The following is a 67,524-nucleotide window of genomic DNA, read 5'->3' on the forward strand; positions in this document are numbered from 1 at the left end:
GATTCATGTTTACTTTTGCCAAAAACAATCTTTGATCTTTGAGTGAGTACATTTTTGGAAATACATATTGTCTCTTCTCCAGCGTGTGAAACTAGACAAGGACGGTTTCTACCAGCAAAGGAGAATACGCCTTTTAGGAGGTAAACCAAATATCTCTAAACACAAAGGGGACAGACAGTTTGTTCAACAGTCGTATGCAGTTCATCCCTCACTTTGTTATGAGTATGCGTCCCAGCGGCGAGCTCACGGCCGCCGCTCTGCGCTGGGCTCATACAGCAGTAACTGCTGATAACGACATCCCAGCCCACGGCGCCTTTGTGGAATTGTAGCTCTCCCTCTCCGGTTCCCCTCAGGCAGACACTGTTTGCGCTGCTATCACCGTTACCTGCTAGCCACCTCGATGCTGAGAGCCGTGAAAAGGTAAAAGATATGCTCTGGATTCTAAATGGCAATTTGATTAAGCGTTAGACCAAACTGTTACCTCAAAATTGTTATTAGCTGTACAAAATAGCATTTGAAATTCAAAACTGCAAACGAAAAACCTATTATTAACAATCAGTAACAGACATGTAACATTAAAAAGTCAGTTTAAATGTGACTTAAAAGTGGGTTTAAATGTTTTAACTTGCCTGAACTTTCTTTTTTGTATGCAACTGAGTGACTAAAGAATACATTTACTAGAAACGGAGGGAATCTATCCATAACTTGCTGGTTCATGATAAACTCAATGGAACTGCAAATTGCTCATGCTCTTCTAAAAAGTCCCCTGAAAAAAGCGATCCGATACTCATTGTCACTCACTGTTTTTCGCTAAAGCTTTTCTCAGCTCCTCATCCAAGAGCCCATTAATATCTGAAGAAAAAAGTGGTGGAATTGAAATCTTTCTTTTCTTTTTCTTTTTTTTTCTTTCTTTGACTGGGCAGAAAAGCTGTCAGCAGATTATGTGGGAGGACAGCGAGTTGACAAGATTTGTCAGTTTTCACTCTCCTCCTCCCTCCTGCTCTCACGCACACACACATGCGCACAAGCAGGGAAAGCCCATCGCCCTTACAAGCTCTGACCAAATAAATAAGAGCCCCGGAGAAGGATAGAAGAATGAACATGTTGATTTACATGTACACTTTATTTGCCTCTCTTACCCTCCCCGTCTTACTTGCTGCTTTTTGTTTCCTCCATCAAACCCGCTCTACGATTTTGTTTTCTCCATCATTCTGTCTCCTTTTGTCTCCCTCACCCACTCTCTAACTCTGTCACCTCCCCTCATGGCTCACATCTCAGTCTCCATACCCTCCTCCCTCTTCCTTACTGCCAGATGCCTATGATTCACATTCAAAGTGTTAATACGTCCTGCTGTTCCTGACTTTCCTTCCACCCTCTCACACATACCTCTTCACGGTTTCTCCCCCTCTCTCACATGTGCTTCTCTCTTCCTCGTTCTTTCCCTCTTCTCACTACCCCCAACACTTCTCCCAACATGTGATGTTTCCTAACTCCTCCTGTGCCTCTTAGATAACTGTCTTCACCGCCAACTCTTTCATCACCGTAAGACCAATAGACATGGAGGGTGCGACCCCTCCATCCATGTCACCGTGTCCCTCCCTCGTCATCCCTCTGTGAGGATTCCTCCCATCTGTTGTTCAATGGCAGATTCGTGGGATCTGTCAGCTCCTCTCCTCCTTGTTACTCTGTGAGACGTTTTCTATGTCAATGTCTTCTCATGAAGGCCTCAAAAGAATGCTTCGATAAACTGTATATGGTTCATGGTTCACTAAAACAAACAAGATTGCTATATCAATTTATTTTTTAAACAGTTACAAAATGCATTAACTTGAAGCATTTGGGAATGATTCAGTCATCTATAATTTTGTAGCATTGCCTTATTTCGACTTTCTTATCCAGACCTGGCATCATACGGCCCTCGGGCCAATTCGCTGTCGCCAACCGGCCAACGTCAATGACATGTGGGGGGAGAAGCGACGGTGACGACGACAAATACGCGCCGCCGGACGGCTCCAGTCCCGCCTGTCATTCCATCTTACCCGGATACAACACATGGAAAAGATATGTTTTTCTGATTGGCTGTAGCCCATTTCTTTTTCTTTTTTTTTTTGATTGGCTGATGAGTGGCTCCTCACGGGGTGAGGGGCTTGATTCCTCTGTGGTGAGGGCAGCACGCGACCAGGTCATGTCTGCGCGCTGCGGCACATTAAATAGCCTGGAGTTTTGTTTTTTCAGCGTGAGAAATACGATGTGTGGCGGGAGGGCGTGATTTACGACCGAAATGCGTGACAGTCACGCTCAATGCGTGACACTTGAGAGCCCCGCAGCTAAAAAGCTAGATATTTCTCTTTGTTGTTAGTGGAGACCAAATACACAGCTTAAAAAGAGAATACTTGCCAAGTGGCCAGAAACATCAAATGAAAGAGATGCTCAATATAGATGCTGGATCTATGGATCTGCTGGGTGTGTAAATAAGCAAGTCATCTTACGTTAAAATGTTACAAAACCTTATCATGGTTTGGGTTCTTCTAGTTTCCTGTTTTATTTTGAAGTCCTTGTCCTGTGTGTCCTGTTTGTCCCTGCACTTCCTGCCCCTGTGATCGTCTGCCCTGTCCCTGATTGTTTCCTGCTGCGTCCAATCACCTTCCCCATGTATTCAAACCCTGTTTGCCTCCTGCCCCAGTTTTGGGTTGTACTGTGCGTGTGTGTGTGTGTGGTGTGTGTGTGTGTGTGTGTGTGTGTGTGTGTGTGTGTGTGTGTGTGTGTGTGTGTGTGTGTGTGTGTGTGTGCCTGCCTGTTTGATTCCTGGTCGTGCCGCTGCCTTTTCTGTTGGAAACCTGTCTTGGTTCTTTGTTTTTTAAACAATACATTTACTAAACAGTTGTCTGCGTTTGGGCCCTCACTTCGTAGCCACCTCCTGACAATCCCTAATGCAACGTGAGCACACGCTGCAGTCTCCAGCTCAACAGGATGATATTGTCTGTGATGAGCTCTAACTTGTCTTCGCTTAAACCTCATTGGATTTATTTTGTCTGCAGAAACTTGTGAACTCTGCTGCTAAAGATGCTGGGCTGCGTGTTTGTGCACTTACTCTACATGTTGTTGGATTGAACTGACTTAAATTTAGGTGATATATATATATATATATATATATATTCACAATATGTGATTCACAATGGTTTGATAAATCACCTTAATCTTAGTCAGTTCAATCCAGCCACGGTTCACATAACTCCATCACATAATGTGTATGTGATCTATATATCTATATATATATCTATATATCTATATATATATATATATCTATATATATATATATATATATATATATATATATATATATATATATATAGATAGATATATAGATATATAGATATATAGATCTATATATATTACACACTTTGGTACTAGGTGTAATCAATTTGTTTTTATTTCCACCCAGATGAAGACCCTGTGAGGTAGATACTGCTCTGCATTTGAAACCATTAAAGCACCCCACTAGTGTAAAGTAACCTCTCCTTGCTCTGCCCCGGATTGTATAAAGAACGTTTCTTCTCTGAGTAAAAACTGTTGACTCACTAACAGCCCTCGTGGTTGAAGCTCTTTAGCGTGATGTAATATTTGGCCTCAGTGCTGGGAACATATTACTATGTCTAATAACTTCATCTAACTTGAAAAATGAAAGCTCAGAGAAAAGGCACATTTTCTGTTCATACATTATCCTACAAGTCACAATGAGTTAGCTCAAGAGACACACGGGTGATTCAGACATTGTGCTCTGGTGATACCAGATTGGATCAGGGTTTACAGCAGACAAATACAGCTGGCCATGCTTGTACACTTCACTAAACCATTCGTTCTGCAAACACACATGTCAACGCTCCAGACACAAAAAACAAACACACATTCACAATTGCACACATGCGCGTGAAGATGTTCACTTAGCACCAAGTTCTGTCAAAACAAATCCAGCGTAGTCATGATCACTTATGTACCATTCCTCAAATGAGCTGCCATCATTTTCATCACTTTTGCTTTTATTATTTTACTATATTATTTTATTTAATCCCCAACTACAGTATAATTTTTCATGCTGAGATTAGAATAATGCTGATTCGACAAGGCACCAGACTGTTCCCATCTGGAGACCGCTAAACCATGAGCGTGTTCTGTAACATCCTCCTGCTCGGGCCTTCAGTTCTTCTCGATCAGCATTTTCAACAAAGATTCCTCTATTTTTGGCATTCGACAACTGATAGATTTATGACCCACATTTGTTCTTTCACATAACAAAATGCAGTCTATTAAAAAGTCATGCGGAGGCATGCTTAAAGTGAAGCTCCATCTGGCTTTGTCGGCCAGTCCTCATTATTTCTGCCGGCCCAGCACCACACAGGCAGCTATTTACTGATGACAACTAACTTACACCACAGGGACGGGCACTTTGGCTCTCTCCTAGCTAGGACTTCTGGGTAGCTGGCACACAAAAACACACATATAACCATGCCTTTCAGGTGTTACTCCTGAGATTATACGCACAGACACGCACAGTCTGTCTCATGTGGATTTTCCCAGATTGATAATCCTGCACCCTCATAAACGTTAACCTGCATTGTGCATCCTAGTTCTGCCTGGTGGTCTGCCTAACCCCTCTCTCCTTTAAACCTGAACTGACACGCACACTTAAACCATCTCTTTTGGCTTTGGAGGAGGTAACTGCAGGACTCCTCCGATGCAGTTTTACTCTTATTGTTGTTAGTCCAACAGAAATTCAGCATCAAAGATAAACTTGATGTGCACATGGTTTGTGAGTTATACAATTCGACATAAAATATCACTACTAAAATACAACAGTGTACAATAAGTGCAGCTAAACTGTTGTTGTGTTGGACTCCAACTCAAGATGAACACGTCAACCCTTTATCAACTAAAGAATTGATCAAGAATGACGATGTCAGCTCTCTTGAAGAAGTCAATCAAACAACTGCAGATGATTCAGAAAGCTGCTGCTAACATCCTCATGAGAACAGAGAAGGAGGAGAGCGTCACTCCACTTCTTAAATCTGTTAACCGGCTTCCTGTGTGAATCTTAGAGGAAAAGATAGAAATAAAAGTATATTTATGACCTTTTCAGTACGTCACATTAAGAAAAGTCCAGACCTCTCTGGCTGTCTGGGACGGGTCTGCTTATATGTCCCTAAAGATAAAACTAAATATAGATAAGCAGCATTGTTTATGCACCAGATATCTGGAATAAAGTTATAGAAAACACTAGTCATTTGCCACTGCATTTTATTAAATTAAATTGCTGACTATTTATTTATATCTTATACTGACTGTACTTGTATTGTTTTTGTATATTGTATTTGTGTATTTTTTGCATCCCCGACCAACTGAATTTCCTTTTTGGATTAAAATGCTTAAAACTAAAGTTAGCACAAAATAAATAGTGTGTGAGATCAGCAACAAAGGAATGGATGTGTGAGTTGTGTTTTTTGGAGGTGTTGAAGGTGCACAAGGAAGAGCAGAGTGGCGAGGACTAAGCACATAGGCCCGTTTGTTGTAGTCTGGAAGAAGATGAACTGTCAACTCTCAGCCTACTGTAGGCTGGACTTGATGAGATTGACAGAATTAGCCACCAACGTCAGTGCAGTACTGTACTTCTTCCTGCGAGTGCAACCTGCTGTGTGTTTCTCACTTCGTACCAAACCTTAAACACACTTAGCTGAAGGAGATGTGTCACTGGTGGAAGCAGCCTACTGACAACATGTTGCCTTCTCTGTCAGTGCTTTTGGAAAAAAATGGGAGGCTAGATTGCTCAATTATTAGTTTTTACTGTGTGAGCCTGAATGCAGAACATTTCACAAAGTATATTTCCACTTCTTTAGCTCTCTGGCTCCTGCCCGGAAGGAGCAACATGAACAATGTCCTCCTGCAGTCTTAAGACAACAGTATTCCCCTGAACACCCTCACTACAAGAGTAAGTAATGAAATATGTCATTATTCCTCTGCGAAACACATATTTCAGCTTCCACAGTATGATAACCTTCCCTCCAATTATATCCGTGCTCCAGAAACACGCTGCGAGTAGAACGTTCTTTGTGTTAGAGTAATCTACTGTGACTCTTGAACGAGGACAAAGAAAACGGCTGTATTAAAAAAAAGATTCTCAGAGCAAGAAATCATTTTTCTTATGAAATGAAAAAACCTCGTGAGTGAGCTCAACATTTCATTGGTTTCTAAGTGAAATGGGATGCCTGATTAAACCCAACTCATTAGCAGAAGGTGCAGGATAGATGGGAAAGCCAAGAACTGAGCAGAAAGCGTTTCTAATTAGACTTAAGAGAAAACGACTAGAGAGTATCTCTGTTATGTTATTGGAAAGACATCTACATTTAAAAGGGGAGAAGATGCCACTTACAGAAGATTAAAAGGCAGATGCCCTCATTAGTGCACATCCAAATGTACACTCCTTCTTTACTATCAATGTTTATACCTAATTTGATGGAACAAAAAATACATATTTTCCTGTAAGTTTTATTTTTGCTAACATCAGTCATGTTTGAGCCTGAAGGAATCTAGATGCTTGCTGTCAAGATGTGTAAGATTTCAAGCAATAAACATTTTAGTTAAGGTTTTAACCATTTATTGCTATAATATGGATTTAATTCAACGAGGGGAGGCTGGGGACTTCGATAGAGGAGAACTGAGCTCAGCCAGCTCTATTTATGGACGCAGGATGCCCATATATGGACCTGATGGAGCTCAGTTGTTGAGAGCAATAGGTTGTTGACAACCATAATTGTATGGAACACGGGACTTCCAAAATGATGACGCAGATGCTCACAATCACAAAGTGTATTTCAAAACGACATGTGTAGCCGTGAAGATGCGTTACATTCCCCACAGCTTATTTGTATTGACACATATCATAAAGTATTTGCTATAAATTTAAAGAAAATTTGTACTCCACCATGTACCATAAAAAGGGCTCAAGCACTGTTGCATTTGACCCCAAATATTAAATGCTAAAAAAGAGCAAGGAATATTTTTGTGGAGATTATTGCATTCATTCGCTTTACATCCATTAATAGTGCAAACACATTATTAAAAAAGATAACGCCTAAGGCAAGTGTCACAGAGTTGCAGTTTTAACCTCAAGAGAATAGCACTTTGGGATTTATGTAACGAGGAAAATAGCAGCAATATATATATTCTACACGATGCTAGCCAACATTAATGATTTAAAGCCATATCCCTACAAATTATCATCAGTAATAGTCTCTATAATCTGTCATCAGTAATAACAAAGGATATTTGTGTGAGCACATTAACTCGGTGTCACGTGGTGTTGCTGGTGGTAACTTATATGGAGGCCATCATTTTTTTCAGCCAGGACATGCAAAGATTCACAGAGTTTAATAAAGAAACTGCAGCGACCGCAGGTGAGTGTTCGTAAATAATGCAAAACCCCTCATCTTTGAGGTTTAAAGTCCTCCAAATATATATTTTTTGCATTTTGTGTTTTTCAACATGCATCTCACCAAAATATGTTGGTGTACATCCTTAATGCCTTTGCAAACATGTTAAGGCTATTTCATATGCGTTTCGATTTTGTCCGCTTTTAGTTTTCACATCTTCTCGCTCCGAAGTGGATCAGGCGGCCGCGACTTAAGGGCACATTAAAACGTGTAAGCGCATGTCTTTATAGAATGAGCTCATAAAAATATTATGTCAACGGCAATGCAAGCACTAAATATATTCAGGTATCGTAACCTTTAAAGTGCATTTCCACTCTATGTGCCATACGTGGTTGCCACTTCGTCAAATTACTTTCATAAAGGAAACTCATGCGTATCCTCCAACAAAGATGCTTTTTCCATTTTCCAATGAAATGAGAACACCAGGAGAATGGCGGAGCAAACGTCTTTTTTTAGGGGACAAAGAAAAGAAGCAGCTAGCGCACAAAGACTGAGACATTTGTGCTGTGGCAGGTTACACCCCATCTGTCTCTTGCTCCTTCTCTCTATTGTCCCGGGCTGTGAAATACCCTCTTTTGAACTGTTTTTTTGTCACAAGTGCTGTTTTGGTAAAGGATGCAGCAACATGGAATCCAAGACAAATGTCCCTACAGGGACAATTAAATACTCCTCTAATCTATTTAAAAAGGTGCCGCAGCAGCTCACCGTCCTCAAACACAAAGAACAGATGCTACACCTCATGTGCAATCATTATAGGTTTTTGATTGGGCTTATTATTACTTTCATTCCAGTTTCTATTTCTGTGTTTTTTCATCTCCTCCGGTGTTCTTGTGTGTAATTCATGGATACTCAACAGGCAAGAAAATGACTTGAGGCTATGATACTTTAACTTTGAAATAATTGCAGCTTTTTAGGAGTGTGATTTTTTTGTCTATTTGTACGTGTGATTAATCATGTGAGCTCACATACATGTAGATATATGGAGGTTAAGTTCACGACACAGAATGGGAGCAGATTGATTTAATAGCACAAGGAAGAAACGATCATTTTTACACATTAACTCCACTCTGACAGCCTCGGTTCTCCAATCCCCCATTTAATATAAGCCCTTACTTTTTTTTCTTCTTGAAAATCTAATTTGATACAAGGTTGCGAAATTCCAGCAATCACCTCCTGAGGTTGTGTGTTTAGAAATGTGGTCTGCAGCATTGTTGCTCACCAGCTCCTGCGTTGATAATCTGGCTGAATCACAGCGTCAGACATGTGGTACGTCTGTGATTAGCCACGTCGCTCTGGGAGAGCGATTTATGAGCTTCAAGCAACATTGTTTTATTCTCAGTCAGATAGCAGGTATTGAACACTCCATAGACAGACATGTGCTTTTATGTCCCCCCAATAAATGCTGCTTTTATTCATGTTTATATTAATCCTGCTTAAACAGTAATGTTTACTTCATTTAATTATGTATTTAGTATATTGTTTAAATGCTTCCATAAATATGAATCTGCACTGTACACTCCAAGAAGATCCTCCCAAAAAAACATTTCGCCAATGAATTTGTGATGAATCCACACACTCAGAGGAAAGAGACTCCACGCCTTCCACTTCCTGACATTCATTACGTACTACAGACTCAACGTGCAAGTCTCCGTAGGGGTGTAATTACGTTTGTGGTGTACACTGGGTAATTAGCCGTGTTTCTACTTAGCGCTCAGCTGGAAACGTGGTGAGGAGCGAGCAGAGCAGCAGACAGCAACATCACATCATCTGCAGACTCTGATTCCAAAGCAGGATAATGCAATTCCTCGACAAACCATTACAAAGCATATGCTAGCATAATAAGAATTATCCATATGCTGCATAGACAATCACCAAAGTTTCCTTTTATGTTCACCCCCTCCCCTCCTGGAGCACCCTTTGTGAGAAAACAAACGCACCAAGCAGGGGTGTCTCCACACCCATGCACAATATGTGGATGTGAGTATTTGAATTCTGCCACATTTGTTCATTTTAAGACAATCTTCCATTTAATATCTCTGATTCAGTTAATTCAGAATCTACGTCAGAATCTACATCCGCTGGTGAAGTGTTGAGACCATGAGATGCAGTTGAAAGCTCTGGAAAAGACAAGCAGGCAGACCTTTTCCCAAGGCTCAATAATTAACCTTCACACTCAACACCTCTACTTTGTTTAATTTGATGAATTATTTAAAAAGCCTAAAACATATATATAGTTTTAAACAAGAATATATTCCACATATTTTGAATGGACGAGGGTCTTTAGCGGCTCTGAGTGTCATGATGATGCAAGGCCTGAAAGAGTTTAAACCTCAACATGCGAATGTTGAGGTTTGTGAGGTTTCACTAATGTGAAGGTGGAAAATCACCAGTTCATTCATGAATGTCTGAAAAGCTAAGTCACAGCAATCTATGCAGACTTCATTGTAATAGCACTCACCTCTTCCCCTTTTTCTGACCTGATAGTGGAAAAATAGAATAAGTATCCCAGCAGGTGTATCTAATTCTGCAGATAAGCAAAGCAAACAAGAGACAGTTCCAGATGTCAGCTCTCTGAGATCAGATTAGAGGTTATGCAGATAGATTCTTAAGCCGGTTATCTACTGGCTCATCCTGAAGGCACTACAGGTGCACACAGAGATTACATCACATGCTGTGGTGGGGTGTTCACAGGTGGTGTGGATGTGGTGGGAGACAGGGGGATGATGACAAAGCTCTCATCCCTGATGAACAACACCTCCCACCCCGTGCAGGACACTCTGGCAGCTCCGCACAGCTCCTTCAGTCACCGGCTGATTCAAGTACCGCAAGTCTTTCCTCGCTGCTGCTGTCAGGCTGCACAATAAGCTGAGCTTGCAGTAGATCACAAACATAAAACAAACACTTCATTCACTTTGGTCACTGTAACCATCTCAACTGTGCAATATGAATACATTTGTATTCTGCCTGTATATATATATATATATATATATATATATATATATATATATATATATATATATATATATATATATATATATATATATATATATATATATATATACATACATACATATATACACACTATTGTTATTGTGCATTCTTTACTGTTTTTATTTGTATTACTGTGTATTTATATTACTTGTACTTGTTGTTATATGTATTTTACGATGTCTCTTGTGTACACTTTACCTGTTTGCTGCTGTAATCCTACAAATCTCCCCACCGCGGGACTATTAAAGGAATATCTAATCTAAAAAACATGGACTGACTGGAACCTAGTGAGCCACTGGATGGGTACAGCAAGGGATGTACATAAACGCATAAAGCTATGTTACATTTGTATATATTCAACATTGTGCACAGTTGTCATGCTCCTACCACTTTGAGGGCAGTGGGGGAACGAGGTGGAGCTGGTGAGGCAGGCAGCAGCATCAGATGGGAGAACACGGAGGGATCCTGGTGAACAGGTGAGGAATGACACTCGTCCATCCAGTCAATGACGGTTGCCCAATTACAAAATAAATTGATTTGGTTTTGTTTCCCTCCACTTTAAAAAAAATGATAATAATACTCTGCACAATGTATCATCAGTGACAGGTTTGGTATTATTCACATTATATTTGCTGATGTTAGCATTTAGCTTGAAGCAGCATGGTGCCCAGTCACAGCCCTGCTGTATGCCGCTACTCTAACATTCAATCAGGTCTCCCTTAATAATGAATTAATCTCAGAAGGATTTTCTTGATTGAATAAAGGTTACCATTTGTATTATTTACAGTACTCACAGCTTTGAAAGAAATACTGGAACAACTTCGTTATGAAACAGTATGCATGTAACTGTATGTTTTATATCATGTTTCAATTCTCCAAAGCTTACCAAAACTATGTTTTATTAATCAGTACAATGGAGTATAGAGTATTTCTTATTTACCATGACAAATATAATGTCTTTGTCTCCTTTGCTGCGTTTCAGATGTTTCAGCAGTATCACTGAACAGTACATTCAAGCAGCACGGAGGCTGTTTAGCCGTTTACAGCCCAGAACAAAACCGCTAACAGCATAATTAATCTTGAAGGAAATATATATATATATTTATTAACGACAACAAAGTCAGTCTGGCTGTTCTGTGGTGCATTTCTTTAACTTTTTTATGTTTATTTTATACAACTGGATAGACGTCACTTCACAACCAAATAGACCTTTTTTTATATTATATTTGTGTTTCATGCATTTTCCTCATCAACTTTGATTTTCCTACAAAAGTCAGCCACATGTATCAATGTACGCTGGTTGCATGCACACAGTCTTTTCAAAATAAACTGCCATCTTCACAGGAAACGACTCAGTTATGTTTAGGAGTAGATTGTGAAATACTTCGGTTCATGCAACAAAACAACTTAGTTATGATTTTAAAAAAAATAGATTGTCGTTTGGCTCAAAATAACAATAGAAATGCCGTTACTGAAGTATGCAAAGTATTATGCAAATACAGAGCATCATTTTTTGTAGGAATGCAAAATGAGACAAACCCTGTATTTGGATACTATACAGATGTCACCCACCTGAGACACACCAGAGGTATTTGTGACACAGCATTGTATTGTGGCAACTTCATTGTTTTTGTAATATGTGCATGCACATTCAGACGTGCCAAAAACGACAAACATATCCAGCCACGAAAACAACTTTAAACCTTTGAGCACATTCTTCATTCCAACAGAAAAAAAAGATATTTCACGACTTGTTCTTGGATTATTGATGTCCTACAATAATGCATTAGCGTATTATATAAGCTAATTGAATTTAAGGTGCCACATATTCACTCAAGGCAATTTTGCACCTCCCACACAAGGACACGAGTTTCCTCTTGAGAGAAGATTTTGTAGTGAATCCACTTCCAACTGTTCACTGTATCACCGCTTGAGCTCCATGAAGCAGAGACCAACCAATCCTTTAGAATAAGACGAGAGAAAAAAAAAACTAATTTGATTGATGATGACTGATGTGAGCCCTTACCACATTCCGGCAATATATTTCTCATAATCGCACCCGGTTTCCAACTTCAATTGTGCCACATGCCTCCAGCAATGAAATATCTAAAAGTCAGCTGCCACAGAATGAGCGCAGCCCGCTGCACCATTGATTCTTTACAACAGAGCCCAGAGACACCAATTTGTCCTTCGACCGTAGCCACAATAGACAAAAGCATAATACATTGTTTTGACTAATGCCTGCTGCTATTCACACCATTTTCTCATTCGGTTTCTTTTAAATTTAGGTTTCTCCTCCTCTCTTAACGCCATTGCTGCCGACTGACATCATAAGAGCAAGAAGTTCTCCTGTCCTATCACTGAGGGGTACAGAGGTAGTCTACTGCGTCACAATTTAATAAACATAGATGATGACACATTGTATACACCAATACATTACATGACTTTGGGCCACAATGTGGAAATGTCCGGGTAAGACAAGACGTCCTTCTAATCAAGCGACAAGATGAGTGGTCGGTCCATGCAAATGTGGCGCTATTGTCACTGAAAGGAAATGTCAACTTCAACAAAATTGTGATTTTTCCAGCGGGGCATCCTCGACCGTGAGCTTGACAGAAGCCCTCGCTGCTTCCGGTGGCCGTGCACTTACTGCTCTCTCTCTCCTCTGCGAGGAGCGACCCACTGTTCACCCGACCAATCCTGAAACACAAACCCTGTCTTTGTGTCATGTTTATTCTGCTTTGTGAGTGTGATTTTTTTTTTTGCCGCGTTATCACCCTTCATATGTGTACAACCAATGTTTGTAAATCACGTCATGTAATAATCACATCAAAATGGAACATATGGAACAGATGATGGCTAAAAAGAATCAAATACATAAGTATTAGGCATAACCTGATGGAAATATATTGCTGGTAAATATTCAGTCTATGATAATCTAATAATGTCAATGTGAATTCATATTTTCAGTAAAACGTGATTTGCCATCGTGCCATTTAATGCAACACTCCCGCTGCCTCCTGGGAGTGCTCTTTGATCTAATTATCCATGTATTAGTTATGCATGCCATATAAACACCCCATCTGCCAGTTATCCCAATTCTACTGGGATAGACCACTAATGTGCAGCTTAAACATTATATGTCATTACTGCATCCAATAATTTCACCATTCAAGTAATGATCCATTGTGTGCCTCGATTCGCTCTCAGCTTTCTAAACCGGCAATTCCAAATCTTTCCGTCCCTCGGGGTGTTATCGTGCATATAGGTACAGGCACATGACGTGCACGGTGCATGCTTGGCCTTGGTGTTGGTATGGCCTCTGGCTCTCCTCGTGGAGCAGAAGAAGAAAAAACATACATGGATACCTTCAGGCCAAATCTGCTTGTGGAGGAGGGCGAGAGAGAGCAGTAGGGACGGTTTATTTAACTGGTGGTGGGAAGGAGAGAAACAAAGACAAGAGAAGATAGAGGCAGCGTGGAGTGGAGAAAGAAATCGATGAGCTGAGAGAGAATGATGAGGATGATGCTGGTAGAAACAATGTGTGAAAAAAAACAACTGATACCGTAGGTGGACAGAAAAAGACAGATGGGGAGAATAATAGAATGAGGAGGAAGTTAAAGGAGGATTTGATAATTTATGCAAAGAGTGAAAGGAGGCAAGAAGGAAGGGCTGGACAGAAGGACCGTCTCCAAAGCAGAAAAAGTTGAAAGCGAGAAATCTTCAGATCCAGCTCCCTCCCATGGACATGTAACATGAAAGATGCTGCAGAATACCTATGAATAACGTTGAGAGAGTTCAGTGTCCTTGATATCACTGAGAAGTCAGAGCAGAAACAGGCGGTGCCACTGTCAATCACAATGTTATGTAATACTGACAGAAATGAAGTTCACAGTCCTTGCAGAGCTTTGAGGCGAGCACAATTAGTTTTTCCTGCCAGTGGATGCATGTTTTGGATAAAACAATCATTCTTAAGTTATGCACTTCGAAGCACAACATGTAGATAGTTGATTGGATGCAATGTTCACTTGCTGAGTTGTTTTTATTGTAGGCTAATATTCCAATTTGTTTAATGTGTTAATACAAACTATATGTCCTCCTCATTGCCATGGACTAGATTAGATGTATTTGTTCAAGAGGGATATTTGTTTCCACAGCCAGGACACAGAAACATATACATGCTGCATCTCAGCAACATACTGATACGATATAAACGGTATTGAAATTCTTCACGTTGGCGCTCATTCGTCTCAGCTCACAACAGTGTCAGCGAGGCAGATTGTTCTGGGCCGCTATTGCAGAAGAAACAAAACTGATGAAGCGAGCCCTTCTCCATCTAAGTGTTCTGCATCACCTGCTGCTGCTGCTGCCAATCTTCAATTAGGAAGTATTCAAGAGTAACTCACAAGTGGTTTTACTTTCCTCAGAGTAACAGTGGGAAGACCTGAGGAATAATATATCTTAATGATAATTACTTGAGATTCATAAAAGACAACTGAGGCAAAACATACAACAGGGTAATCATGAAATGTGTGCTTATTACCACTCAAAATTCAGATATCTACGAGTAAAAAATAACTTTATTAATCTCTATCCATTTCCTGTGTATAGTTTAAGCTTTTTTACCCTAACTATCTATTTATTATTACCTCACACAAGTATACGTCACACGTTTTATTCAGTCTCGGTACAGTTAACGCCTCAACACACCAAAACACTTCATTCGCTCTTACACTCTTCATGTGTTTTGCGACATATCTGAAAACAATGTTTAATGAGGCATTCAAGATTGAAATCTGATGAGTGCATTCCAGCTTTAAGAAAATGTAAAACTTCAAACGTCGACCAAAACAAAATCCATACTTCTCCCAAGGTAACAATAGCTGAAAGCCGACTGAAATGTTCTCCTGATTTTATTAAAGTGACCGAGAAAAGCATATTGTGTTTTGAACGCATGCGATCATACAAGAAGAGTTATTGTAATCTGTTCAACCGCTGAACGAGACAAATGAGCATCAATCTGTATCGACATTGAAGGGATTTTTCTTCTTCGAGCAGTTATTGGGAAATTGTCATACAGCTTTAGGCGCATTGGGGGCACACTTCAGCATGCAGGCATTAAATATCACATTTACACACATCTGGATTTTCTACAAAACATGGAATTTGTTGTCAAAGCTAAGAGCCAATCAGCTCTTCATTGAGAAAACAGCCGGCGTTTCACATCACGCCCTGGGTTTTGCAGTCGATAAAGAGCAACTGCGGCGCCTGGCTCCAAATTCAGGTCATCGTTGCCCACATGTGCATGATGTCAGAGCAAGTTGGGGTCAAGTCGGACAGGAATTTAACCTCCATGCAACAATTCTGCAGAGGCCGGGACCATATTAAATGAGCCTATTACTTGATTGACAGCTTGAGAGACAACTTCCCAACGGCAATAATTGTACCATGTACACAGCAAATGTCTGACAGCTTCAGTTACGTCGCCACATTTGGTAAATTTGAAATGTTCTAACAAACTGAAGGATGTAGTGTTCCGACTAAATTATTTTAGTCTCATGAATGAACCATTTAAATAACCTTTTTGTTTCAGCTAGAAAATGCATCTTTAGAAAGATGAAAATAGAGCTCATGGGTAGGTTCACTAAATGTGAATGGCACTAAATACATGTGTCAAAGACCTGTGTCTCCACTATAAATGATAGTAACCTGATGGTTTCGGGTTGTGGTGTTGCACAACCTGGAACCATGACACACACCCCCACACACCCACCTGAACTACAGTGTGTTTTAAGATAAGACTGCAGTCATGTAGACTGTGATCAGGCCTACGACCTCCGTGATAACCACGGCTCATTTCCATTCGCTGTCCTTGTGGCCTCACATTCTGCAGATAGAGACAAACTGCATATTCACCAGAATGAAGGTCCCACATTCCCAGAAAGAAGATATGACAACCTTAACAGCAATTCAGTTCACTACTGCTTAGCACATCACATTCAGATAAAGTTCTCTTGGGGTAATACAAAATAAAGTATTTCTCTTAATCTCTTCAGTGTCCTCCTCCGTCCCATAATGCCTCGGGGCTGCCGAGTGACATGTCTCCATCTTAAGTCTCAATCACCAGCAAGGCTTTAAGTTAGAAATGACAGACTGCTTTTTAGATTTGCTGAACAGAACACAGTTACACCCGGTGCACCTGCTTATGACAGAAAAAAAAAACCTGGCACGGGTTTAGAGTAAAGCGAACTTTAAAGTTGTCACGTTTCTAATAGTGTGGGACCATTCCATTGGGTTCATCAGTGGCACATGAATTAAAAGCACCTTTTAATCATTCACTTAATTCCTTTTATACTTTTGGTTTAAAATGCAAGTCTGTATTAGTATCAAGCCGCTACGTTGCTCATATTAGTTTTGCTTGTGTTGTTGTTAAAAACAGATGATTAGAGACTTTGGCCTCAGAACACTGAACAAAAGAAAAGAAGGAAGTTAAGGGAAAGGTGACACTGGGATGAAAAGATCAGTGTGTGCGTGTTTAATCTCCCCAACCTCCACACACTCAGCGTGGCAGCAGGCAGGAGATGGTGCTGATGGTGCTCAGAGTGAGGGGAGCAGACGGCTCGCTGCCAACATAAATCAGTGCCATGCCCTTGAGCCACACCTTTAGCTGAGGCACAACACAGAAGCCCTGTCCTTGTTTTCCAGTGTCTGAACGTAAACCAACAGTGAACAAAATGTGGCTTCAAATGTTCCGGCATTGAATTTGAACTTGATTTAAACCGTGTGAAACGGCTATCCATAGAGCATTAAAGAGTAAAAAGCCTGATCCATCAGTTTAATGTGTGTGATTCTTAAACAGGGTTTCTGCTAGGTTTAACTGAGGGACAACATAACCTAGTATTAGTCATCATATCCTATTAACCTCATTAATATGATTCTTTAATATGTTTGTTGTTGGTTGTTTAATATTCACCACCCGCCAAGACAAATTCTTTGTATGTGTAACATACAGAGCAAATACATTTTTCTGATTCTCCCAAGCAGTACAGATATATCAATAATTCCTGTTGATAAAAAATACAATTGTATTGATTTATCAAAAATTTAAAAAAAATATACGATTGAAATTCCTTCCATCCATTATCAGCCTCTTATCCGGGGTCGGGTCGTGGAGGCAGCCGGCCCAGCGGGCCGACCCGGGCTTCCCTCTCACATGCAACTCTTTCCAGCTCGTTCTGGGGACCCCGAGGCGTTCCCAGTCCTGCCGGGAGATATAATCCCTCCAGCGTGTCCCGGGTCTTCCCCCGGGGCCTCCTACCGGTTGGACGTGCCTGGAAATTGATTTAGGTCTTTGCTGAAAATCCCTACTGGTTTGTTTTTGAGCAGTTTTTTTTAATTTTTTTATTGAGGCTAAATAAGATGCTTGGTGGTCAGTTAATCCCTCAGATTGCCTGCTAAACTGAAATGCCTAATTCTATGTTCCTACAAGTGAAATACATTTCATCACGTTTCTTTTTTACATTCTTTAATAGTGCAGAAACAAACACTTCAGTTTTTTAAATTGAAAGAATAATTTTAACAAGCTGAAGACAGTAAATCAGTTAAAACTAATTTCAACACGTGAATCTCCCACTCATGTTGGCCAAGCTTTCAAATTTAAAACAGAACAATGACAATGAAATATCTGACTCATCTAAGTCTTACTCATCTCACACTGAGCACCACCACCACAGATTAGTAACAACGATGAATCATTTGTAATAAATAAAAAAAAAACTGAGTATGTACAATACAAGAAATAACTTAAAATGTGTGCAGATCTTAAAACAGTTATTCACAATCAAATAGTTGAAGCTCTTTGTTAAAATGTCAAATTAAAAAGGTAAAAGTCAGTTAAATCTTGTTCTAGTGCTTCATAAATGGCCCGTTGAAGGAAGTGAACAGCTAAATATCAGTCCTTTGTTCGGCTGCCATGTCATCAGATGAATCACTGACCGGCCAGCTGGCGCCGTCAGATATGCTCGGTGGTGGAAAAAGTCGGACACCAGTCAGCGACCAACAGAAGCAATGTTTGATCCCCAGGCAGTCGTTTGGATGACTGGGACTGTATTCAGCTGGTCAATTTGTGGATGTTACTGAGGAGTCTCCTGCTGTATTCCCTGTGGTCAACTGGCTGGACCTCCATGACGATTACCTTCACCCGACTCTCATCCTGAGGAGGGAAGGAAAATCTTAAGTTATGTGCAGCAACATCTGATGAAAAGACATTTCAACCATCTATGATGGAAATCATTCAACAAATGAATGCTGGTGGAGTACTGAACAGTCATCTGTCGTTGGCTGGTCTTTTTTTGTACCTTCTTTATTGTTTAATTTTCTTAAATTGAATACGCTTTGCTGTTTTGTTGTATATGTTGAGTATTTTGCATACCTAATATTTATGTGTCTTCTACATAACGTTGCTTGCTGCTGCCACAAACAAATTTCCCCTTGAGGATGAATAAATGAATGATCTATCCATCCATCTGGTCATGAAAGTTTTCCAATTTATTATGTGGTGAAACTGAATAAGATTCACACAAACAAATGATGAACTGAAGAAATCTTGCAGCGTCCTTGGCTTGTCATCAAGGCCTCCTCTTTGGGAACCACTGCTGTCGATACACATGACAAATTCAAGGATATTTCTACAAACGCGGGTCTATACTCTAACTGGAGAACCTTGAAAACCTTTGTGGCGACTACAACTTGTAAGGGAAGACTGTGTAAGAGGTGGAATACAATAGAACTTAACAAAAGCAGCACGTTTAGTACAATTTTATCTCAAATTAAAAAAGGGAAAAACTTCTAAAAGTATGTTCTAATATAACTTTTTGCACATTATTGTGTGAGTAGAATAGAAATATAATGCCACATGGGAATCAATTGTTATTGTTAGGTGTATGCAGAATTACCATTAGAAAGCGTAAGCCACACTGTTCAGTGTCATTCGCGGGATATAATTCACATCAACACATAATTTTCATTAAAATCTCACCAGAAGGAATAATCCCACGACAAATCATTAATCAATTAGCGAATTAGCCAGCATAACCGGCATCAAGGACTTAATATTTTCATTATCTTATGTATGATTTAACACTATTAGTATTTTCAATTTGCATCTACCTGAGGATAGCAGGAACATTAAACAATACGGGGGGCTGTCGAGACAAAGGTTCCACTTGACAAAAGTTAAGAACTTATTTAAAAATAATGGTCTTCCTAAGGACGGGGCACTGTGAGAACGACGGCTCGTTAATTTAATGTGTGTGTACTAATATTCCAATCACATTCGGAGAAAACAATTACCCAGGGGCCTAACATTCAAGCCCTATTCGCTGACTCGATTTCAGACAGTCGGGTTTTTCTTTGACAAATTAACACAAGGCAATTTCTGGATGCTGGCACACTGACAAGTCGATAAAAACACACCCCTTCACACACTGGCAGCAGACACACCTTTTAGTGCCTCACAGAGAATTAATGAAAATCTGTACTGAACAACAACATTACATGAAACTGAGGATCCTTGCCGATAAATTGGGATAATTAAACTAAACAGAATACAATAAACCAATATGAGTAAGAATTATATCAAATCTATAAACATCCCTTCAGCTTCTTCAGATGTCAGCATGCTATTACAATAAACTAAATTGTTGAACATGGTAAACATTTGACCAGTTAATGACTAGCATCTTAGCATTGTCATGGTTAGCATGTAGCTCAAAGCACCAGTGGACCTCAGCACAGCATCAATAGCTGCTCACGCAGCTGTAGACTCAGCCAAGTTATTACATTATATCCTGTATATTTTACAGTTGCAAACTTTTCTATGTATCTTAACTTCAAAAGTTGGCACCATTGCTAGATGTGGCATAACAAACAATCAATAAAATAGAGAAACGGCACTGATGAAAGAAATAGGGCAGCAGTATTGTAAAGAGTGGCAAGAACTATCTTCTGACACGTTGAATGAACATTTATACTGAAAGGCTGCTGTATCGTTAAGTGTCTGTTAATTATTTCACCCACCCCGTCATGAATGCTCATTGTCAGATATGAGTTATGGAAGAAAGTAACAGAACAAATTATGTACATTTTCATATTCATAAGGTAGCTTTGAGTGGCAGCTTCAAGGAATATTTCTGTTCATCATTTACACTGGTCGCTTTCTCCTTCAGCCATAGAAGAATCTCCTCGACCTTTTTAACATGCACAAGGACGGCTGAAAGACCTTAATGTGATGTTGACAAGGATTACCAAGTGTGGTTTGTTGATGATGTAAAGTGAATGTGTTAAGTGTGTGTGTGTGTGCGTGTGTGAGAGACTCTCAATGGCCTGCCTCTGACACTAATGTATTCATTGAGACTAAATCCATTTATTCACTTCAGACACATTCTTACGCAGACGCACACAAACTACATACGTCTACACACATTATTATTACAGTATATGTAAAGCAAACATACATCCAGCTTGGAATAGACTCAAACACTCATAACTGCGACCCAATATATTTTATCTAGTTATCAGTTGAAAATTAGACACTTTCCTGCATTATAAGTGCATTAATCATATTTGTTAGTCTTTTAAACAAATGTAAAAGATGTGTATAGGGAAAATGCACTTGTTTGAGCTCAGTAAATCCAATCCTTCAGGCCAAATCTGATCATTACCATTAACTGAATTCTATTAACTCCACTATGAGATGAGATGGGCCTCTACTACCCTGAAGTGTCTGATTCACTGCCCACGCTCGTGCCTCTGAGGGGCTCAACCTTAATGAAACATGACAGACACTTAGGATGGAATGTTATTTAAATACTATATTGCATTTTTTGTTAATTGGTTTAGACTCTAATTTACATCCTCCTCAAAGTTATTTGTACATTTATCAGTTTGAGATCTTTTCATAATACAGCAGCTGTCTTCACATCATAAACTATCAAGGTGGAAAATGTGACATTCTTCTTATGGCATAGTTACTGATGAGCGGCGGTCACCACAGTGGCGAGTGTACTGTGTGCTTTCAGAGATCACTTGACGTGGCGATGATGCTACAGCAGCTTTCAAAATATATTCTTTCTGAACAGAAGGATGGAGCCGCTGCCTAAACATACAAAACAATCACTGCCGTGTGAAACATCAAACGTTCCAATCTTCAAAGCTCCAGACTCACACGGACTACAATACCGATAAGGGGCCAGTATGCTTCAACAGAAGTGCTTGTTGGATGGCCGAACAGCACTTGAAATCATCTCACTGCGCACCTTTCTGATGCCCGACTTGGGGGGTGGCTGCTTCCCACATTTTTGGTATCTTTCCGAAAACCGACAATTTGACAATCAAGTCCAGTTCACGGAGGGTTGGACAGGAGTGCAAAGGTGAGAAAAGTAGGCAGGGAACTTGAACTTCTCCCTTTAGCTCTCCAATTTCACTCTTTCATTTGAACAGCTGAGAGCAACACACACACACACACACACACACACACACACACACACACACACACACACACACACACACACACACACACACACACACACACACACACACACACACACACACACACACACACACTTTACTTATTGTCCGTGCCTACGAGCTTTCGCCTGTGCCTAACGCCTCCACCAGAAGGACATTTTTACACAAACATACTATCTTAGTCAGAATATCAAGAGAGGAAGCAACACCTGCTGCACCAGTGGAGAGAGCAGATTGTGCTTTAACCACCAGGTTGATGGTTCAGTCACCGTCTTCCACTGTCCATATGCTGAGGTGTCCTTGAGCACTGAACTCTGTGTTTTATAGCAGCCCACTGCTCTTAAATGTTTAGGATTGGTAAACGCAGAGATCACATGTCCTGTATGTACATGTACTGTACTGTATGTATATCAAAAATGTAATGAATTTCAAGTCATATATTATCAGCAACTGTGCAGCAGTAAATGTTTATAGTTGATGGCTCAGAACAATTTGAGTGCATTGTGCTTGTTAAGTCAAACATTGGTAGTTTATAATCTTTGCTCTGCCCTAAAATAACTTAAACCTGAGTTTCTATGCAAGGGAAAAAAAGCAACTGTACAATATGCTCTGGAGCACAGTCTTTCTTTCTTTACGTCCTTGTTATGAAAAATGACAAAGCACAAATTTTGTTATTTCATTAATCTTGTTGAGCTCTGACACGTCATTACATTGTTCTATTTTTATGAAGACACTGTGGTAGATGTCGGATCTTTTTTGTCTTGTGTTACACTCAAAGGTCTATGGGAAGTAACTGAAGATCAGGTAGACAGACGCACGGAACAAGTGAATCACATACTCTCTTTCTGTTCTGTGCTCGTCTTTTTGAATCAGAAGTTTTGAAACAAAACAGTAAACTTTAAATGACAGAAGGTAAGATGAAGTCAGAACACATTGATAAACCTTGTGTGCAACATGTGTCTGCTCAAACCTCATTAGCTCTACTTCGTGGCATACTGAAATGATCAATTCTTAAGTTAGGGCTTTGGTTTAAAGACTACAAAAATATGCCAGTAAATAAAAGGTGCAGCAAACGGGTAATACATCTGTATTGTGTTGGTGGTGTTGACATCAATTCCAATAAATGTCACCAACAGCTATCAGCACATGCCTGGTGTTTGGCACACTTCTGTTCCTCACCTTTGAAGTGTGATTCACAGCTCCATCATTATATACTTTTAAGATGTAGCGGGGTCTAGTGCTAAACTGAGCTAAACAATGCATCCGTCTCACTTTCTCTGCCTCGAATACTGGCATTCGCCGCAAAATACAGACGCAAGTGATGAGTGCTTATTGTCAACTTCATCAAAAGCACAGAGTGTAGGATTCCTGAGGATCCATAGGAAGAAATGAAATATATTTATAATGTGTTCATTGGTGTATAATAGCCTGAAACAAAGAACCGTTGTTTTGGGAGAGGCTCACCTTCAGGCGGTCTGCTGTATTTGCACTGCTATGTTTCTACAGGAGCCCAGAACGGACAAACCACACACTGGCTCAAGGAAGGAATTAGCACAGGGGTATTGACTTGGTTGACTTCTTTAACCACACCGCTAGAAGTCTGTAGAGTGTAATGACAACAGATTCTCTCAAATATCTTGAACACTGCAGATGTGAAACATTTTCATTTCTATTCTTTGCTTTTGTACATCTCTGGATTCACACTTCTATGTCCAGGTATCCACGGAAATTTGCTGTGGATGTCCATGGTGGTCAGAGGAGGATTAACAGAGCACATCTGGACTTGTGTCCTATGCCTCTTTTCTGAATTGCAGCCCTGAAGACCAACTGTATTTTGAGTTCCACTACTAATCATCGGTATGTTGTTGTATGTTGTGACCAACACTTCTTTATTGTGGTCTGTAATGAAAATCGCAGCCTCCGGCATCTGCTGAGGCTTCAGGCTTATTCTTGTACAATATTGAGTAGCAGTGGTGTGTTGACATTTACAGTAAGCAGACAGTCAAGACTATTTAATTTTGTGAGTGAACATTCCTCCTCACAGCAACAAAAATCACTGAATTTTAAATTGAGCAGCAGCTAAAGAAAATGTGCCTTTGTGACGGAATGTCAATACTTTCCGTAGACTTTGCGCAACTCCTTCTTAAAAAGGGTTTTACATTATTTTCCAGACTATAATGAACAATGTGTGATCTTTGCATAGCGTTCCTTGTAGGTTTTCTTGGGGTCGGGACACAAACCGTTCAGAGCTCATCCTACATTTCAATCATTCCACTCAGACTCTCGGCATGTGCCCCCAGTATCAAATTAGCCACTGAATAATTAAGCTAATTAGGCTTAGACAGACAATAGCTAAATGCTAATTAGTGCCTAATTAAGAGAAATGAATCCACAGCTGTATTTGTTTTCTGTTACCCAAAGTGCACTGGTGGCTACATAACAACTCCCTTGTCACTGTGAAACTAATTGAAATTATTTTGGATTCATGTTGTGTGACTGACAGTGCGTTATGATTATATTGCATTTACGCATCTTGTTTTGTGGCTTTACATGCTTGGGACTGCAGTTCAGCCGAAGATAATAACTGACGACAAGACTGGTTGTTACAAATTCATGAAAGGCAGGCAGCATATTAATTAAAACCACATATCTCAATGTATTATGCTCAGACGATGCAAAAAAAAAAGAAGTTACACAGCCAGTATTTCACTCACCATATTTCCGTAATCCTCTGTCCGAAAAAGCGTCATCAGTTCATAAGCAAGTCATAATCCACCAGCAAGGTAGCTTTCTGGTTCTGGGTTGTAACTAGAAGTTTCCCGGTGCCCCACTGACCAATCACAGCGCATGTTAATGGTTATGCTGCGCCACTGACATATACGTCATATACATCCACGCCATCTATCAGGCCCGGCACATCAAAGAATCCGCCCTGCTTGTCAAACTAAAGATCTGATTTGTTGAAGACCATGACAATCAACCACAACGTCCACTCTCAGTGTACCTGCAAAGGCCTGCTTAAACTGTTTTGCTTCCATAGACAACAGAGAGAAAACATCTGATTGGATGAAAGCCTGCTGCCCTGAAAAGCAATGCTGAAGGCTCATGGCTAAAAGCAAAGCAACATAGGAAGACACGATCTATACAATGAGAAAATAGCTATAACTTTGTGAATCTGTTTAAGCCTGCACTGAAGGCTTAGAAGGCCCGACAGCCCTCTCACCTCTGTCTGCAACCGCTGCTGATCCATAACCACTTTGTGCCAATCAAAATACTGAATCAGCAAACACTACAAGCTTTGCCTCCTCCTGATCAAATTCCTTCATGAGTCACCAAAAAACCTCAGGGAGTACAATAATAATTATATTATAATTGACAAATATTAAGTCCAACAATTTCAGAACTGAAATAAGGCAACTGTCATTAAATTAACCACACACACACACGCACACACTTATTTTGAAAGTCCATTTTCCCAGAACTATTATTATTGTACTGCTGGTGTATTTGTTCAGAACAGCGATAAGACAGCAGTTTGTGACAGACATACACTAACCAATGAGGGTCAAGTTTTCCTGCATGCAGAGATCATTAAAACATTTCTCACAGTTTGCAGGACAATGACGAGCACCACTGTACGACATAGTCAGCGCTTTCATTCCTGGGAAACTAAATTGCATCGCATTGTATCAAATTCTATTGTGCTCGTGTTTAATGCAACTTACGTTGTACGTCTCCAGCTTGACTCGGTTTCTGAAGAGGTGAGTTGTGAAGTTGACTTTCTGAAAGACTTCATCGAAAGCAGTTTCGTCCTGACGAGCACACACATAACAATGTAAATACAAAGTCACCGCAAATGGTTTACAGGAAACAGTATGTGGTAGCATATCCCTGTTTGTGTGTGTTAGTGTCTCACTGTGTCTCTGAGCTGTCCCAGTGTTTCTGCAGTGTGACCTAACAGGACCTCAGCTGTATCCTGGAAGCATGTCACCCATTGGTTATCCCCGAAGTCTGCTAAGTTGGCCTGAAAGTCGGACAGAGAGAATTAATGAAAGGGCGAGAGATTATTCATGTGTGTACGTTAGAGTGTGTATGCGTGATCACATGTTACAATTTTCCTCAAAGTTAGTGGTACAGCACATGTGACAAACAAGCACACATTATGTACACTGTATGCACTTACAGAAAGTAGGAGTCTGTATTTGAAGTTGGGGAACTCTCTGCCACACTTTTCGCAGCGATACAGTCCGTTCTGTTGGTCGATGACCTTCTTGCTGCAGCCTGCAGATGGACAGGCCTGGTACAGACAATTCTCCTTGCGAATGTACAGCACTGTCGCTATACAGCTGAAATAGTCCGCCTGAGAGGAGAGAACAAAAATGGGAGCGGAAAAACATATAATAATGGGAATTAGAGCTTTGAGATCAATAAAAACTAGCACATTACATCAAACAGCTGCAATTTGAAGCTACAGTTAATTTGCAGGTGCTGCCCTTTGAGACAATATTGTGCTGAAGAGAAATCTAACCTGCAAATCAACTTACATAATTGAAAAACTAGCAAAGCAGACCTTAAACACTAATTGTAATTAGTTTAAGTCACAGAAAACATTTGTGTATTGTATGCTATTCTAAACTTTGTAAAACCCGGTTGCAACCACTTGGAGAATGTGAAGGTAGTTATCTGATCAAATGACATCATGACCAGACATAGTGTTGCATTAACTACATTCTTTCATTAAAAACAGTGAAATAATTAGGAAAACTACAGGACCACTGTGGTGGTAAGAAGGAAGTGATGATATAGGAAACATTAGGGTACCAGTGTTATGGATTATCTAGTTTCTCTGTTCAACTGTCAGCTTTTTGAATGTGTTGCTGATTGCTTGTCATACTGGCAGATGTTGATAACTGAAGCACATAACATACCCATCTGATTCTTTTCCCCCCCCAGAGTCTTAGACTTGAATAATTTAAGCCTAAACTACTGAACAGACACAAAGTTTCTCCTTTCTGGCTGTATTTGAGAGGCCACATGACTAATATACTGTAAATTATGCAGCCACATGCCCCTGTGACTAATCCACTTGTGCAATCGCAACAGATAATTATCATGTATTATTATTATTATTATAAGTGTAGAAATATTCCAGTTACTGTCTACATAAGATCAATTTGTCATTTTTCATTTAGCATTCTTCCTGGCATGTCTTTAAAAACTATTAAAATAATTACAGAGTCAGTAGGTACTGGTTGAGGTACAATCTTTGTTTTATCTTCCGGATGATCGAAAAGGAAACCCACGCATTAAGGAGATATAAACACGTATGGTTTTACAGACTCTAAAATTTCATTTTTATGTGTGCCAGAAGAATTTTGAGGATCGCAAAGGATGCTGCTACGCTTTTCAAAAGCACAAATCTTGAAAAGGTGTACAATCAATGGACAGGAACAACAGACCCCATCAAAGCATTTGTTACGTAGGAGGCTGCAACTTGAGAAATGAACAAGATGCCAGGTGGCTGAAGCTGCAAGAACACAATGAGGTTTCACTAGTTTACAGTGTGTTAAGAACACAAAACAGTGGTAGGGTCCGATGATGACTTTCAGCACATGCAATGCGTTAAACTTTTTTTCTGGTTACAACAGCAGATTAGCTTTGACACATTTAGAATGGGCAAAGAAACATCAGTAAAAAAAAAAAAATCTGTCAATAAATGAAAAAAGTTGTGATGAATTCCAGTTGCAACAAGTTCAGTCAACCACATGAGGAAATGGATGGTAATAACCGTACAGGCCATGCTCATTTATTATGACCATAATGTAGCTGCAGGTGACGGGCACTGGGAACAAGACAATGACACCATCAGTACATAAAGTGTGCAGTGATGAGTTAATGTTTCTCTCTAATGTTGTGCTGTGTTTGACTTGATCAAACCGTCGCATGGATGATGTGTTCTTGACAAAATAGTATGAGTATTCTTTTTGTCATTTTGTTGTAAAATCTTTATTGCTATTTTTATATCATAACTTTGCCGCACGCAGCAAATGTCGTGAAATCAAAGCCCATTAAATTGAAGTAAAACAAGGAAGAGCAAAGGTGCTCCTCGTAGAGCAGACAGGGCATCCTTCGACAGTTTTAATGATGTGAATATAATGTGAATAAATAAGCTGCTTATGGTGATAAAATAATCAAATCTAATTAAAAAAAATGGTATCATCAAGTAAAACTGTTGCCAACAAGTAAGTCCAGCTAGCAGATGCACGCTGTTTACACATCTCTATTTGACTTCCAAACAATCTTGGAACAGTTTAAAAAGAGAGCAGAGGGAGTTTGAGAGGTCCATGCATAATAGATGCAAGAAGAGACGAATCCCTCTCTCACACATAAATTGTGCTAATGCGAACATGCACGCACGCACACGAGTATGCAAGGTTATATGCATACACCCAAACTTACACATCTGCAATACGGATACAATGGGTTTAACTTCTTTCTGTTTTGAATTTCAATTAAAGTGTAAACCGTCAAACAGAATCACATTAAAATGCAGCGATGTCACGGTAATTTAAACAGATATTAGCACCTAAAGCGGCAGAACTCACACTGTGTAAAATCAACAGCTAAAAAGGAAAGAAACGCTAACTCTGAGGGGAAAGATGCAGTTCTTCCGTCCTGTTAAGAAGCACAGCATTCAATTACCATAAATATAAATAAAAAGAATGCACACAGCAGACGAACTGTGTCTCCTTGGGAAGAGGCACGCACATGTAGACGCCTGCATGCAAACACACTCATGGATATAAAGCACAGTGCAGTAAATACGATACACGTGCAAGAAACCACACACACACACACAAAAATCCCTTTTCCTTGCGTCACCAGAGGGTATTTCATCTCCCAGGAGAGCAGGCCTTAAACAAGATGTTGGAATTACAGCCAGCATTTTAAATGCATTCTAAACAACAACTACAAGCAAGCGCTGGGCCAGACTCATTACTAATGTTGGCCTAAATGAGTCTATCAAAGACTCTCTCTAGGACGCTGGCCAAATTTACACACACTGACTGAGCAAGGCTGCCACCGTTACACAACACACACTTTCTGTAAAGAGTTCAGTAAAAGCTTTGAATGTGGCCATTGTGTTCTCTGCATCCCTTGTGAGATGATTGATGTTGTCCTGTGTCCCCTCGACCTCTACAGATACTGTCAGTCAGACTTAGAGCTCTCCGACACTTTCTTCCCGCTAGCTAACATTGACTCACATCCTCATAATCTGTCCACCCATCTATCTACCCAGTGCCCATGCCACACAGCAAGAACCCCCGGAAAGACTTACTAAGAAGGACCTTTTAATTAGGAGAATTTCTCCCGTTAGCAACAGCCATCACCCCCTCAATTCCCGGCAACACTCCACTCCCATGTTTCCGCCCGCGTGCCTGCCTCATCATATTTTTCCGACTTGGGCAGATTGGAGCGCTCGAAGGCTGAAGAGGTGGGAAAGCAATGGGTGGGGAAGGTGGTAGGAGGGTGGACGTGGTACGAAGAAAAGAAAAGAACAGGACGCTTTCTTTAGGGGATTGTTGAAGGCTCGTGATGCTGGCAGATGCCACAGAGGATGTGAGGAAAGAGGTCAGCAGGGTCTGGACCATAACGCTTCCATCACAAGTAGACCACATGAAAATTAATCCCCCTGCATTTGTCATCATCTCGCCCCTTCTTTTCACTGCTTCTGTGTCTTTTTTCGGCTCCCTCTGTATTCCGGTGTGTACACAGAAGCCTTCGGGCAAAGTCTTAACCTGAAGCACCATGAGGAGAACCGAGAAGAGCAGCATGACTAAAACGCTCACAGACAAAAAAAAAACCCTCTAAAATATGTGTGAGACTTACCTAAAGATTCATACACATGCACGCATATAAACACACACAGACCGAACCGTCTGAAAATAGTTGTCATTGTTATCACACCAAATCCCTGTGTCACCTCCTGGCACCTAAATGCAATTAAAATTTGAATGTGGAAGGGCAACCAAGTGAAAACCTACTTCACATAATTGACGTGGCTGCACATGCCAACTTAAATGCTTGTCCCAAAACCCCGACACACACACACACACACACACACACACACAGTTACATTAATTAGAAATGGCTTGCACATGCACACACACACAAATTTGATTATTTCAAAGTAAAAGCCAATGATTTGGATTCCATTACTATTATCGAAGCCGCAGCCTTAGTGTGTGACAAACAACCTCTTCCTAAACGCCGTTCAGTTACAGAAACGGTTTGGGTTACACATGGCACAGAGAGAAAAGAGGAGAAGACAAAGAGAATAAGCAAAGGTAAAAAAGATTTTAAGAAAAGAAATCAGAGCTTGAATTTTTTTACATGTTCTCACTTTTAAACACTCCTTTCCGTACATCTGCCAGTTAACCGTTTCCATTTGTATCCTTTTCTAAACTACATGTTACTCCTCTTTCTTAGTCACCACACTCTTCACTCAGTTTGAACTTTTTTTTCCTGTGGCCTGGTTCCCTTCCATCAATTAAGTTTAAGTGCCTGGATTTTCATCCCATCTCTGACTCTTCCACATTCTCAGACTGCACTACTTCCCTTCTGGTAATGTTATGCCCTATAGGCTTCCTCAACTCCAACACATAATTAGAAATTTTCATTAGAAACGACATTGATCTTGAAGCTACCCATAAGTGGCTTCTAATTTAACGTGAGGGATGAGGGAGACTAGTCGGAGATAAACCTAATTAATTTGATAGAAAGTTTATGAGAAGCACTCACCACCTACATTCACTCTGCATTATTCTGTGCTACGACACTTCTTAAAATGGCACACGGTTTAATTTGAGAGTTCTCACATGCTTCTTCAACGGCATATGTGAGCTTCACTATCTCTCTCCCACAGCTAAAACAAGAGAACCATGACTCTAATCCATGAAGTCAAAGAAAGGCACAGCATAAAACAGCTCTATTTACAATGAATGGAAGACTGACTGTGGATTTATGTTTGACTAAACGCTTACATTCAAATGAGACGGACACAATCCATGTCTGTTCACACAAATTCTTGTCTGGTTTTAAATAAACGGCCATCAGTGTAATCTCTATATGGCGAAACAAAGACCATTAAACTGTCAAGTGTTATGACCCCGTATCATTCTTAGTGGCAGGGGTTATTTTTAGCATGCCTGATGTCCATGCGTGTGATTTTCTAAACTCTTTCTTAAGTGCTTAAAGATGAATTTTGCTGTAGGTTATGCCATATGTGCGGCTAGGGAAAGCATAACCCATAGTAAGCGCGTGCAAGGGAAATATGTCTAGTCATGCTCTTGCCCCAAGTCCATCAACATAATGGATTTGTTCCTGTGTAACTGCAAAACTTTGGTTTTAAAGAATGAAGCTCTAACTATTTGATTCTCAAAAGTCTGTGTTTACTGTGCTTGTCTGACAACATTGAACGGTTTTCTACCATCAAACTCTGTTGTGCTGCAGCTTTGCTGATGTTACGTCATTGTCGTATTCCCCCCATCACTTGTCTTTAAACGGTCGCAAGCTGCCCAAGTGAAAGAATGATTTTCTGACTCGCAGTTCAATCTGCTTTTAGACAAAGTTTTCAGAAAGAACCGGCTCAGAGATCCAAATAAAACAGCAAAGCAAATGGATTCATTTCCACCTGATTGACGGTCGATCCCTTGTTGAGACTCAAATCAGAGCGGGTCTACGGAACTAAAACTTATGTTACAAAGACACATGTAATACAGTTAAATTGTTAGTATCAAAGTTGAGTAACATGAAATAAATCTGCAACATCTTCAAGCAAAACCCAAAAAGTGATCATCAAAACTATATAAAAGATAACTAATGAGTTGCAGCTTTATTACTGTTAAGCTAGTTATCTATGACAATACAATGCATCTGATATAAAAATAGCCAGGGAATTAACAAGACATCACCAAAAACTGCTTCATGTGGTACTCACAGGTGTGCAGTACCAGAACTTCTACATTTTGCTCTTTGGCTCTTTTGCTCTAGTACTGGCACGTGTTTTTTTCACCCACTTCTAGCTCTGGCTTAATGGTGGATTATTTCTTTTTTTAAAGATAAATTAATCCAAACTACCAATAGAATTATGTCGAGCCACTTCTTTAGATGGATGTCCTGCTATGTGGTTGAGTGAGGCTTCATGTATGCGTGTATGTATGTTTGCACTGCACCTTCTCTCCTTGTCCCAACTCTTCATTCTTGACGTCGCTCAGTGTTTTCCAATTCGTCCTTGCTCCGCTGCCCGATGACCTCGTCTCTGTCAGGGATTTGCCTTTGATTGCATTGCCCCCCTGGTCATACCTATAGTTAAAACACACAGAGCATATTTTCAAATAAATGTATGCGCAAACACTTTTGGACACCGTACACAGACACACATACGAGTGTAGGGGGACAAAAAAAATACATTTGATTTGTTGAGTCAAATGAAAAACACAGACCATGCTTTAGAAAGTGATCCCTGGATACTAAGGTGATTAAAGTAAACATACACACCATCAATATTTGTTGTCTGTGATGAGGGTATGGAAAAAAAGTGTGTTTGTGTATTTGTTTATGTGTATAAAAGGTGTGTTACAGTCACAATTTTGCTGTAAGACACTGCACTGTATTTGATTTTTCCAGTGAAGGAGACTCTGCACTGTATCTGCTATTATCACAAAGAAACCGCCTTCAGCCATGACAGGATGACTCCCTAATCCCTTAACTGATTTACAGCCACAGCATTTATACACCGCTATCTATTTTATCAGATACATGGCTGTCTATCATGGACAAGTGCATTCACGCTTCAATCAGCTTTTACATTTCCAGAATTGTTTGTTTATAAACACCGTTCCTTTGCTGAGGCAAAGAGAAAAATAATGCTTGTCTGTCTTTCTTTTTGTGTACCTACTACTATCTATTAATTTCTGACTTTGTAATATTCCTGTTGTTAACATCTTAATGCATCAGTGTGATTCCTGCTCTGTATTCTAGCCGAGCGGAGCAATCTAATCAACGAATCATCCAGATTCATCAGTTTGCTTCAATTATGCAAGCGGGCCTGGTCAAAGCAATCTCACAAAGCACCACATCGCCACAGGAACTAGAGTCAGACTCAAACGCTTTGTCTTTTAAAGTGCAGACCTACATGTTAAGAAGGACTGTCTGTTCTTCACATTCATCGTCATTCATTCACCGCTGTAGACTGGAGAGAGGACCAAACAGAAACGGAGATGAGGGGGAAAAGTCAGGGATTAGAGAAGAATGGAAAGAGGAATGAAAGGAAGGAGAGGCACTGTTTTTTTTTTTTACTACTTTTAATGTCAGGATGCAATGATGTTTTGACCAAAAACTAATAAGATCAAGATTTAAGCTGGAGCAATGGATTTAAATATCCCTCTACTCGCTCCCTATCCAACAAATATACAACAGTGATAACTACTGCAACATTCACGAAAATGTCTTTTAATAATGGAGTAGTTTGCCAAATATTCATAAACCAGACATTATTGACTGAATACTTATATACACTAAATATATTTCTTGTTGGCCTGTATCTGTCTGTTTTGTCGTCCTGTTGATGTTATGTCTATGTGTTGTCTTTATTTTGTTTGTGCAATAAAAAGTTTAAAAAACAAACAAACAAACCTATATTTACACTTTGAAGATGTGGGTGCTCTGTTTGACGCATTTTTGTGCCTAAGAATAGCTTTCAATGTAACACACAAGCAATCACATGCAATCAAATGTTATGCGCACACACACACACACACACACACACACACACACACACACACACACACACACACACACACACACACACACACACACACACACACACACACAAAAAGACTTGGGAACAGCCTTAATGAGTGAATGAGTCATAATTTAAAATCCCTCCGCAGGAACTGCTAATATGAATCCAGTTTGATGCAGCTTACCGTGTCACATCTTTCTCTACACGTACAGCAGCAGTTCAGAAACTGGAATCCAGAAATATCTGTGTTCTGCTTTTCTGTTACTTCATCCTCTCTACATCGTGTCTAGAGTCGTGCTGGGACTCAGGAGGCACATGCCACCAGTCTCTTCACACGTGTTCATCATTTCTTTACACCTGATGCACCCTAGGCTTGTTCATCGGTGTGTGTGTGTGTGTGTGTGTGTGTGTGTGTGTGTGTGTGTGTGTGTGTGTGTGTGTATGAGTAAGCCCTGTGTTAAGTATTCCTTCTAATATATTATACAAATAATAAGGATTACAGCAACAAGAGGATGCAATCTTTATTTTTAGTCATTCGTCCTTCTGTTTACACATAGTAAGACAGTGCGTCTTGCTAGTGATGTCGGTGCACACACTCTACATACCAGCATGACTGAACTATATACGTTTATGAATGTGTGTGAGTGTTGGTGTATGTGTGCACACCAGTGTGACTCACCAGGCCCGCAGACGAAACGCCTCCGGTAAGTCTGGGTTGACCATGACTGTTGAACTGAATAAAGCAGAGAGAGATCTGCCTCCAAAATCAGACAAGCGAGCTCCTTTGATGGCGACCACTGGCTGCCGAGAGCCGTCAAACTTCTCGGCCTGGAGAAATAACAAACCGTGTCAAAGACAGTACTTGATGGAGAACAAAAGATGGGGGGGGAAAAGTTGTGTTATTGTCTTAAACACTCAGTCTGTTTCTGCAGTTCACAGAGACTAGAAAGTAATATGTGGTATAGTTTGCTTTTATAATTGGACAACCTACAAGTTAATTTGAAAGTCATTTCTGGATTTTGGCAAAGAGGAGGGATTAGCTTTTGCAGATTGAATGAGCTTAGAGAATAATAGTGCCATTTCATGCACATTCGAGAGTTATTTAGCCTTCCGTCTCAAATCAGGGACTCTGGTCCAAAACACTCCTGAAGGTCACAAGAAGGATTTGACCGGTCCAAATTTAACAGCCCAGAAAACCCAATCAAACACCTCTGTATGCAAGAGCAGACACAGAGATATGTTACGCACATAGATGGATGGGCACCTTCATAAACACACGATTAATGACAGGATCCCTGAATATAGAGTGAGGAGAGAGAGAGAGAGAAAAAAAGAGAAAGAGTGCAAAAACAGAGAGAGATTATAGTTATTACCTCCTCTCCCCACAGTGTGGCTGTAACCTCTTTGCCAGTTGTGTCTATTAGGTTCAGGGCCCTCTTTGAGACTTCCCTGCTGGTCTTAGTGGTGATACGGGATACATCCTCCACACTCTTACACACTCCAATCACATCTGAGAGAGAGAGAGAGAGAGAGAGAGAGAGAGAGAGAGAGAGAGAGAAAGAGAGAAAGAGAGAAAGAGAGAAAGAGAGAGAGAGAGAGAGAGAGAGAGAGAGAAAGAGAGAAAGAGAGAGAGAGAGAGAGAGAGAGAGAGAGAGAGAGAGAGAGAGAGAGAGAGAGAGAGAGAGAGAGAGAGAGAGAGAGAGAGAGAGAGAGAGAGAGAGAGAGAGAGAGAGAGAGACAGAGACAGAGACAGAGAGAGAGAGAGAGACAGAGACAGAGACAGAGAGAGAGAGAGAGAGACAGAGAGACATTTTACATATCCATAAATACAGGTGGACAAATATGATAAATTAAGATTAAGATAAAAGACATTGTTTTATGTCAGGAGAGGCTTTTAAAATGTCTCATGATGGTGTTGAGAGTAAAAATTTCTCCTGGACACAAAGTAGTAAAGACCAACACAGCAGAGTTGACACTCTTCTGATATTGCCAAGTCACAGCAGACTGACATAAATGCCACAACAGGCTGGCTAACACCCAGGCCTACACTGCAAATCACAACAAACACACTCATTCCTCATTCATGTTTCCTGTCATGCTCAGGGCCTCAAAACTTCATTCAGGATTACTGCACTGAAGAGGAGTCAGGGCTGAGCTCAAAGAAGGTGTAGAGCCTGGCCTACCATGACTAATATGAAAAAATAAACGAACAAGTCAAATTAATTCATAAAGCGCTTATGTACTACAAATGGGCTTGTCGCAAGGTTCCTGAAAACAAAAGAAAATAAAAGATTAAATCAAGAGCAGACAGGATTATTGCATCTCAATGCTATGACATAGGTTAGATAACCTGCATGTTCATTTATATTTCTATGATTTAACCTATATTCTACACATGACAAAAGGCCATGATTTAAAGGAGTCTCCTTTTTCTGACTAAAAACATTTACAAACCATGTTCATTAATTTAAAACATAGGAAAAGCAGGCAGGATTTGTCATTTCACTCAATGAATAACTTAAATTCGCCCTCTGGAGTTTTCATGTAAACAAACAAAGTTGTTTAAACATACAGCGTTATTTTTTAAAAACACACTGTTTAGGACTTGACAAACATGTTGAATGTAATGTCTTATTAATGAAACATTTACGAAGCATTTTTTTTTATATTGCATTGATAAGATTCATGTTTTCAAGCTCTTGTTCCTTGCCTTTCTTGCTGGATTGCTCAGTTTCTTCACCTCCATCTGCCAATCATTGAATAGTGTGAAACATGCAGCAAATATGTATTGCATTGTGTCCTTAATACAGTCAAAACTAAAGAAAACACTCAAAAAACATTGCAACATAGCACTGTTAGTTGTCACAAATACCACAAGACCCTGCTAAATGGCTCAACAATGATCATTTGTGTTGGTTCATTTTCCGTCCATCTCATGGCGTCAGACCTCGCGCCCATGCATTATAGAAAATGGCCTCACAGAATAATAATATAGAGTTGGCAAACCAGTCTGTCATTCTCTGAACATCATCCTCCTGCCTGCTACTTCTACTCAGCTTTCTCTAAACTCTGCTTCTCCCCCTCCTCCCTCCCCATTCTTCTCTTGCTCTGTCTGCGCTCTTTCAGCCCTCCTTAATTCCATTATGATTGAGACGATGTCACCCACCTCTGAACTCCATTATCACCAGAGGAACAGGCTGACAGTTCTCATTACCATGTCATAATCCCCTATTTAACAAAGGAGTAAGGAGAGCAGCAATGGAGAGAGAGTGAATGTAGAGACAACAGATGACACACAGGAGATGTAATGCTGCCCCTCTGCGACCAATGCAAACACACTCCTCCAGGTAAACCGCTCAGCGCATCTCCGTGTTGCTGGGCTGGCTTGTATTGCTCATAGTTTACACTAATATAACATATGCATATTGATGCTCAGCATGTACACTTGCATGAATCTTCCTCTCATGCTGTTTGCACTTCTTTGTGACCGTTAATGTATTCTCTAATATGTGTTACACTTATTAGAGACTCTTACAGAGACTTCTTGTGCTGCCTTCCAGCAATCTGCTGGATGGGTGATCACAATCTGTGCTCGCGGGTGTGGTTATACTTTTTAGGGAAACTCGAGAAATGTGAATGAACGATTATTTATTCAGTTACTGGCTAGCACCTGGTTTAGATTAAAAATTGTGCCAAATTTAGAAAACCATGTTTGTATTTCTCAAACATAAGTAATGGGGAAAAATATAGTGATTTGGGATTTGTACCAAAATGTATTGACACTAGTAATGACAACTTTTAAATAATGCTCAGCCCTGATCATAAGTATCACAATTAATTGATAAATGCCAGTCTAAAAACTTGGCCAAACAGTTAAAACGAGTCAAAAGCTGTAACATGCAATGTTATGTGCTCATCTTCCAACTTGCATACAGACCAAGAACCTTTTTTTTTTTTTTTTAATTACATCCTCATTGCTATAACTATAGAAACATCAATGTCATACTTGTGCGTCATGTCATTAAAAATATTGAGCAGACTGCCAAAAGCACACGTTGAATCACTCATTTTCACCCCAATCTTTATGTGGACCATCCTAATTTACCTGTCACCGAGATAAGACATTCCTGTCAGGCACAGAGGGCAGGCACTGCAACTAACCTTCACAAAAACAGTGGAATGAGCATTATCCTCATTTTATCTCTCCTCTTTACCATATGCCTGAATTAACCTTCCCTGTGACCCGGTCATAATTTATTCTTCCATGACACCTGGTACATAACAGACTGACACGTGCCTGTCTATTAACTCTAACTTTTACCATCTATAAATTGTAATTGCCTGTGCTGGCAGAGCAGGTGGAGGGACGATCCAGCTGATAACCAAAAAGTTATAATATTGACAACTCGCCTGAGAACACCAGGAATCTCAAAGAGCCTCATACAAGAAGAAGTACTAAAACATTTGTTCTTAAGTTGCACAAACAAGTGATCAAAGAGAAAAAAACAAAATCACACAAATGGTTTAGTCTTATTGTACAAGTCATGTACAGATAGTCTGACTCCCTCCACAGAGGGAAACCACTCATCTGAATGAATTTGGCGTTTAAAAAGGATATTACAATGAACTAAAATACATAAATACAATATAAGCTTATTGCAAAGTACATTTTTTATCATCATCAATGTGACAATAGACGGAGATTTTTAGAAAGTCTCCAACTTCGACAGCTTCCTCAAGGTCTTTATGCAGGTTGCTGTTGAGTAGTGAAGCATGCAACAGTGTCAAATCCCCTACTGTAGGCTATAATTTTCTCTCGTCTAATATCTCCATGACCGCCTTTCATATTAGTTAGTCATGGACCGCTTTGCTTTAGACAGAACTCTTTTAGCATTTAACTTCAGCTCAGACCATTCCCTCTTTAATTCTGTGTTAGGACTGCACTGCTCTGATGACAGCTCATCAAAAGCAGTGCTAATTCATTTTTTATAACAGTTCCGGGTCCTCCAACACCAACGCAGTTGTTAATTTGGTTTTGACACATACCTATCTTCAGAAAAATCTGTTTATTATCAATGTTTTCGAGCCTTTGTTGCGAAAATGAGCATGTGAAAACTCTTGAAGTGGAGATGTAATGAAATGATCCTTTTAAAACCTTTTAGATTACATCAAAGGTCATATTGTGCACCTATTTAACAATCTACTGTATGTCAATAGTGTTTTTTACAAATGTATTTTTGTATACAAATAGAATCTATTTTTCCATCCTGTAAAACAAAATATGCTTTCATAAATGTGTACCAACCAGTTTCCATCAATAATATAATGACATTTATCCAATCAACCGGCAACTTTTCGCAACAAGGCAAGCGATTGTGAAGCCACCGTCCTTTGTAGCTTCATGTTGCTTTACATTCTGAGCCTTTACACTTTTTAGCGGTCCAAAAAAATGCAATGGATTTTATTTAAATCCCTCTTGTAACTGTGCACCACTCAAATATTCTGTTTCACTTGGGGAATACTCACAGTACAGAAACTAAAAGATGCTCTAATGTCTCTTTTACTGGGACTTTAAATTGTTCTTTCATCAATAAACGGTAGAAATGTGTAAGTCTCATTGGTGAAATTATTCTCTTACCAATGATGGCGTCCTTGTCTCTGTTCTCCAGCTCAGCGATGGGCACAAAGTCACAATGCACAGCTGGGATGTCTTGACTGTCATCGCATGGGACGATAGATGACTGAGCATGGAGGGTCATCTCATAGTCGTTCTTCAGTGAGGTGTACTGTTTGTTGGCCACCTTCAGCGTCGCCTTTGTGATGAAGTACACCTACAGAAATTGGGCAAGCAAGGTGAGCTGGCATTATACAATTGACCTAATTAGGCTGGTTATTCCCTACAAATTACTATGACCGATCGAATTGGGAACGCTTTACAGATCCTGCAAAGGAAATTATTAATACAACAAACCTTCTGTTCTAGCAAATCTTTTAATAAGAAAAAAAAAAAACCCTCAAGGTCCAACTCAGATGTGGTGTCATATCAGGCCCATCACTTCTCTAATTCACCAGAAAATAGAGTGAGTTTGCGAAACAGCACAATTTATACTCAATATGCGAGGCACACACTTCTTGCTCTTCCAACTCTCCAATATCCCTCTCTCTGAGTTTTTCTCTATAGCTTCCCCTTTTTCCTTTCCTTCCTCTCTCTGCGATTTACCCCACACAGAGATAGGAGCATGAAACTAATGTGATAAGCATTCTGGCTGCTCAGAGTCAGTCACACCCACTCACTGTTCTGTCAATACTCGGATCACGAAGGGAAGACGGATTCATTCCTTTATTTATCTTCGGAGGGCAGAGGGCACAAATTGGATCTTGGGCTGTGTTGGGAGTCACTGCCAGTGGCTGATACCTGAGCCAGTGTGACTAGCAAAATGATGGCCGGGGTTAATTGAGTTATTAAGCTCTGTGTGCCGGACTGAGTTGAGCAAGAGCTTTAACATACAGGAACATACAGGAACATGCAAAGGGCATGTTGTAGGTGGTCAGACTGAGCGCCACTATTTTTGTCTTGCATAAACTGTCTGCCATCTGTGTACACCATCTTGCATTTACTTTTTGTCACTTTTTTTGTCCATTAATTGTGTGTTTTATCTGTTTAATATCTACTAGGTTTAATTTGATGGGAGCACTGTTTCCCCATAGGTAATAATAAGGAATTATCAAATGAATTGTCCCTTAATATTCATGGCTATTAAGAATCCTACCGACTATAAATCTTGAATGAAGTTTGTATTGCAGGCCTCGAGTCAGGTCACAGGTCAGCAATATTGTCAGTTCTGAAACAGCTGGTGGACATTACATTTCTTTCTAAAAAGGACAGCAAAGCAGATGCAAGGTCATAAAAAAGGACCGTGTGAATGGAAGAGGATCATATTATAAATGCTATCTCCAAGGTTCATTAAAAAAAAAAAAGAAAAAAAAAAGTGCCAAATTTAAAATTCAGATTATTAACATGGCAACAAACAGCTATTTGCTGTATAAAGATATAGTAGAGCAAAGTCCACCTGAACATAGAATTAAGTCACCCTCCCCTCTGTGTGTGGCCATGCCTTTTAGTGCGTGTGAGTGTACCGCCAGCTCAAGACTGCCGCTCTACACTGCTCTCTTAAGGATGCAGATGCGTAGCAACCACCCTCCGGTTCTCCGGTTGCAATTGATTGCACTTTTAGCACTGTTGACTGCGACCCACCATCTCAGACATCCCCATGTTGAGAGCCTTGTGGAGGCAAGAGACATGCTCTGATTTCTCCATAGAAAACGTTACAGACCAATCAGCTTGGCAACAAGATTAATGTGCAATTGATTGACTTAATTATGATATTTCTCTATGTGATACATGTTAAAATACCTGAAGGATATGATTTAAATATTTACATTCCCATGTAAATAAGAATTATTTAATAGTTATTCATCTGCTCCCTACATAGTGCAAAGAGATCCCCTTATGCTGTTACTATACGTAAGAGAAGGGTGAAAGTCCAGTGTCCTTGTTCAGTGCAAAAGTGTATTGTAAATTGCAGCTTAAAGCTAATATGAAGCTTTGGCAGTCTGAGTTGCCCGTATAGATTGGCAATATTTAGAATTTACAGTCTTTTTAGTAGGCTATTTCTACTTTGCTTTGAAACTGACATTGTCTCCTGCCTGATGGATACATCTAAGTAGTTCCATTGCCAGGACACAACACTGGCTATAAACCTTCACATGACCACCACTAGGAAAGCCTCATTATCTTTGGCCAAACTTTAGAATGCACCCAGCACAGATGTCTTTTCCCCGCACATCTTCCAATGTAATTGATCGCTCAATTTCAGTACGGAGAGGAGTGATTTCAGTGGCCCTTAAACAATTATAACCTCTATCAATTACTTATGCCATTGATAACCTTCATGAACACATCAATCATAGTGAAGATAGCCCGCAAGACTGGCAGCCATTTCTGACAATAAAAACATTAAGACAAAACTTTAAGCAAAAAACTGAAACGACACCAAAACAATATCCACATCAGTTTTGAAGTCTTCTCACACTGTTCTCCACAGCATACTCCATGTTTCATATAGCCACTCAAATATAAATATATAACATACAAATATTACAGCACTTAATGAATTCCCCAATACAAAATCTTCTCATTCTTGCCTCTGGCTCATTTATCAGCCAGGAGTCCTGCAGGTGTGAGATGATTTTGCAGAAGGGTTTATTATGTACTTTTTTTTTTTTTTTTTACCTACGATCAATTTATTTGAGGCTTTATGCGAATACAAAATGGATGGCTGAGAAAGTTACTTTGAACGTAGTATGTTTATATATTATGTATTTTTTTTTATAGCCTTTAGATATTGTCTGGTTTGAAAGCTCATTCTGAAACAATGAGAGTACAAACATTTCAGTAAATTAAATATGTACCAAAGTTATCATTTTCAAGTGAAGTTTGAAAGAAGCTCTTATCACTTTAAGTGTGGCTGGATATGGGTGAGTGGGATTTGCTCACCTTGCCTTGCTCCACTAGAGAGAAAAACTTGTCCACTTCGTTGTTGAAGGCTGTGATCTTGATTTCTCCCTGTTGACAAGCACATTTCCACAAACAACAATTTTGTTTCACGGATAAAACCAAAAACAGTCATGTGTGACATATGTTGACATGCATGCACATGAAGAGTTATTCAGGCATATCCGGTCCTCTACTCACACCACTTTCATCCAATATCTCAAAGGAGAAGAGCTTGCCCTCTCCTCTAGAGTTACTCCAGGTGCGGATACTGGATTTGTTGGTGACTCTGGCTTTGATAGTCCACCTAAAAGATATACACAAAGTAGACAATTGTAATAATGAATCAGTGCTCACAAAGTCAACAAAACACACACACACATATTATTTAAAAGGGGGCGGGGGGTATCTTAATTAAAATGTACCTTAAAAAGGCGGATGTCTTTGGAGAAACCAGTAAGATTTTTTAATTATCCAACCGAAAAAGGCAACACAGCATTTCTAACTCTTTTCTGAAAAAAAGTACTGAGCAAAAATAGCTTCAAAAGTTGCTCAATCTAGTGAGAAAGTTTCAGAACACTGACACCAAGTACGAAACTCTGACAGTCCGTGCCTTTGGGTCTCCCTCCAAAGCAACTTCCCCAAAATTAACATTATACAATACATGTAAAAATACCATGTTTTGAAAGAAATGTGTAGACAGGCCTATTATAGTCTTTACAACTAATTGACTGAAATAGGAAACAGGCCTAGTGGGCATGTTAACAAATTACATTTTCATTTTCCATCAATAGATTAATTTGATGTGAATGCACACAGAACACGTGATGACAAAAAGCTGATGACAAAAAAATGATGAAAAAAGCTTTCTTTGAGCAACACATGTAAAACTTAACTATGACAGTTGCAGTCTAAAGGTCAGCACATACAATAAAGAATGCTGCAGAGACACTTCGTTTTGTGTTAATGAGCAGCCAACTCAGCTCATATCAGTCACCAACGTGAAACAACTGTGCAAAAGAACAATTCCTGAGCAAATTGTTTGAGTGTCTTTTTAAAGTTCCAGGAGAGAAAAAAAAAGGTATCCAGCAACTTTCTTTTCAAAGAGTGAACTCTGTGTTTTACATCTGCCAACTCCTGGTTGCATTTAAAATGTGCTTCTTGTTCTGTTTTTAACAACAGCCAGCCAAGCTCGGCAGTTTATGCAGCAGTGAGCTTTTTGACTGCGTTGATAATTGTGCAGTGGAGGATATTCATACCATAACTTTGCCTGCAATTAAATCCCCTATCATGAGAGCAGCTGCTGGCCCAGAGTGAACCCCATTCCCTGCTCAGTATGGATAAGACTGCTATACCAAGGTTTATGGCAGCCAAAAGCCAATTATAGTCTGCTCTAGATGCTATTACTTAACACCAGCAGAATGGGATGAGAGAGCTATGCAAACAGCCATAAAAGACCATGTGAACATACACAGCATCCCTATATAATCCACTGTGCAAAACACTTTGTGTAGCACACAACCGCACTTTTCATTCCACGCAAACATATGCGGAAGAAGCACAGCTGCTGAAGTCATCTGTTTTCCTCACTGTAGGTACTCCCCAACTTCCAAGTTAGAACAGTCATCAGTTTATTACAACACCTAGAGGCGCAGTTATCTTTACAGCTTGCAATTTCAAACGGGGCTTTGTTATCAGAACCGATACATGGAGGCAGAGTTGACAGGGTGCCTTTACCCCGATCTGAAGAACCACATCTTGCTATACTGTTCTCTTGTGTTTTTCTGGCCAACTTTAAAAAAAGGTCAGAGACAGAGACTTAAGTCAAACAAAATGATAAGAGGAGAAGGGGGACAGCAGTAAAATTGAACCCTGGAGGAGGTAAAGAAATTGTGAGAGGGAATGAAGGGGTGAAAAAAAGAAAACGAGTTTGGCCAAATCCCCACAGGGCTAAATAACAGAATCCAAACGTCAGCAGCAAACCTTAAAGACCCTGCAGTACCTGCCTTAAAGTGTCCGTTTCTGAGGCGAAATCGGTCATTTAATTTCTATGCAGATCGGTGGACTAACATGCACATGCACATGCACATGCACGCACACGCACACAGAAAGTTGAATGCTCACGCATACATGCACAAGCACGTGTACACACACACACACACACACACACATCTCCAAACATGCCCTTAAGTCCAACCAAGAAAAAGGCCGCAAACAAGCAAGTAGAGTCGCAGCATGAGAGGAAATAGCTCAGTTGATGAACAAGCAGAAGAGGAAAGGCTTACATTTTAAAAGGAATGAGCCACGTCAGAAGTGACGACATGTTTAAAGAATTTTACAGATACCATACATTGTGTTTGTGAAAGCAGGCACATGCAGAAATGGACACAACTTACTTGCTTTGGTAGGGGTTTAGGCTTTCAATAGGAACCACTTTTGATGAAGAACCTGGAGAAGTGCTGGTGACCTTTGGAGACGCCTTCGTGGGAGACGCCTTCATGGGAGACGCCTTCATGGGAGACGCCTTCATGGGAGACGTTCCAACAAAACCTTTTTCACGGCCTCGGGAAGGCGAAAGGGCTGCAGGGAAACAAAGTGAGAAACTTACTGTATACGAGTAATTTTCTTTTTCTGTATTAATACCAAACCTGAACAACTTCAGGTTTGATTTTGACTGACTGATCACTAGAGACCAACTTATCTGCCTGAGTCTACACCATTTTAAGTTGTGTTACCATGACAACAACTTTTTTCCGATGTTTCAAAAGTGGTGCCATTTCAAAGAGAAAGTTTAAAAAAAAAAAAGCAGATTAAATAAACGCAAAAGAGAGAGGTCATGGATTGAACAACATGGAGATGTTGGAATTGTTTTCCTATACAGACCTGACATCTATTTTGGGACTAGAATGTTTTAGATCGCGTGTAAGGCTTGAAGACTAACAGTGTATTGAAAAGAAGTGAATGTTACACAATCGAGGAAGGCTCGAGAAGAGCAGCGAGCAGGCATTGCGATTCACCAACTAAGACGGAGGGAAAAAGAAGCTGTTCGAGAGTCTCAACCCAGCATCTAATAGCACGACAGAGATAAATAATATATTGTTTCCAAACATTTAAGCAGAGTGCTGTTTGGATTTCAAAGCAATTGGTACCATTTAGAAGAGTCTTGCTAGAAGCTTTAATGCTGTCTCTAGTGGTCTCCATCTATTTGCCATTGTCAACGGCTTGACAACGGGCGTTAGTACCGCCCACGGTGCTGATTGGATAATCGTTGGATCACCTCCGTGGCACATGTAGGCCTGATTACTTTTTAAAATGGATAAATGCCTGACACGCTGCCAGACAAATCAGTTAACTTGAACACAGTGGAGTGGGCGGACTCAAAGGTCTGGACAAGCCATCGTCACAAATATACCATGAAATGAAACAAATAAAAGACTCCACTGATTAGCATTGCACTATATGACTAACAAGGTAAGACTCTACAAAGTTGACAGTTTAATCTGAGATTCAGATTAGAATCAGAAACGTTTTATTGCCACGTAAGTTATTACAAACGAGGAATTTGTCCTGGCGGAGGGTGCATCATAAAACACAACAAGAAACATTTAACTGTACAAGTGAAAGTATAAAATATAAGATACGCTTGTGGCGGCTTAATGTGAGCTCGAGCCAATGGCCTCAAGCAGAAATTGTCTTCATTGACTATCAAACTGTGACACGTATTTCCTCAAATCACATGCAAAGGTTCTCAAGAACAGTCGTTGAAGTGGACAAATCCCTTTGCAGACACGATACATATCTGAGAGAGCACCTACCAGTTTGTCAGGCACCACAAACTTAAACACTTTAGAAAATGATTCCGGCGATTAAAAAACATTCGTGGTAGCTGTTACCTGATCATCTAAGCAGCTGCCAGAGTGATAAACCGCCCAAAAAAGTTAAACTCTCCCCACAGATCTCCCTGTAGAGTTACTCATTTCCCTGTTATTAATTTGTGCCAATTAATAAAACTGTTTTTCTTCTTATGCAAGACTAACAATGATTAATCTCGTAATTACTGTATCAGTCAAGGACCCACCCATTGTTTTGTAAATACTTAGTTATTAAATATGGTTAAGACAAGCATACTAACAATGTTATCTTTAGTTTGAGGAAAAGAGGTTATTGAGCTCATTTACAAACAGGAAAAATGGTTATTTTAAAATAGGCAGTAAGGTATATGAAAGTATTTATGAAGCCGTAAGGTAGTTTCCATCAGATGCTTCTAATAATCAAGCATAATATATTCATCATGGTCTGTAATGAAAAACATGTCTAATCAATCAAGCTGAGTGTGCTGTCCTCACGTGTTAAATGTAAGTACTTCATTTATATCATGTCATTTTTCATGGCAACACGTGCGTTTTCACTCGGACCCACTATAACATTTAACATAAAAAAACATAACTTAGAAAAAAGTTAAGTTCCCCTTTTTTTTTAAAACAGATTAGCTTTTACATTTCTTTTACAAATGATAATGCCAGAAAACTTTTAAGAGTTTGAACCGGCCCACAGAACCACACAGTGTTTTTCTCACCTCCCACAATAAAGTCGCATCAGCTCCATCATCACAGATTCAGGCTGGACATTTGGCTATTGTCAAAAAATAATGTCAGGCATCGCCTCATTTTGGCATGATCGTGCCATATTGAAGAACCGCATTTGAGGGAAGAATTGTCAGGTATAAAATGATGTAATCCCACGGAGACCACGCCGCTGATATAAGCTCCTGTTCTGGAGCACAGCAAATACTCACCTCTATGATACCCTCCTTTGCAGGTGTGTGTGTGTGTGTCAGTGTGTGTGTGTGTGTGTGTGTGTGTGTGTGTGTGTGTGTCATGAGCACAATCCTTGGGGAAATCACAGATTGAACAGCTATTTTCAAGCAAGGAGTAATTAACATCAATATTCATACACACGCAATCTGTAATGGAGTGTTTAGAGGGAAAAAGCAACAGGAGTGAACAAGATTATAGGTGTGAAAATTGGTGTGGGGGTGCGGTTACTATAAGAAGAGAGGACATGAGGAATATAGAGACAAGAAAAAGGCAATAAATAGAGAAAGTGAGCAAGAAAGCGAGTGTGTAAAAGTGTGTCATCACAACTCTTTCCCTCCACTCCTCCCTCTCTCTCATAAACACAAAAGGAAACCTGCTGAGAATAGTTAGTGATGAATAATTCATATTTTTTTAACAGCACTTCAACGAGTGCAAATCTCTTTTTGGAATTTAAATATCATCTGCGATGCAATTTGAAGGTAGTCTATTTCAAGGGTTGCTGCTGATGAATATTTAAATGAGAACACAGAACTGTCAGTGTCTACTGTGTCACGAGACCTTTGACTCCAGATCTAATGCTGAAGGAGGAATAGGTACAGTTCATTTCACAATACTTAAGATTGTGAGTCACATTTTGTTGTTACTATTTCGCTTGTGACTGACAGAGCTTACAAGGAAAACAATAATAAATGCTTACAAAATTTTAAATTATTGTTTCAAACTCTGCTGACCGAGGGAAAATGTTCTCTGATCACATCCTCCCACTCCAACGAAGACAGAGGTCAGGCTTCACTACAGAGCAGAACGCCTGGAGCTCATAGGGAGGGCTTTCTATTTAGCAAATTACACTTTCTCCCATCTTCACTCTCCCATCTTCTAGCCCTTGACCTGGAAACATATCAGGGTCATCATCATCTAAGATATGTCTCGGAGAAGATGAGGAGCGTGGAACCATTTAAATCAGATGCTGTTCAGTGATTGGTAGCCTTATCTGATGATACAGAAAAGGAGCGGACAGCAACATTGATGCATAATTAAAAAACTACTATTAAACAAACAGCACTAATGTCACTAACCTTTTTTATGTATCATTAAAATAAATCAGAGTCACATACAAATCATAATCAACTGCATTTTCAGCCAACTTGTATTTTCTTTCGTTCTACTGTAAGTGACTCTTGGCTCATTCAGAAAAAAAATTTTGTCCTAAAGAGCTGCACAGTTTCAGTTATTATTAGTCTTGTATTGTCCAGCCTGTGCAGGATAGACTTACTGTACCTGCAGCCTTTTACATACAAATTATGATTTTATTGCGCAATATTGTCTGTTCTATTTTTCAACCACAAAGATTTGTCTATTGATGTTATTTATATCATGCCCTGATGCCGCGATGGATCTGTAATTGCTATTGGAGCAGCCGGCATCAGGCCTTCTCTTGAAACTGACCCTGAGAGAGCGAAGATGTCCCGTTTGGTAAATATAGTCGCTGTCTTTGCTTCGCCGCTCGGAGTAGCTGCAATACAAGGAAGAGAGTGTCTGGCTGAAGGACAGTCTTCAACCCAGACACTTAAATAAAACAGCTGCCTACCCAGTCATTACATGCCTCACAGCTCAATGGAAACACTTCATGTGTTGCACTTAGCAATCTTGTAAATGCACATGAATGTATCGATTTACTGAAAATGCAATTTACAAAAACACTGAAAAGCAATCAAAAACATTCAGGAAAAGACAATACGTCAAGATGTTAAGGATTACGCTTGTTTTGAGCTATTAAAAAAGAGGAACGACAATTAAACAGGGGAGCAGGTTAACACGATTCAAATGACAAACGAGGAGTCTGATGAACTACTAAATGCTAAGCCTCATTGTTGATCAGTCAAATTAGTGTGTCTGCGCGTCCGTGCGCATCACTACGAGGGGATTCAGTCCACAACACATTATTCATGGAGCCATGAACTGGAGGAGCCATCGGCCCACACGAGCTCCCTCAGTCACAACACACACCTACACAGGCACAAACACACAATATATACCAAGCACTCATTATCCACCCACATGCCTACAACCTCCACCGAGGAGGACTACTGGGTATGTTTCTGCCACATAACAAAATCAATGTTGATGCTGAGAGCATTTGGTGGGATAAAACAAGTGAGTGAAACAAAGTCTAAGCTAATAAAAGAAGATCCAATAAAACACATGCTACTTCAGGCATGACACGTGGCACCAGCCATTTTGGCAGAAACCCAATCGTTATTTGGAGGTCATATTCTGTTATAAAGAATGGTGGTAAAACAGTAAAAAGGTGAAAGTTATTGACTCCACCAGTCGCAGTGGCCAGTCGGCTAGATAGTTTCCTGCTGTGATAGAAGAGCAGGAACTATGATAAAAGTGCACAGTGTCATAAGAAAATAGGACACTTGAGTTGACGAAAATGTGTTCTTTTATTAATTTGGCATTTCATCTAGTTCTGAAGTCACTTAGATACCTCCTTTGAACACCGAAGAGCTATGACTATCAAAGTAATGAAAACCAGGAATTAATTTCTAGTCCATAGTGCTGGTTAATGTGTGGAAAACTGAACCACAAACACTCTGTTGGTCCAAAAGTATGGCTGCAGAACAGTATTGATGAAAACAGGATTGCAAATTAATCATCAGCACACTTCTCTCAAAAAGTACTTGGCTCCCTCTGCTGGTAAGATTGGAGTTTGTGAAATTCTTCAGATTTTCTCAACTAGAAAAAGGCCAACACTTAAAATCTAATCAACTCCTAAAATGTTCTGTAATTCTGAAACAATCGTTGAATTCTGACCACGGCGTCAAACACCTGGTAATGAAGGGTGTAAACAATCAACAAATATGTTATATTGAAAACTGAGAAAAGAATGAACTCTGAGAAGCACAGGGTTGTTGACCAAAAAAGACCATAATTCATTGTCTAACCATGAAGCTCATATTTTATTCCAAAGTATGGTCAATATGAAAATCTTAACTTGTTTTTCTGACTATATATATATTATTAGTTATTACTAATTGGTCGTCTATAAGCCGTACACTTCAAGAGTTCTTTCTGCATGACTTCAGAATGAAGAATCAATTTTGCAACTTCTAGTCTAGTATTCAGTTTGAGCAAAGCCCTAATGCTCAGTGCATCTAACTTCGCTAAATGAAGAAATTAGAATGTGTTTATATTAGTGAGGTATTTAATTGCTGTAATCTTCACGGCAAATGAGTACTATGAATCAATATGACATGTAATATCATGAACGGAGAGCTGAAGGCTTCTGGGTGCATTGTTTTTACCACGATTAAAAATGATTTATTCAAACAGCTCTGCCTTGCATGCAGTTACTTAGAAAAACCGTTCGGGAACATCATCAACAGTCCATGTCTATTTCTGACTTAAAACACACGCACACTCACACACACACACAGATTTTTTTACACCTAAATTACTTTCCCAACCTGTCTGTCAGTGTTGTATTGAGTCCGCATTCACCTCATGCTACTCTCTTGTACATGGACAGCAATGGTTCAGCTGTTGTATATTCTTGCTATGTCTAGAATGTCAGTGCAGTAATTAATAAGTGTGTTCAATTTCCATTCATCCAATTAGTTTCATAAAAACAAGACGTACTGCTCCTTGTGCTCCAGTAGGGGAAACTAGAATGTACCACAAATCATTGCAAAATGTGAAACAGCTCAACGCTTATCCTTTTTGTTTTAAGTTGCTGTCGAGCATGAGAAGTAAACAACACGAAAAGTTACATCTGCCATACAGGTGACTGATAGACAAGAAAGAGCTCAGAGATTCTGTTGGATTTGTCCTCACTGACAAAACAGCTTTACGGTATCGGAAATTAAATAAAAAGGCAGGCATGTCATTATCATGGCATTGATAAAAAATGTGACAGCATGTATTAATAATGACTGAAACAACAAGATCACTTTTCATAAAGAAGCATGAAATCACATTTAAAATATTTGATGTGACACTCACTGCTGTTGTTCTCATAGGAGGGTCCAGCTACTGCAGCAGACGGAGGGGATGCTGGGACAGAAGAACCTGAGGCAGACTTCTGTGGAGATGAAGTCTTACCTGCAAATTGAACAAACACCATAAGAGACCTGCAGAAGCTGCTGATTACTGTTAATAACCTCACCCATGTGCATTTTCAAAAAATATTACCAGTTGGATTACATGGAGTGGGATTTCCGATCTTCCCTCCAATTTCCTCGGCCGATTGCAAAATCTCCATGTCCAGCACGATCACCACGGGCCTGGAAGAAGGTTGCAATAACGCCAAAAGGAATTACATACAACAAACAAATACAGAGACAGTTGCAAGGAGTAAAGACATGCAAATATGAAAACACATACCTGCCATCTGACAACGTGTTCTTGATTGTCTTCTTCACCATACACACACAGTTACGGACCAGGAGTTTCTCTTCTACCAGATTGTTTAATTGTGTGGCCAACAGGAAGGCTACATACACAAACAAATACAAATGTATTAACGTACAGTTAACAAACATATCCATAATTGGTACTTTATTATCTCCTGAGGCGATAATTTGCTTTGCCCTACTTTTGTGCTTTGTAAATTATCATATTACCCTTGTTGGATTTAACACGTGTCTGTCAAATTGGTGCAAAAAGGCCAAACCCACAGTCTGCAAAATACTCACAAGACAAAGAGTGCCGACCATCACTCATCATGAGCCGGAACCTGGGTGGAACAGAACCGCCGGCACACGGAACGATGTTCTGACAAACCGGAAGGAAGGATTTTATAAGTACAACAACCAATCACTAATGCGAGGTCCCGGGACAGAGGATGTCGAATGTGTACAGATTGTAAAGCCCTCTGAGGCGAATTTGTCATTTGTGATTTTGGGCTAGACAAAATTGAACTAATTTAAATAACTGTTTATATTCGACAGCACAGAGAAACAAAGAAACAGCATGAGACAACATTTACAGTAGTAGAGGGTATGAGTTTCAACAGTCAGCGGAGAGAAGCTCATCTCTTGTGGACTGCAGAGGGCTTTTCTGCAGCATTAGGAGTTTCATAGATGAAGCCAATGCTTAATTGATAACAATTGGTTTGCTTCGTAAATTGGATTGGATGGTCAAGTGGACTCTTTTTACTTACCAGCAGCTGCAGCACGAGATTGCAGTCCGCTTGTGAGCCGTTGATCAGCGCCTAGACAATAACACACATGGACGTGTTAGTGTCTACCACCTGGCCCCATCCTGTCCCATCACATTACCATGCTACTAATGCAAAGTTACAGTCCAACATTAATTGGAGATTCATGAAGTGCTAATTGTTTTTGTACCACCCCAAGCAGGTGAAATTGGGCAGCAGTGGACAAACAGAAGGGGACTCGATTGGACCGCCCCGGTGTTGTTGTTTTGAATCATCTCTCTGGACCCTACACGTGTGGGACAAAATGCCCGAAGGGTAACTAAGATGTCAGTCCAACCACACAATTCATGCATTGGGCTCTGTCAATATTTGAATAAATTAAGCGACCTGCATTAATGTGTCACCCCATTCACTTATAAACGTAACGTGGTCGGTTAACGCTGACGTTCGTGTAGATTCAGACGTGAGGTAACGTTACCTCATTAGCTGCTATTGCTAACAGCTGCAGCTAGCAGAGCCACATTGGTAAACACTAGAAACTGTTTTTTCCAAGTACAGATAAAAAGCAACGTTTTTTTTCAGTTGTATGCATTGCTATGCTTACTTCAACTGCTCCCTCCGTGAGTTTTACACTCATGTCTCCCGGTAAAGTAGTTGTCCAAGCAGGCAGACTTTGGCTTGTTTGTGTTCGTAAACAAGTTTGGGACTTATCGCGAGAGGAAACAAACGATCATCCTTTACGGGGACGACTTCAAAACCGGATATGGCACATTTCCGCCTTCGAAATAAAAGAGTAAATAAGCGCGGTAGACATGATGGCCGGCTTCCTCATGTAAAATTGGCAACGTACCTTAAATTACCGCCCTAAGGTACATTTTATTTTGGACAAAAACTCGGAGGTATATTTTGGTGAGAAACATCCTTTTTCAGACACGCCACCTTGACAATCGGGCTCCGCGTGCTCAGCAGAAGGGACTCAAAACAAACCCTGAACTGTCCCCCGGTGCTTATGTGGTTTACGTGTAGTTCATGATGGATCTCCCCTGCGTTCAGTGGCAAGATCACGTTGCGCAGAAATGGATCGGTCTCGACCCCGAGCTGAAGGAAACGTTGACATCCCTGCGTGAAATAGATGAGTTGTTCAAGTGTGCCCTCACTCTGATAACGTGAGTTGCTAACGTTAGCTTACTTCTCTAGTTTGTTGCAAATTAGTTTGCACTCGATATCTGATCAATCTGAGAAACAAGTTTAGAGTCTAATTTAACGGCATGCACTTTGTAAAAACATTGGTTTGCAGTTCGTGTCCAGGAATAAACAATTAAAAGTAAACCCATGCTTTTCTGCTGCTGGAGAAGATGTTGAACATAGAATATGTCATTTGTCTTCATTTCTGTTTTATAGCCAAGATGATCTGGACATGGTGAAGTCGATCTCCTCAGGATACTCCGTACAGAAGGATGCACAGCTAGCAGCCAAATGCAGGGAGAGGGGCAACTCTAGCTTCAAGACCAGAGACCACGCTGCAGCCGCTCTGCACTATTCACAGGTAATGTATTGCTCCACAGGAAAATATTAACTACAACGAAACATTATCATGAGAACTGTTATTACATTTCATTACTTGTATTATACTCTATTATATTGTTTTAATATATATTTTATCGTTTGAGAACAGTAGGAGGAAAACACATTGTTTGAGTTTATATAGCAGTAATAATATGCATTAACAACCAGCTTCTCTGTCTCCTGTCATGACAGGGCATATGTTTTGCTCATCTAGGTTCAGAGCAGCTGTCTCTGTGCTATGCCAACCGCTCTGCTGCACTCTACCATCTGCAGCACTGCCAGGTGAGATGACACCATCTTCAAAAATGTCATAATGAGACTGTGGTGTAGTTGTGTTGCCATTAAAACCAGCTTCTTATTTGTTGACTGAAAACATGCCTGTAAACATCAGATTGTGTCAATTAATTGATGTGTGATCAGCACTTGATTGCAAGAAAAATCACCACGTTTTAATTCTATGTTAACAGTTTCCTTACATCCTTAACAAGCTGTTAAGTCAACATGAATAGCAGATGGATTGCAAGAGCACATAATATCTCAGGATTTCAAGGATAGCTGTTTGAACTTTACCTTTTCACATACCGTATCGTTGACATTAAAGTGCATTCTTCAGTTGGCCATCCAGGTAATATATGATTGGAGGACAGACATTAAGTGTTGACCTCAGTCTGTCTGTGGTCTGGAAGCAGCTCCACAACACATGCAGTATGTTTCACTATAATTTAGACTTTCACTGCATCCACTTTCTCCAGGAACCCTCATTAAGATATTATCATCGATGTTCAGGTTATTCTGAGACCATGCACTTATCTTCTATAATTCCTCATTAAGATTTAATTATGATGGGCTAATTCACTCAAATTTGTTTCACCAAATAATGTCTTTGTCTCTAATAAAGTAAGTTGGACACATTTCAGTGTTCATCCGTTGAGCCATTTAGCCCCAGTCTCATAACAGCACATAAAAGTCTCTGGAATGTTTCTGGATAATGATCTATTCAGTGGCCTTTTGAAATTTAAATACACCTGTAATGAAGTTCCTGCCCTTACTTCTGTAACAATGACGACTCCTTAGTACTACTGAGTGTCTCATGGAATTTGCTTCATCATCTCTTTCTCAGCCTTGTCAGGTTGGGATCTCTGCTTGAGGTTTTGAGCTGTCTGAAAGCTAAAATGCTGACTAAGTCATCTTCATTTTACTCAGAATCTTAGATTTTCTAGTGACTCACACTCAATTCTCTTTTCTCTCTCAGGAATCTCTTGATGACATTGACAAAGCGCTTAAGAATGGCTACCCCTCTCATCTTTTACACAAACTAGAGGACCGTCGCACACAATGCCTCAAGCACCTCTCTGCAGGTCAAAAGGCAAAAGAGGATCAACCCAATCCTGCCTCAAAGAATAACAAAGCTTCAGACAGAGTAAAAGGGGCTTCTGCTGGACTTCTCACTTTTGGGATTTGTCCTCAAGCTGCTCTTGGCTTCAGCTCGGAGAAAGGTCGACACCTTGTGGCTGCAGAGACGATAGCAGCTGGGGAGGTGATCCTTCATGACAGGCCGTACAGCTGTGTCCTCATACCGGGGATAGAGGAAGTAAAAGGGAATGGAGGAAGGCAGCACGCACAGAGAGGAGTGTTGTTTGGAGTGGAGCACAAGCGCTGTCACAGGTGTTTGACTGAAACTCTGTGTCCCGTGCCGTGTGAGGGCTGTAGCTACAGCCGGTACTGTTCAACTTCCTGCCAGCGAGACGCCTGGGAGGAACACCACTGCTGGGAGTGTCCGCTGGGAGCGGATCTGAATATGATGGGGGTGATGTCACAGCTCGCTCTGAGGGTAACTCTAAAGGCGGGGTTAAAAAACGTCCAAATGGCCAGGGATCCAATCAGAGACGAGCACACGGAGTCAGAGCCAAGCGGTCCAAAGTCAGAGTCCAGTGATTCCTCTCCGCGTCACTCAAATCAAACCAATCCTTGTACTTCATACTACGGTGACTCGTACTCGAGTGTGTTTCACTTGCGGCACCACCTGAATCGTCATAGCCCTGATGTGCGTTTCCAGTGTGCTGTTACCATAGCAACACTCTTCCTAAAGCTCAGCAAAGCAGGACCCCCACCTGCCGCTTGGGACCTTAGTCGACACTTACCGGCAGACAGCCAATCAACAGACCAGGAGGAAGATACCGCAGAGTGGAGCTCGAACCTGTGGCTGCTGGGAAGTGCAGTTCTGAGGCACGTCCTGCAGCTGAGGTGTAACGCCCAGGCAATCCTCATGCTGCAAGATACAGGTTATTCATTTCAAATAATACATTGTACAAAAGTAGGAATCAAAGTTCTAGTAAAACCTTTTAATGCAACAATTAATTGTTCAGAAATTTAACTTCCTTATTTAATATCTATAGTGTATACGTATATATTTTTAATTAAATAGATTGAGCTCATTGTCACCGATACGATCCAGCTTTTTGAGTCAGTATCGACTCGATTTAAGATGGTTAAAATTCAAACATATCTAATTTTTTTATTCATCACAGAAGACTTAGAAAAATGAACACATATGAGAAGTTATTTCGGGGAATTTTCCTTCAAATGTTAATGAACTGTTGTAGATTTCTTTTCGAGTGATTGATTCGGTTCTAATATAGACGGTTTTGACAAAATTGCATTTCTCAGCAACAGCTCGGGTCCATGTTCACTTCCTGGCATTCACATACACTGCAAAAGCAAATAAAATGGGACACAATTGTAATGTTTACGTTTACAACTGTTGAATGGACCTTTTCAAATTTGACAACATAAAAGTTATGAATGGGTCCCTTCGTATTTCCTGTTGCCATGTTTGTTAAAGCACTGGCACAATGCCAATGAAAAGGTCTATTGAAGAATTCCAGCTTTTCCAATAATTTAATCTTCAGCTTTAAATGTTCTTAATTTGTACAACACGTTTTAGTTTCTGGTTCTTGCATCTTACAGGAGCAGCAAACGCACCAGTGCAGTCCAGCAGGGAAATCCGCATTGCTACAGCAATATTCCCAACTCTCAGTCTTCTAAATCACTCCTGCTGTCCCAACACCAGTCTGGTGTTCAACACTGGAACCAGTGTGTCTGCAGACTTCAGTGAGAGTGTGACTGAGTACAGAAGCACAGCCCGCGGAGTCACTGTGACTATCAGAGCATCCAAAGTTATCGCTCCTGGACAAGAGATCCTGCACTGCTATGGTAAGAAGAAGTTAACATTTACCGAGTCCTATGAGTGCAAAAGTATTCTTAGGGTGCTGATTCATTTCTGCTTTCCGTTTCTAGTCTGCAGTATTGACAATCAAGTTCCAGTAGGTTTTAATTGAATGCAGGTTAACGATCCATGTGGAGAGCAAAAGAGGCAGAACACATTGGTCCAAATGCAATCGCAGAACCCACCGGCTCTCACCTGACAATGAGTTTGCTCTTTTTGTGGCTTGTAAAGTGGCTACTTGGGAAACAATCTGATCGAACATGTTGTCTCTCTACACCAGTCTCGCATCTCAAGTTGCCAATTGAAGAGTAAACAACCAGCAGGGCACAGAAATCAAAGTCTTTGCCATCTTTGACGTCTGCTGGCTTCACTGTAACTCCAGAAATATAGCCTCTTGTCCTCCACAGATGCTTATCCGCTTTCAGAATTATAGCCGATGGGTTCCGGGATTGGGTTGAAATGTGGTGTATTTTATTTCTGTCATCCAGCCCTGAAGCAGCACTTCCAGACATCACTCTCTACTGAAATGAGTGTGTCATTGCTTCCAGCACTGTTGTTCGGTTACTTTTCTTCCGAGACTTATTACTGTGGCGTTATCCTCCCTCAGGTCCTCACAGTAGTCGGATGGCAACCCAACAACGTCAGCGTCTCCTGCAGGAACAGTACTACTTCCTCTGTCAGTGTGAGGCCTGCACCCTGCAGCAGCAGCAGCAGGAGGAGGAAGAGGAGGAGGAGGAGGGTTTAGAGGGCAGACAGCAGTGGTCAGGTGTTGGACTCCTGTGTGGCAAGTGCAAAGGATCTCTCAAAGTAGGCGTGTTTTTGTGGATATTTTTTCTTACAATCATACATGATTAATTGCACGATTTTAATGAACTGCTCTTTCCAGATGAGTCTTACTTTTGTTCCACCTTAATCTTTTATATGATTTTCAGAAAATCAGCGAGGACGGAGTAAAAGGATTTATATGTTCGCAGTCTTCCTGTGCTCATCGTGTGTCTTTATCTGAAGTGAGCCACCGGCTGCAGAAGATCAAGGTTGACCTGGAGAAGGCTGTGGATCTCCTGGAAAGAGAGAGGCCAGGTGGTTGTGAAAAACTACATTCAAATGGGGATACAGAATGCAGATTCAGTAATGTATCATGTGTTCAGAAGGTCTTTGTAACATCTGCATGTTGTACTTCTGCTTCTCCCTCTGTCAGATGAGGCTCTGAGACTGTTAAGAAGGACCCAGAGTCAGCCTGGACTGATCCTTGCAGAGACACACCCAGTACAGGGGGAGCTGGCAGATGCAACAGCCAGAGCATATGCTACAATGGGTGAGAATGATAACTCATGAGCTTTGTGATCCCTGACTGTTTTCTGTGGTAAAGGCGCACTTTCACGATTAATAGACATCTACCAGTTGACTGAGCATGTTAACGGTAACTTCCTGGAAGGTTTGCTGCTTGTAAAGGTCTGGCACTAAAAACCCAGTGCACTCTGGGGATTCTATTAGGCTTGACATACTTCAATGGAGTGCTACAGGTGGCTACAGGTGTTGAGCAATACATTTTTCAACAAGATATCACTCCTCGAACGCTATACCACACAGCAGAGAAACCTACTGAAGGGTTTAGGATCAACAGATTAACGTTTCATACAAGTGTGTCGGTGACAGTAGTTTTTTTTTTGTTTTAATATCGGGCACATACAAACTGCTTCAAGCTACGTCATTAATATTAAAGTGACTTTCAGCAGACGTTTAAAATGTAAACGACAATGTGGCTGCTTATTTTTAGGTTCTAAATAAATAACCCTTGACACTTTTTCCTAAACTTAGTACTTGGCTGACTTTCACAGAAGAGTAGTGCTAGAAGCTGCTAAACAAGGGCAGTGATCATTGGCCACATGGTGTTGTGATAATTAGCTTCAATGCCCCATCCCTAAATCTTTATGACCTTTTAGCTCTGTGCGGTCATGACCAGAGTTTCGGGCGGTTCGGATTTCCGCTGTTCTCTTACTGCCGTTTTCTTTTCTGCGGTTCCTGCAGGTGACTGGAGTAATGCAGCCTCCCATCTGGAGAGAAGTGCTGTAGCCATTGCCTCCCAGTACGGAGAAGACAGCATTGAATTGGGTCGACAACTCTTCAAATTAGCTCAGCTACACTTCAATGGGTGAGTGAGTTGTATAGGGAACATGTTCAGGGCACGCTCATTTCAGTGTCTGATGCGCAGTGAAACTGTCCAACTATTGTGTTATGTTGATTGGCATTATTTGAAGAAATACCAGGTCTGTAGGTCTCTCCTCTCTTTTTCACAGTGGTGCCAGAGGCCCGGCCCTCTCTGTGATCCCCAAGGTCAGACAACTCCTCTGTCTTCATGAGGGCCCCCTCTGTCACGAACTACAAGAGCTGCAAGCTATGGAGGACTGTCTACAGGGGTAGTCTTACATATGCATGATTTGAACTAAAAGGATACAAATATGCAAACACTTCTGACTGTGGTCACTGATTATATTACTGTGTGTGTGTGTGTGTGTGTGTGTGTGTGTGTGTGTGTGTGTGTGTGTGTGTGTATACAGGTACTATTATTATGATATACAAATTTATTCAGCATAAACGTATACTGTTTCAGAAGTGACTTGCAAATCTGCACAGCACCAAACTGAGCACAGGTATACATGCAGTTGATTGTGGCTTTCTGACCTCTTGGTGTCTGAATGTATCCATCAATAATTTCAATTTCATGCTTCAGCGATAGTCTTGCAGGGTGAGGCAACTTATCCACCAGGTACATCCTGGTTCCATGTACTTCTCTGAATTAAATTGAAGTAAATTAGTGATTTTTGTGATTGTGGGCATTTTGTTTGAAGCCAGTAAAAAAACAACAAATTGATTTGTAAAATCTGCAAATACCCCGAGCCACACATAAGTAGTAATCTGACCTTTAGGTGGCAGCAGTTATCCACCGACAAATTCAATTTCATGCTTCGGTGACCGGAAAGCAAAATGTCGCTCTGACCTTTACACCTTCAACATAAAAGTATTTATGACTTATCTTTAAGTCTTTTTTATCTTTGGATTTTTTTTCCTCTCTCCACTTGTAATCAATTAGTAGCCTTTTATGTAACTGGTGATAAGTTAAAGCTCCCGTTGAGACAATATAATCTCAATCACAGCTTGACCTCCGGAAGCCGCTGCCAGTTAGACATCAACACTATCTGGAGGGCAGCCAATTTGACAGATGTGGTAGAAAGTCAAGGTTAAGAAGAGAAGAGAAACAAGTCACAAGAGAGCTGGGGAAATCAGCTGAGTGTTTTTAAAAAGGGTGAGCTCCTGTTAAATATTGTAGAGACAAAGTTCGCCACAGTTTTGGACCATAAAAAGTAAAGCTATTCCTGAGGTGCTGGGACTAAACTTGAGGCAGAAGAATAAAACCATATTACAGGGATTAATTCAGTCGGACTTTAATCTTGTAGTTCTTTGTTGAAAGCCAAGACACGGAGAAGACTGAGAAAAAGACAAACAGTGAAACATTCCCATCACAATGTCCAGTAGTCCAAGGTGACATCAATTATGTCTTATTTTGAGTGGCCAACAGTTCAAAACTACAAAATATTTATTTTTCTGTTATGTAAGACACATTTGAGAACATGAGACCATCAACTGTTTGCCATTTTTTGATTTAAAAATTAATTGACTATCAAAATAGTTGTCAATTAATTTTCTTTTTCTTAATGTATCACATAAACATTGCAACTGTAATGCAGCTTAGCTTAAAGGTTGACACTACACTCTTAAGAACACATAAGATACTAACAACGCCCTGCATATTCTAACAGATAATCAGTGGCTCAAATAAAAACCTTTTTCTTTAAAATTTATTTTCGATAACCCAAGACTATTTTTTATTTTATTTTGTATTATTATCCTACTTTTATGTATTTGTACATTTTGTGGGACAATGTATGCTTTTTGAGTGCATATTCAACCACTGCATGTTCAGGTATTTGTTTCCTTTTTTGCCAAACAGGGCTGTATAAACAGACAAACCGTACTTTAGGATGCTGTACTACAGTATTACGTGAAGTTATTTTCTATTCATACAATCTTTCACTTGCTAAAATATTTACTGAATCATGCTGCTGTACAGTCTGTTGCCACTCAACAATTACATTTCAAATTTGAATGAACCTGGTATTGTAAGTCCACTCTTTGCTCAAGTCCCTCTAAAAATATCCAGAGTATGTCCTTTTTTGTACAGTTTGTCCCTGAACGAGCTATAACATGACATGATGTCAGATAGTTGGAGAGTCACTGATGCGGAGTAAAATCTGCAGATGCCAAAGATAGCATTGCTTATGTTGAAATAAAGCTATGAATAGAAGTTTGCTAATGTATATTCCTTAATGTAGAGCAAGTAATACCATAGTTGGCATAGCACTCCTAGAGATAATAAAGCTACAGTATTTGAATGTTAAAGAGTTGAAGAAAAAATGCCTCCAAAGCAAATTCTTTAAACCTCAAGATTTAAAATCACAAAGAAAACTATTCATGTTTTCCAAAGGTTTTTTTTTTTTGGTTGGTTTGTTTATTTGCTTGCTCCTCTCGCTGAGGGAGAAACCCTAGCAAACTAAATGTTAGAAAAAAAAGGAGGGCAAAGGAGCCGAGGGAACAGCCAACACGAGTAAGCCTGCAGACGTCTCGTTGCTGCTGCAGTATCAGATCACAGGTTCCGTATTTAACTGCCCAGAGCCATTTTGGGTCATTTCCAGTGGCTGTGATCTTGGACTTATCAGATGTCTTGCTATACATAATGCAATCAAAATTGGCCAGACCGCAAACAAAAACCTGTCACGTCTGTATTTTGTAACAAGGCCTGCGTCAATATCTGTAACACAGACCGACAGAGTTACTAACAGCTGAGTTGACCTGAGTCATCTTGTCTTCTATAAGCGGCTGGACATTGAAATTACAACCAATCCTGCATGAATTATACACACAGCTGATAGCCATAACAGTGAACTTTGACCTTCAGTCTGAAAGGGCAGCTGCTAGAATGGTAATGTGAAAGAAAAGTTCTCACCTGTCACACATTTTAAGTCTTTGGTAATACCAGCGGGTCTCAAAGAGGATAAAATCTTCAGAGCTGCCTCTATTGCATTATGGAAAGTTACAAATGTCTACTTGACAGAGAGAAGCCTGGATTTGTTTTACTTTTGATGATAAATAATGTATGGCGTTACTATTTTATATAATAATGATAATGCTAGAGTCCCAAAGTTAACAAAGACCACAAAAGTCTGTGCCAAATTGGATGAAGGGTTGTCGAGACATTTCACTTTGAGCCACAAATGTCAACCTGCTGGAGGCTCCGGAAGAAAGTCAAGGGGATCACCAAAGGATTCATCCTCTGGGGACCGTGAAAGTAGAATATGAACAAAATGTAAAGTCGATCTGATGAATTCCTGTGGATACATTTCAGTTTGGACCAAAGTGGTGGACTGATCCAGAGAAGAATGGTCAAAATGAAGAAATATTCTCACTTTTGGTCTTCAACGATGGACTCTACAGTTCTGACAATGCAACAATGCCCTAGACCCTTAAGAGACATTATGTAACTGTTTCCATGTACTGCTCATGTGTACTGATCTTGATGTATAAAATTGCCCCTTTGTATGACTTTTGGTTTGTTTTTCTGAATTGCCTTCAGGCATCTGCTTGCTTTGGAGCTTAGTTATGCAGCATTACTGATCAACAGACAAGCAGAAGCCTAATCCACAAATTTGCACTTTCAATTCTCCCATGCAGACCCCTTTGGAGGGTCTCATGTTCACCTTTTTCAGACAAAATATCCTCTCTTGCCTTTTTCCCGTCCTGATAGTTACATAAGCCCCTAACTTCCTCTCTGAGAGCTCGGACCCCCTCAAGCTCTCCGATGTCTGTATCTGCCTTTAAGTGGATTTTCTCCTTTAGTCAGTCTCCTCGTTCTTTCAGTTCCTCTTTCCACAGCAGAGGACATCTGATACATGATGCAGACGATGGTAAGGTGGCTGGTGCTCATGTAAAAATAAAATCCCCATCAATCTCTCACACAGGCAAGGTTATTGCTGACTATTATGGAAATGGCTGACAGTAAATAATTGTCCCTCTAAACTGAATGTTTAAGTACAACTGTGTATTTAAAACAGTTTGGAAAAACTTAATCGTCGTGGATTTGTGTTGGAGCAAAAATAGAAACCTTCATTAGTTTTTACTTGCTCTTGCAGGCTACAATGTCAACATCCAATTCATTATTGGAAATAGAGACAGAGGGCTTGTGGGTTGAATGAGAATCACAATCCAAGTGTTTGAGGGCTGGTGTAATTTGATCTGCAGAGAAAGGCTTGATGAGAGGCATGCTCAGTACTGCACAAGGTGAGGCAGACCCACCGGCAATCACTCTCCTCAAACAGTGTGTTCGCTTCGCTGGAACGCGGCCACACACACCCATGACTGAGCAACCCGAACCATACAGGGTTTGTGTTTGTATGGTGTTACAATCTTCTGCATTTCAGCCACACCAGCCTCATGTATCCGACGTGGCGATGTTGGTCTGTCCGTCGGTGGGTCGGTACATCACTTCGGCGCCGACCGAAATGTCAACAACTGTATTTAGATTTTATGCCGATTTTGATGGTTCCCAAAGGATGAATCCTATAATGTCTTCGAAGATCCTTTGTCTGTTCTTGTAGCGCCACCATTAGGTTGACATTTATGGTTTTAAGTGAAAGGTCTCAACAACTTTTATTGGGATTACCTTTACATTTTGTACAAGTCTCCCTTGCATCACATCAACATGTTTGCATTGTAATTGTGAGTTTGTTAGGATCAAGTAGGCTATATGGTTAGCATGCTGTAGTTAGCGTTTAGCTCAATGTAAGACTGTGAAGCTTCACAGAGCTGCGTGTTTGACCCTTTATCAACTGTGATTTAAAACAGCAATTTTAAAAGCTTGTATTTACACAAGAGCAGTTTTTATTTATCATCATTTTAGTGTATTTGTCATCACATTATCTCCCAGAATGACAAGAGATGCTGTTGACAGATGCCGTGGCTTTCTCCCATCTCCTGACTAGAGACTATTGTTATGATGTTCCCAGGTATAAATATATTCATCCACTCCAGCAAACAATAACCCAGGTGAAATACTTCAACCCCAAAAAAGTTAATAACAAATATCGAGGAATACTGAGTTGCCCTTGGGGAAATTTATTTATTTACTTAGTTTATATTCTGTGGTGTCAGCATTCCCAGCTGTCGCCTGCAGCAATAAATATATTAACTGAAGAACTGCAACTCTTTCCTTTTCATAACTGCAGTGAAAGTATTTGCATCTGACAAACCAATAATAATATAAGTAGGATATATTGTGTGTTTGATGAAACAGTAGGTTGGCCGAGTCGGGCTTGGGGTTCTGAAACAGACTTACATAAAACTGTAGATCTATCTTGTCAACCAGCCACAGGGGTGAAAGCTAAAAATAGGCTCTCCTCTCTCTACTCTCCAGATAGAAATAATGACCTCCCCTTTTTAATAAGCTCCACCATAATAAATGTAAGATAATCTCTTCCTCCTTCATCTATCCTTGCCTCCCTTTCTCTGCAAATGTCCCACTCTGTTCTCAGACATAATGGCACAAGTATTTTCAGCACTGTGGTGAAACATGGATGGATGATGAAGACAATGACGATGCTCATGCTTCTTCTCCATCAGTTATAGCTCCATGTAATGTGATTATGTATTGCTCTTTGTAGGAAAATGTACTTTTCACATTCTCCCTTCACAAGAAGAACTCGGGATCAGCTGTAGTGCAGGTAGGCATGCATTCGGTGTCATATTCAAGGACGCTTCAGCAGGGATAACACTTTCTGCTCCTCCTGTTGATAAGGGATCCAGTCTCGCTGAAACTAGCTTAATTGGTCCAATTGTTCTCAAAACTCAACCTCCAAAGGACCACAAAATATATAGTGGGGGTAATGGGATGATTAATGGTGCAGCAAAACAAACACAGCTCTACAAATCTGTATTTTGGACTTTTTTCTTTTGTGTTTTTTTTGTTAAACATTGGCATATTTAACCTCTTTTGGCTTAGAACAGCCATTCAAATAAACCACTTCACTAGAAATGAGACAAGATCTCAACCAAACACTCCATTTTAGTAACTTTTTGGTCACAAGCCAGAAAAGTTGTGAATCTGTGACAATGCATTGTATTTCATAAGCACACATGTTTTAATATTAAATGCAAAGTAATAAGTAACTGCAGCTAACAAATAATTGTAGTAGAGTAAAAAGTATCACACTTCTGTGAAATGTAATGGAGTAGAAATACTCTAATAATATAAATAAGTAAAGAACCAAACTAAGCACTTGAGTAAATGTACTTTGTATGTAATGCATTTGTAATGTGCATTTACACCACTGTCTGCTTTGCTAGCTCTCTTTGACCGCACAGTCCCGGAGATCTAACATCGCACATCTCTCAGCAGCTACAAATACATTAATTATTAAACAAATGAGAAGCGAGAGCACTCGACTCTGGGCTCTGGTCGTCCATCTCCACAGGGTCTCGCTGCCCTCGATGCAGAGTAGAACAATGGCAATTTGCCTTGGAAGGTTCACCCTGTCCAGAAGTGATGAGCAGTCTCGTGGCTGATGGATGGCGGGTAGTACTACTCTGACTGCATGGCCAAACATAAATACCGTCTCTTGCTTTGCCCCTTCGGGACAGCCCGACAGCACCAAGGTTTATTGAAATATGTCGAGGGAGGGATCTCAGGCTGGCTAGGCCACATGGATGACTCTGCTTTAAAATAAAAAAGTTTGTATTGATTTGTGGTTTTTATTTTACTATCTTTGGATTGTGTGCTGTTAACAATAAAGTAACCAATGTTTTATCAGTTGGCCACTAAGTGATAAAACATTGATGACTAAATCGTGGCCACTTGCTTTTCTGATGACTTCTATCAATTCTGGAATCTCTTAACTTATTGAGCTCAAATGAGTGACGGACTACATTTGTACCAAAGAAAACAGACTTTACAGCAGTGGTTCTCAAACTGTGCGGCGCGACCGTCTAGCGGGTCGAACATTTTTTCTTCCGCCAAAGTGGGGCGTGACAGAAACAGTTTGAGAACCATTGCTTTACAGTATTTACAGTGCAATAATCTAATAGACAAATAGAAGGAATTCTCTTTTCCAAAACATTATATCTGCATAGTGGCAACAAAGCAGGATCACAGACCATTGGAACTGATTAACCCCTTCTAACAGGACGGGCCTGTGTCTTGCCCTTGGTTCACTTTCCAAGGTGTCACTGATACACTTCAGGAGTGTCTTACCTGCCATGGGGACCTCTGTGTCGTCGGTCAATGACAGCTAGAAGGACAAACAGCGGTCACCTGAACATCAGATATCAACCATTTTGTAATTCAATCTAAATAGAGACGTTGTGAGCCAAGTATCCGTATCATTTGTTTGTTACGTGATCGTTAGAAACTTAACGTTATTATAAACCAGGAGGAGACGTAAACTAATCCATCCGGTTACTGGAGGAGTCATTCTTGTGTAATACTAACTGGGTAAAGCCATAGACCCTTTGGAAGTTTAGAAATATACATAAAGTCATAAATATATCATATCATCTCAGATCACCTCTGATTCCCTGATTATATGTTTTCATGTCTAAATCCTCATATCCGAAAGTAACTATAAACCTTTTGACCAAACCAATACTATAATATGTAACCAGAAGTAAATCAAGTGTGACTCATATACTTTGTAATTCTATCTAAATATCCTTTTAGGTCAGTATCGACAGCAATTGATTGTTACATGATCATGACAAAATCTGTGTGCTGCAAATTGTTAAATTACCTGCATATGTTTAGAGAAAATATGTGAATATGATGAATTCTCAAAAGTTTGAGCACTATAGATTACGGCTGAGTTTCATACGCAAATGATCTATTTATGCATCTCTCTGACTGTATTGTTTATGCAATAAAAAGTTTACATTCTATGCAGTCAAGTACGATATCGGAATATTTTCTTATATCTAATTATTACCTTATTTTCACATGATATATATATATATATATATATATATATATATATATATATATATATATATATATATATATATATATATATATATATATATATATATATATATAATGATCCAACAAAAGAATTCTCTAACGAAAGTGAATATTTCAATTTAATCATGTGTAATGTTATGACATGGACTCAGTGATTCCACCGATCACCTCTGATCACCTATAGTTTCCACAGCGGCCACACAGAGTGATCAACAGCCACAGCTAACTCCTCTGATTGAGTGACTTGGCTTTGTTTGGCCGGTTGCGTCTGTCTGGCTA

The 67,524-nt window shown here is 40.1% G+C and overlaps 2 protein-coding genes across 4 annotated transcripts; one reads left to right on the plus strand and one right to left on the minus strand.

Annotated features, from left to right (window-relative positions):
• Window positions 1-15,149: 15,149 nt before the first annotated feature.
• LOC137802577 (replication protein A 70 kDa DNA-binding subunit-like) lies at window positions 15,150-53,033 on the minus strand. 2 transcript variants are annotated; one of them, XM_068600549.1, is made up of 17 exons: window positions 52,941-53,033; window positions 52,340-52,390; window positions 51,873-51,951; window positions 51,562-51,670; window positions 51,382-51,461; window positions 51,181-51,279; window positions 44,755-44,938; window positions 42,560-42,665; window positions 42,362-42,430; window positions 39,443-39,635; window positions 35,178-35,314; window positions 34,484-34,632; window positions 32,234-32,363; window positions 26,182-26,358; window positions 25,915-26,022; window positions 25,724-25,810; window positions 15,150-18,684 (listed from the first exon to the last, which is right to left on the minus strand). In XM_068600549.1, the coding sequence occupies exons 1-17, from the start codon at window positions 52,971-52,973 to the stop codon at window positions 18,583-18,585; spliced, it is 1,893 nt and encodes a 630-aa protein (XP_068456650.1). In that variant the 5' UTR covers window positions 52,974-53,033; the 3' UTR covers window positions 15,150-18,582. The 2 variants fall into 2 exon arrangements, with proteins under 2 accessions (XP_068456650.1, XP_068456649.1); XM_068600548.1 differs by having other exon boundaries at window positions 51,370-51,461.
• On the plus strand, window positions 52,545-59,945 carry smyd4 (SET and MYND domain containing 4). 2 transcript variants are annotated; one of them, XM_068600547.1, is made up of 10 exons: window positions 52,545-52,651; window positions 53,738-53,882; window positions 54,095-54,184; window positions 55,155-56,184; window positions 56,870-57,115; window positions 57,736-57,935; window positions 58,061-58,208; window positions 58,327-58,443; window positions 59,157-59,280; window positions 59,426-59,945. In XM_068600547.1, exons 1-10 carry the CDS (start codon window positions 52,641-52,643, stop codon window positions 59,547-59,549), a joined length of 2,235 nt encoding a protein of 744 aa, XP_068456648.1. In that variant the 5' UTR covers window positions 52,545-52,640; the 3' UTR covers window positions 59,550-59,945. The 2 variants fall into 2 exon arrangements, with proteins under 2 accessions (XP_068456648.1, XP_068456647.1); XM_068600546.1 differs by lacking the exon at window positions 52,545-52,651 and adding an exon at window positions 53,156-53,502.
• The last annotated feature ends 7,579 nt before the right edge of the window (window positions 59,946-67,524 follow it).

The sequence above is a fragment of the Clinocottus analis genome, unplaced genomic scaffold (assembly GCF_023055335.1).
Source record: "Clinocottus analis isolate CAN_PGR_092001 unplaced genomic scaffold, fCliAna1.0.p SCAF_5, whole genome shotgun sequence".
NCBI lineage: Eukaryota > Metazoa > Chordata > Actinopteri > Perciformes > Cottidae > Clinocottus > Clinocottus analis.

What these genes read in the sequence shown, in the direction of transcription:
- LOC137802577 (XM_068600548.1), bottom strand. Translation starts at nt 52,973, where the DNA reads ATGAGTGTAAAACTCACGGAGGGAGCAGTTGAA. An exon ending in AGTTGGGACAAGGAGAGAAG is followed by an intron (nt 26,359 to 32,233) that starts GTGCAGTGCAAA and finishes CTCTCCTCTCAG; the next exon opens with GCGGACTATTTCAGCTGTAT. An exon ending in AATACAGACTCCTACTTTCT is followed by an intron (nt 26,023 to 26,181) that starts GTAAGTGCATAC and finishes TCCGACTTTCAG; the next exon opens with GCCAACTTAGCAGACTTCGG.
- smyd4 (XM_068600546.1), top strand. Translation starts at nt 53,366, where the DNA reads ATGATGGATCTCCCCTGCGTTCAGTGGCAAGATCACGTTGCGCAGAAA. An exon ending in AGAGATCCTGCACTGCTATG is followed by an intron (nt 57,116 to 57,735) that starts GTAAGAAGAAGT and finishes ATCCTCCCTCAG; the next exon opens with GTCCTCACAGTAGTCGGATG. An exon ending in CCTGGAAAGAGAGAGGCCAG is followed by an intron (nt 58,209 to 58,326) that starts GTGGTTGTGAAA and finishes TCCCTCTGTCAG; the next exon opens with ATGAGGCTCTGAGACTGTTA.